This window comes from Dendronephthya gigantea, unplaced genomic scaffold, assembly GCF_004324835.1.
Source record: "Dendronephthya gigantea isolate DGI-Jeju-01 unplaced genomic scaffold, DenGig_1.0 000271F, whole genome shotgun sequence".
Classification (NCBI taxonomy): domain Eukaryota; kingdom Metazoa; phylum Cnidaria; class Anthozoa; order Malacalcyonacea; family Nephtheidae; genus Dendronephthya; species Dendronephthya gigantea.
The window spans coordinates 1-69,783 of record NW_021163281.1 but is presented as its reverse complement, the minus strand read 5'-3'; the positions used below and the strand labels follow the sequence as shown (position 1 = coordinate 69,783).

The 69,783-nt window shown below is 36.9% G+C and overlaps 8 protein-coding genes and 2 long non-coding RNA genes across 13 annotated transcripts in view; 7 read left to right on the top strand and 3 right to left on the bottom strand.

The window, feature by feature from the left end:
* Nucleotides 1-5,614, top strand: part of LOC114541155 — an 8,265-nt gene extending 2,651 nt beyond the window's left edge. The window contains exons 4-14 of the mRNA XM_028561141.1: nt 258-319; nt 395-564; nt 669-838; nt 925-1,055; nt 1,499-1,653; nt 2,062-2,180; nt 2,678-2,893; nt 3,310-3,414; nt 3,827-3,931; nt 4,227-4,412; nt 5,072-5,614. Coding sequence (XP_028416942.1) covers nt 258-319; nt 395-564; nt 669-838; nt 925-1,055; nt 1,499-1,653; nt 2,062-2,180; nt 2,678-2,893; nt 3,310-3,414; nt 3,827-3,931; nt 4,227-4,412; nt 5,072-5,521 — 1,869 coding nt within the window. The 3' untranslated portion in view covers nt 5,522-5,614. The remainder of the gene's footprint in view (nt 1-257; nt 320-394; nt 565-668; nt 839-924; nt 1,056-1,498; nt 1,654-2,061; nt 2,181-2,677; nt 2,894-3,309; nt 3,415-3,826; nt 3,932-4,226; nt 4,413-5,071) is intronic.
* Nucleotides 5,615-8,711: 3,097 nt separating this feature from the next.
* LOC114541156 lies at nt 8,712-14,053 on the top strand. Of its 3 annotated transcripts, none has more exons than XM_028561143.1 (7): nt 8,712-10,007; nt 10,800-10,838; nt 11,262-11,304; nt 11,556-11,636; nt 12,081-12,431; nt 12,701-12,796; nt 13,219-14,053. In XM_028561143.1, the coding sequence occupies exons 2-7, from the start codon at nt 10,813-10,815 to the stop codon at nt 13,888-13,890; spliced, it is 1,269 nt and encodes a 422-aa protein (XP_028416944.1). In that variant the 5' UTR covers nt 8,712-10,007; nt 10,800-10,812; the 3' UTR covers nt 13,891-14,053. The 3 variants fall into 3 exon arrangements, with proteins under 3 accessions (XP_028416944.1, XP_028416943.1, XP_028416945.1); XM_028561142.1 differs by having other exon boundaries at nt 10,522-10,838; XM_028561144.1 differs by lacking the exon at nt 8,712-10,007 and having other exon boundaries at nt 10,436-10,843; nt 11,267-11,304.
* Nucleotides 14,054-14,512: 459 nt separating this feature from the next.
* On the bottom strand, nt 14,513-16,875 carry LOC114541157. Its single transcript, XM_028561145.1, has 3 exons — nt 15,384-16,875; nt 15,120-15,282; nt 14,513-15,005 (listed from the first exon to the last, which is right to left on the bottom strand). Exons 1-3 carry the CDS (start codon nt 16,873-16,875, stop codon nt 14,513-14,515), a joined length of 2,148 nt encoding a protein of 715 aa, XP_028416946.1.
* Nucleotides 16,876-17,166: 291 nt separating this feature from the next.
* On the top strand, nt 17,167-19,763 carry LOC114541165 (osteoclast-stimulating factor 1-like). The gene is made up of 11 exons (XM_028561153.1): nt 17,167-17,256; nt 17,325-17,371; nt 17,501-17,551; nt 17,994-18,057; nt 18,301-18,354; nt 18,446-18,483; nt 18,650-18,719; nt 19,000-19,049; nt 19,173-19,251; nt 19,356-19,448; nt 19,689-19,763. The coding sequence occupies exons 1-11, from the start codon at nt 17,211-17,213 to the stop codon at nt 19,733-19,735; spliced, it is 639 nt and encodes a 212-aa protein (XP_028416954.1). The 5' UTR covers nt 17,167-17,210; the 3' UTR covers nt 19,736-19,763.
* Nucleotides 19,764-22,046: 2,283 nt separating this feature from the next.
* On the top strand, nt 22,047-22,848 carry LOC114541177. The gene is made up of 3 exons (XR_003689201.1): nt 22,047-22,163; nt 22,627-22,712; nt 22,809-22,848. It is a non-coding gene; the product is annotated as an uncharacterized LOC114541177 (long non-coding RNA).
* A 103-nt stretch (nt 22,849-22,951) lies between these two features.
* On the top strand, nt 22,952-24,471 carry LOC114541167. 2 transcript variants are annotated; one of them, XR_003689199.1, is made up of 3 exons: nt 22,952-23,545; nt 24,113-24,198; nt 24,409-24,471. It is a non-coding gene; the product is annotated as an uncharacterized LOC114541167 (long non-coding RNA). The 2 variants fall into 2 exon arrangements; XR_003689200.1 differs by lacking the exon at nt 22,952-23,545 and adding an exon at nt 23,629-23,697.
* An 11,680-nt stretch (nt 24,472-36,151) lies between these two features.
* LOC114541151 (peptidyl-glycine alpha-amidating monooxygenase B-like) lies at nt 36,152-64,315 on the bottom strand. Its single transcript, XM_028561136.1, has 20 exons — nt 63,876-64,315; nt 62,700-62,754; nt 62,295-62,382; nt 62,083-62,177; nt 61,703-61,780; nt 61,184-61,232; nt 61,011-61,078; nt 44,981-45,064; nt 44,734-44,810; nt 44,336-44,386; nt 43,937-43,995; nt 43,314-43,576; nt 41,938-42,889; nt 41,334-41,526; nt 39,055-39,197; nt 38,707-38,786; nt 38,183-38,368; nt 37,662-37,768; nt 37,296-37,395; nt 36,152-36,891 (listed from the first exon to the last, which is right to left on the bottom strand). Exons 1-20 carry the CDS (start codon nt 63,987-63,989, stop codon nt 36,491-36,493), a joined length of 3,243 nt encoding a protein of 1,080 aa, XP_028416937.1. The 5' UTR covers nt 63,990-64,315; the 3' UTR covers nt 36,152-36,490.
* On the top strand, nt 54,363-56,452 carry LOC114541152. Its single transcript, XM_028561138.1, has 2 exons — nt 54,363-54,466; nt 54,636-56,452. The coding sequence occupies exon 2, from the start codon at nt 54,699-54,701 to the stop codon at nt 56,322-56,324; it is 1,626 nt and encodes a 541-aa protein (XP_028416939.1). The 5' UTR covers nt 54,363-54,466; nt 54,636-54,698; the 3' UTR covers nt 56,325-56,452.
* A 343-nt stretch (nt 64,316-64,658) lies between the features above and the next one.
* Nucleotides 64,659-67,638, top strand: LOC114541153 (mitochondrial glycine transporter-like). Its single transcript, XM_028561139.1, has 10 exons — nt 64,659-64,848; nt 65,071-65,180; nt 65,301-65,379; nt 65,786-65,856; nt 66,196-66,298; nt 66,446-66,515; nt 66,666-66,764; nt 66,861-67,024; nt 67,100-67,192; nt 67,550-67,638. The coding sequence occupies exons 1-10, from the start codon at nt 64,828-64,830 to the stop codon at nt 67,574-67,576; spliced, it is 837 nt and encodes a 278-aa protein (XP_028416940.1). The 5' UTR covers nt 64,659-64,827; the 3' UTR covers nt 67,577-67,638.
* Nucleotides 67,639-67,761: 123 nt separating this feature from the next.
* LOC114541154 (immediate early response 3-interacting protein 1-like) lies at nt 67,762-68,937 on the bottom strand. Its single transcript, XM_028561140.1, has 3 exons — nt 68,839-68,937; nt 67,988-68,098; nt 67,762-67,898 (listed from the first exon to the last, which is right to left on the bottom strand). Exons 1-3 carry the CDS (start codon nt 68,927-68,929, stop codon nt 67,843-67,845), a joined length of 258 nt encoding a protein of 85 aa, XP_028416941.1. The 5' UTR covers nt 68,930-68,937; the 3' UTR covers nt 67,762-67,842.
* Nucleotides 68,938-69,783: the final 846 nt, after the last annotated feature.

Genomic DNA, 69,783 nt, shown 5'->3' with positions numbered 1-69,783 from the left:
GATGATTTTACTCATCAGTGGAAGAGTACTGTCCGTTAATAAGTTAACATAACTATCTGTCAGTGTCTCTTGTTAATCCATTAGCTTGCACTGCACCCAGATGTGGCCTACTTTAGTATTTAACTCTGTTTAATGCCTAATAATTTTATCCATTGATCAGTGGCAGAACACTGTGGGTACGTTAATGAGTTAATTAAGGAGGCACTCAATTTACTGTCTTTTTAGTATTTAACTCTCGAATTTCGACTGTTTTTTAGGCCAATATAAAGCAGGTGTTTCAGAATGTTCATGATTTGCAACGCATTAAATATCAACCACAGTAAGTTTGATAGTGGACCAACTAATATATGATGTGTTTGAATAAAGTTACAATTCATTTCAATCACTTTTTTAGTTATAGCATAGCCTGGTTTAAAACTAAAGATGCATCTTTACATGCAGTTAATGAGTTAAATGGAAAATATTGCAATGGCTGTGTTTTGTTGGTGAAACCTTTAACAAAACATCCATCAGATATGGATGAAGCGGAGCCTGTTAAGATAGTCGATGAAGAAAAATTACCTGGTGAGCATTAGGGTGATACATATATATAATGTCCATCTGAGAAGTCACACTTCTGCATAGTTTTTTGAAAAGACTATCACCACTGACAATATTTTTCCCTTCAGTAGAGTTTCAGGATGAATTTACCAAGATCTACGACTTCTTTAGCGAAGCAATATCAGGTTGCTGTAGGCAAGACTATCTGCACTGGCTGAACAATCTACCATCAATATTTGAAGTGAAAATAATGGATCTCATTGATCCTTGTACTTTCTGGGTTCACCTTTCGGACGGGGTGAGGCTTTTTACATCAATCAAATTATTTGCCATCCCTTTCACTTGTATTTTCTGCCCTAATTAACAATGGTTCTACTGTTTTAGACAAACGCATACCGTGATTTCAATGAATTAACACATCAGCTTTCGTTGATCAAACCATCTTCTGGTTTAAGTTGTTTAAAGAATAATGAATTTGGTGCAGGACAGTTTTCTGATGATGGACTATGGTACAGGTAAGTCTTTACCCGTATTTGAATCAAAGGAATTGTCATTGGCCAAATAAATATATTGAGATTAACTCATTAACTGGCAGTCCTCTTCCACTGGTGATAAAATCATCAGGTATTACACAGAGTGAAATACTTAACTAAAGTAGGACACATCTTGCTCAGCCTCAGTGCATTGCAAGAAAATGGGTTAATGTTAATATCTTGGCCTTAGGAAATGTTTGTGGTAGTGTGAATAATAGTTGCTGTATTCAAATTCTCATGAAGAGATTCTGTATTCAACAAGTTGCTGTATTTAAATTCTCATGTAGCTTATAAGATGCAATTTTTGCGATCAATGTTTTGAGCGCCCTCATTGAGATTTAATTTAGGTATATGAGATTAAAGTCTTTAGTAACCTTATTCATGAGGAAACCAAATGAGACTAAAAATGACATATTTTTTGGCAGATGCTATTGTCGTGAGGCTTCAACAGATGGTCGCCTGCTTCATGTGATCTATATTGATTATGGTAACACTGAATGGTTAGAAAGACAAAGAACCGTGAAGTTGAATGACTCTTACTTTAAACTTCGACCTCAGGGCATCCTTGTTAAACTTTCAGGTAAGAATTGCTCAGAACCTTTGGTACTATTAGAAAATGCAAGAGTGCAGCATTATGGATCTCTGACTCACATGAGAAACATTTTACAAACCTCAAATATATGCATCTGAAACTATAGTATGTTCACTTATATAATCTGAAAACAACATTAGAATTAAGAGATTTCTTGTGGTATAGTGGATAACTGGAAAGAAAAATACAGTTAACTGAAGCTATATAGCTACATGTGTATATCTGTTTCAGACTTTTAGTGAGGTAATAATGTTGGGCTGTTTACAGCGATAATAAAAGCTGCACTGCATTAAATTTTGGAAACACCTATCGCGTGGTTATTTTGCAACTAGCAAGTAGTATGTCGACTTAAGTAAGCTTTTTTTTGTAGTGACATGAATTACATTTCTTTTTTAGGATTTAGATTTAAGTCAAGCAACAACAGCGAACTTGACAGCAAATTGTTATCAACAGCAAAAAATCTCCTGATGTTTAAATGTTTTCAAGCGAGAAGAGGTTCTGTGGATTCTTCGAAGGTATCTAAAGAATAAATGTGTATTAACATTGAACATTGTACTGACAATAGACTATGTAAGAATATATATTTTTGGGGCTAAATAAAGTACAGTGTAAGATGAGTAATCAAGGAATTATGTTTGAAATATGTTTCAAATATACTAACGGTAGATAGCCAATGGTTCTTTAACAAGAATTTGTATACAATTTTTAGGCCTAATCATTTATTAGTTTGAGGTTTGGAATTGCAACTTAACTATTACGTGAAAAACAAATTTCCCGCCATTTTTCTTGTTTTTAACGAGTCATTTTCACCGATTAGAACCAGTCCGGATGTAAATTTCCTTTATTTCTCTATTCAAATCGTTGATTGTCGACTGCACACAACTGAATGAAGAAATATTCTATAAACCATATATTTCGACCTCTGAATTCATTAAGAAGTTGAAATGAGGGAAATGTAGAATAGAATCGAGTTACTTGGATTAGATTTGATAAAGTCATCATCTTTTTCAAGCCGTTTCTGTTGGAAATCGAGCTTTTGCAGTCCAAAGGAGAATCGGTCCTTTCTGAGCTGGAGTCGTTATCTGGAGTGGAAACCCGGCAAAAAGAATCATCTCCACCCCCTCCGCTTCTGTTATCTGGCCAACCCCCCGTGCCAACAATTGTTAAACCGCCAAAGGACACGTTCTCTTCTGTTGACAGCGAAATTCATTACGTCTGGATAACTAATGTAAGTGTCATATTGTATGCATGAGGCCTGTTATGATGATGATAGTTAGTGATATGGTGCCGTTTCTAATCTATCTGATCATATGTAATAGACTATTACTAGAAGAAGCTTATTTTGCTTTATTCAATCACAAACTAAGTGTTTTCACTTCGTGATTTAAGACCTGCGACGCCCACTTCGTATACTCCTGGTTCTGTGTATAACAAAGCAAATCATAGAGTCCTTCTTAATGGCTCTGTGCATGCGTTTCATGCCTTAACCATTGCTATTAATAACTCGATTTAATACAACTCTTTCCAACAAAAAGCGATGTCTTCAACTTCATTACTGTATTCATTCGCTTGACAATGCCAGAGAAGCATTTACTGCCGTTAGTTGAAATTTTAAATTGAACAATAAGCTATTTCAATTTGCAGATAAAATCTCCCACAACATTCAACTTCCAACTGGTGAACAGTTCTTCCAGAGAGGCTATAAAAAGAATACAAGAAATGCTTCTGAAATGCAATATTCAGAATAAGGTGAGCGGTAAGATCTTTTTCAGAAATTTGACAAATATTTGAACGAAACAAACTAAAAAAATCGCCATTTTTCAAACGCAAGATTTAAGATTAATCACGAAAACAAGAAACTGGTATTTCTAAAGGCCTATTAACACTACGCGATTTGTCGTATACGATTCGTACCCTGGCGTATGTGAACGTATAAACACACGTTCAAACGTGACTTTTCAAATTTCAACCTGAACAAAATTGAATGAAGATTGTGCATAGGCACTCTTTTGCATCCGTCAGAATGATAATTGCATACAGCTTATCGTGTAGTCTAAATAGGCCTTAAGAAATGAGAGATATAATTTAGTAACGTATTAAATTGCTGCACATTTATTATACTATTCACCAAAAGACACTGAAGTAAATGCATTCGTTCCAGGTTAATGTTAAAGATCCAAAAATAAGTAACCTCGTTTGCTACCATAAAAATGGACTAGAAAGGTCTCGTGTGACCTTCATAAGCTCCACTGGTACTCCAGGAAAGGTTAGTTGTATTTCTTTATAGTTGTTAATTGTTTGTGGTTTACACCATGTAATTTATTAGATTTCTAAGCTTAACACCATGCAAAACTTATTTCAAACAACATATTTGTATTTCTTTGTTGTATAAAACCTGATTTACCAACGTTTGTTACAACTTTTCGGGGTATAACTAGTTGTATATTTTAAAGAAATTGTTGGCAATAATATTTTCGGGGTGCATCGCTTAAACCTGTTTTTATCAACGGGGGAAAAACTTGTGCATCTGCTTTTAAAAGGGGCTGTCATCTTATGTGTAGGTGACAGTACTTCATGTGGATACGGGTAAAGTGGCTGTAGTTCCTCTGATGTCATTCATTGCGTTACCACAAGAAGCGAAGGATATTCCTTATCAGGGCAGGCCAGCAATTTTGTACCGTGTTCCACAGGACCCTCTGGCAAAGTCTGCTAAAGCTTTGGAATTTATCATTCAGCAAGCAACCGAGGTTTGTTGAGTTTAAAAGCACTTTAACAAGCGTCAACCGTCCTAGAAATAGATTATAGAGCAAGCCATGAGAAGATTGTTTGGATTCAAAAACAAAATCACTAAATCATCGGCTATTGTAATAAACATAAATTAAGGAGGATTGCCTCACCTTTGCGTATCGTTTCAACCATGTATTGAATCCTGGGAACGAACACCAGTTATAAAATAACAAGTATATAACGTGCGTTCCATCCAAACACGAAAATTTGATTCGCATTTTCATATAAAACGTGGAACACTATACCTTGTTGTTGTTATTTTTATAAAACAATTACTTAATGGTTTCCCGTGTTTTGATGGCTTCGGCTCGTGTTTCGCGCGCTTTTCTTAACTCTCGCAACATTCCCGCGTGTTTGGACCAGGCCATCCCAACGCAGAAACCATCAAGTAATTGTTTATTCCTATTCATTTGAAAGCATAGGAAAGATTTAGATATTAAATTAGATTTTAGTCATGCTTTAGGAATAGCGCAGTTAAAAAAATTGAACAAGGTTTTATTTACGCTACGAAAAGCAGGCAAAGCATTACGGTTGAAACTTTTTATTGAAGCAGATATTAAATCAGACCTCGACATAACCCTCTGAGCACATCTTTAAGTTCACCCTAAATCCCGTCTAGGTTCTCCAAGCAATTATTGTGAATGAAAATAAAGATGGATCTGTTTACGTAGAGCTGTTTAATGCAGAAGGGGCGAGTATCAATAGAACGCTGATAGAAATGGCAAACACCGAACGAGAATTATCTAAAGCCACACCACCTTCTGAAGTGTCCAGGCAAACCCGCAAAATATCGACTGAGGCACTGCATAACGGTGACCAGTCGGATCCCAAAAGTATGACACCGTCCTTGCAATGTGATGGTGGTGAAGCGGTGTTTAGTTCTGGTGCTCCGATCCAAAGTCAGTCAATCTCACCGAGCGGCTCCAGTCGGGCACCCCAGAGCCAGTCCCAAGTTTCCTCAAGAAGAGGGGAATTGGAACGAGGTCACGTGTCCCCTGGTAATCAAGCATCTGCCCGAGTAATGCAAGGATTGTCCAACCAGCACCACCCAGAGTGCCCCAAGACCTAAACAAGAACCAGTCCAAAAGCAGGCCACACACGTTCGGCCTTCAACGTCGGTTGGTAATCAAGGCTTTGAGAAAGGCGTAGTCACCACTCCTAATCAGGCGTCAACCTACAATCAGGCACCTGTTACTAAAAATCAGGCCTTTGGACATAGCCAGGCAAATCAGGCCTTTGGACATAGTCAGGCTCCGCCCCAAAGCCACGAAAACCCATCTGGTAATCAGGCATTTTCAAGACGTCCGGCAGCGGTTCAAAATCAATCATCTAATCAGGCACCACCTCAAAATCAGGCACCACCTCAAAATCAGGCACCACCTCAAAATCGGGTATCACCTAATCCGGCGTTTGAGCGCAAACCGGCTTTGAATCAAGTTCCGCATAACCTGCCTCCAGTCCACAACCTAACACCGCGGAATCAAGGACTTTCCCAAAGGCAGCCATCACCTCCATCGACTACTCAGGCATTTGCCTCAAAACAGGCCTCCCCGCAAGGTAAGGTCGCACCCAGACAACCCTCACCTACTCACGCATTTGGCAAAGGTTCCGCGAATCAACCCATGAACCAAACCCGACCCCAACCAAGTCAGGCTCACAGTCGTGTGTTGACCTACCAAATGCCTCAAGATCAGACCTCACCCAAAAAGCAGGCTCCACCTCACGGTCAGGCGCCGCTTCAAAATCAGGTTGTACCCAAAAGACAGGGTCCACCCCAAGATCAGGCTGCATCCAGAAAGCAGGCTCCACCTCAAGATCAGGCTCCATTTCACGGTCAGACACCGCTTCAAAATCAGGTTGCACCCAAAAGACAGGGTCCACCTCAAGATCAGGCTGCATCCAGAAAGCAGGCTCCACCTCGAGATCAGGCCCCATCTCACAGTCAGACACCACCTCAAAATCAGGTACTTAACCCAGCTGCTAACCGAGGTCGACCTGCACCTACACATGGCCCATCTCCACCCAACCGTATGCCGAACGAACAGAGTTCCCTTAAAAACATTAACAAGACGTCATCGGCTATGACGTCACAACGCGTTCCTTCCCAAGGTCACAACGCGTTCCTTCCAACCGGTCAATTTGTGTCGCAAAACCTAGCATCGCAAAAATTTCCATCCCAGGCGACTACGTCACGAGCTGGTACGTCACAGGGTATGACGTCACAGAGTATGACGTCACAATGCATCACGTCACAAACCGTCAACTCACTCGGACCTTCAGAGCAAAATTTCACGTCGAAGGGTATTACGTCAAAAGGTGTAGCGTCACACGATGTTACGTCACGACCGTCAGAGGCTATGACGTCACAATATCTGACGTCATCATTGGCTGAAGCGGGTAAACCGCGATCAGATAGCTCCGCTAGCAGCGGCAGTAAAAACTCTTCTAGCTTGGATGAAAATTTTGATGAACCACTAGCTAACGTCGAACGTGATACGACCAATAGCTCTAAGTCATCTTTGTCCAATCAGAAGCAATCGAACAAGTCTAGCCGGTCGCCTAAGAAACAATCTCGAAATGAAATGGCTGGTATTGCTTCAAAAGGTGGCCAAAAGATTGAAAACTCTGCAAATATAGGCAGTGCTGGTGGCAAAATTTCCCTGACTGCTGAAGCGAAAACTCGCAGCTTCTCAGGGAGAGGTGGGGCTAAAGCCTTGAGGCAGAACTTTGATAGGGGCAGTGCATCTGCTGTTGATGAAAAAACATTTCGTGATTTGACGACGAAGTTTCAGGCACAACAGAAGATTTTAGCCTCCACCGGCAAAGATTTGCGGATGGCTGCTGAAATGTACATGAATCGGCAAAAATTGAATCTGATGTACAAGTAAGTAAATTTGGTCAAATTTTTTGTCTTATCTTTTGAATAACTTCTGACAACAGTTGTTTTCTAGAAATCCAGTAAGGATCATGTCTTATTACATTTTACTACAGGAGGAAACCTAAACTAGACTAACGTTATTCATACTGGATAGCTCTATCAGTTCTAAACTGTTCTTCCTAGAGGTCCAGTAAGGATCATCTCTTATTGATCCAGTGTTACTACAGGAGGAAACCTAAACTAAACTAACTTTATTTATAGTGGATAGCTCTATCATTTCTAAACAGTTCTTCCTAGAGGTCTAGTAAGGATCACCTCTTATTGACCCGGTGTTACTACAGGAGGAAACCTAAACTTAACTAACTTAATCCAGTTATACAGAAAAAAGAAACCTGAAAATCATGTAGCCTGTAAGACAATTGATACTCTTTAATTCTCGTTCATTATTATTCACGTTTAGAATAAAGATGTTAGAGAATGAAAATTTAATCCTGGAAGCTGAAATAAAGAAGAATCTTCAGGAAAAATCCGAATTGGAAAAGAAGCTTCAAATGAAGTAAGATTTTATAAACAAATAATATATGTCCACCGCGTTCTCAAGGACTGCGTGAAGTGAGAAGACGACTGATGCAGTAAGGAAATGCCTCTTTGGATTTGGAGTTTGGCTCTCGTGTACGGGGTAATGGATGAGGTTGTTATTTGTGTATCAAGGAGCGGTAAGAAAGAGTTTGACTCGCGCTGACACGAGAGATATCACTTCTCGAATTTTTTATCTGCATGTTGAATTATTGTTGATCTCATCGAGTTGTGATGCTTTTAAAGGTGTTTGACAACCCTACCCCCCCCCCCCTCTCGGCGGCCCTGCATGCATTACACCAGCTGTCAAGGTAGTCGCACCATAGGCGGCCCAAAATTGGCAGCGAAAACTTTTTCGGCAATTTGTCAATGTAATGTATATAATATGTAATTATATGTTATACATTACATTGACAAATTGCCGAAAAAGTTTTCGCGGCCAATTTTGGGCCACCTATGGTCGCACGAGCCAAATTTTGAAGTCTCGTTTCCGCTTTGTCGTAATTTTCGTGAACAAATCATTTTCACCGATGAGAAATAGCCTGGATGTAATTTTTCTTTATTTCTCAATCTATTTCTCAATCTAAATCGGTCGTTGTTCACTTCACATTCGCCGTAGAAAATTCTATTACATCGATCACCTTGACGTGTTCACAACAATTATGACTAAGTGGAGACCAGGCTTAATACCGCTAATTGTGAGTTGACTTTACGAACTGGGGCAGGTTGTATGAAAGCTGGATAGCGCTATCCACTGGATAGTGTTTTTTTCAATCGTTCTAAATGGGTATAAAATTGCCGCCTTGTTGTTCGGTATAACTTTGATTAAACATTTATTTAGTTTTCGTAAACTGTTATATCCTTTTTATTCATTGTTATACCTGCATGCAAAGTTTATTGGTTTTCCAGCATTTTTAAAAAGGTTTAAAAAATAACTGTTCGGTGGATAACGCTATCCAGTTTGGCCCCTGTCCAATAATTTTGGAATTGTATATGATTCCATGTTTTCATCGGAAGCTGTGGGACTTCCTAATATAGGTTAGAATTTGTTGAGTTCTGTTATCGTTCATTTCGTTCCAACACTAGTACTTTGTAGTTTGAACTACTGATGAAACTGTTGAAAAACGAAAAAGATGGTTTAATAATATGCTTTGAAGTTGTTTTACAGCATACAAATATATAGAGAGAGAGTGTCTGAAAAGACAAAAGCGAAATCTCACTTGCAGATGATGTATAGCTAATGCATTATAGCTATAATTGAGATTTACCTTTTAGATATAGCATAAAGTGTTAAGAGTGTAAAATATTTGCCGATCGAAAACCACACTCTTCGAATGCTGATAATCGAATAACGCATGCACACACGCCTTATAAACCATCCAGTTTACATATAATTGTCAACGATGTGAACTTGTGTTGCCTATATTGTTCACAGTTGTAATCAACAGCGAACAATATCGTTTACACTCAATTCAGTTTCAACAATATCGTTCAATGACAATGTTGTTGTCAAGTGTATATATATAGCTACATATAATAGTATATAGTTGATTGTAACCAGCATATATTTTTCATGCAAAAAAGTGCATGATATACAAGGTTTCCATGCTGGTATAAACCAAGAGTTTTTAGCCCTGTACATGCGCATCAAGTTCGTATACAATAAACTCAGATTAGCGTTTTGCATTCATAACCCTCAATCCTAGAACGCTAATCCTCGTGCAGATCGATGTAATTTCTGGAAATCGATATGGAAAGTCAATCCGCTCAAGACAGCGGATTAAAATTTAACCTGTACAATGCAGAAGTAGAGAAAAGGTCGAGCAATATACAAAGAGATACACATTGTTCATTGAACAAAATAACTCTATACTTCCAGACCGGTAGCTGGTCTTAACCCCCGTAATGACCTCAATATCCGACGTGTCATGCCGTACAGTTTTTCCTGGAAGTGATCTTAAAAAACTTCAGCCGGAAGAACTAGCAAGAGCACATGCACTAAATGGTATATTAAGCTACGTTTGTCTCGCAAAGCGAAAGAATCAAACGATTTCAAAGGGCAATACCGTCTTGAAAATATTTGGTCTACATCAAGAGAAGAGTAAGTAAAACTAAATTTGGTGTAGAACAATTTATAATACGTATACGACTGTAAAATGTTATGTTGGTATATATATTTATACACATTCATATTAGTCGCATACCAAACAGTGGTCTTGTTATAGACTCAGAGTTGTAGTGTACTTTAATGTACGTCTACATTATGTAGTTTTTGGGAATACACTTTTATAACGGTAGCTTTTCGTATATCATAATTCAGATGTCGTGACTTAATTGCAGTTCACTGATAAATGAACAATCCGATAAAGGCGATATCTCAAAGACGACATACATGGAATTATATAACAAAGTCAATAAAGCGACATTATGAATTATGAACGCTAAATATGCCACATTACATTAGCACATATAGCTAACCAACCGTCATTGGCGTCACAGTCTGTATATATATATATATATATATATACTTCCTGAGACTGAGTGTATTGGCGGGTTGTGATATACAGGTATCTCCAAATATGTATTCATGCATGTACTGGTGTTTTTAACCGCAGTGTCTCGCTGCCTTAGTTACGGTCAACATATGCAAGAATTTACGCGAGAATACACTGGGAAAGAAATACAAGAAACTATAATTTTATCCTTGCTCATGCAGTGAGGCTGATACAGGTCGCGAATTCGTGAAAGTTGGCGCATTTGAAAATTTGAGTATAATGAATTTTTTCAATGACAATTAATGGCGATGTCAATGATTATAATTTGACGGCCTGACACAAAGAAACTGATAATATATATAAGCTCTTAGTATAACATATTTTTTACTTGCATATAGACGACCATAAGGGATGGCTGGGAATAATTCAGACAGTCGGTCATCTCAGTGGCGTAACAGCACAACTAGGGGCCCGTGGTAAAAATTCAAAAGGGGCCCCCTTACATAACCATACTAACATCTAAAACATTATTCTAAAACCTAAAATAATGATTTAAATATTAATTACTGTAATTATAATATCAGTTGTTAAAAAGAACGCATCAGTCGCGACATTAAAACGTTTCTTTAATTAAATAGAAATTACAGAAATAGAATTTCGCCTCAAATATTCTTGTTCTCTGGTACGATTTCGCTCTCTAGCCTTTGAATTGAACCTTTTTATATGTAAGTTCGTGCGATTTCTCTTGTTTTATTGTTTATTCATAGAATTACAATAACCTTCTAATCTCACAGGGGCCCCCTTAAGCCAGGGGGCCCGCGGGTTCGCACACCCTGAGCCCATAGTAGTTACGCCACTGGGTCATCTGTTCCTGGTGAGCTGCAAAATGGGGCTGATAATCAAGTGAGTCATAAAACACGTATTATCGCTTATTGTTATAATTATCAGTTATCTTAAGGGTACAAATGTATATTATTTATACGTATATACATTTACATGTAATATTCTTGTATATTTGCATGGTGACATCAATAAGTAAATAGCCTTAACTGATGAAGGCCCGGCTTAATGGACCGAAAGCTTTGCAGTATTAAATACTTATACGTTGTGTACCAACAAGCTAATTACGTACATATATACATATGACTCGTTAGGTTGCAATAGGCGATAGTAATGGTGCAGAAATAACATCAGTTCCAGGTGAGCCTGGTTTTCAAGACAAAGATGACGATCAAGTAAGTTTATTATCATACCTCATACGCTATGCTAGAGTTTTGCTTTGAATGAGGTTTGTGAGGAAGGTTCAAAGTTGAACACTCTGTTTGATCACATGCGTGTACCACAAAACCAAATATTTCTTTATGCTGGTTGCCACGTGACTCAGTGACGTAACGACATTTTGAGGAAGGTTTTCAAAACTTGAAATCCTGCTGGAGGAAGGTTGAACTCTTTTTGCTACTCTGAGCTGTATGCATGTAATACTTGTAGTTATGCAGAAGTTTATTGGAATAAGTTTCAGGAGAATATGATGTACTTCACGATGTTTATATATAATATAACAGCATAATACATGAAATTTGACCAATCAGAACGTAGGATTTGTTATATTCACTTGTGCAAAAATACCGGTTAAATGCATGTGCATATTCATCAGCATTTTTTCGAAACTTTTTGTTTAGGATGATATAGACCTCAAAGCAAACTTGTTCCGCGTAGAAAGTGATATATTTTGGAGCATAATTTGCGGATTTCTCAACAACTTATCAGAGAAAGAAATTTCTGATGCGAAAGATCACTTTTGCAATTGTGTGAACTCGATTATTAAGGCATATGAAGAGAAAGCCCAAGAAGCAAAATTTTGGAAAGATTTGTTGAAACGGAAAACTAAAGAAAAGAACAAAAAAATAAAAGAACTCGAACATTGTGTCTCTGAATTAACCAAACAGTTAGATTCAAAAGTATGCGAAAAATGTGGTAAAAAGGGAATATCTGAACAATTTCGTTCGTTATCAGTGAACGAGAATACGAAGGTAAAAATGTAATGCAGGGTTGGTTCCTTGTATCAGATATCTTTCCAGTGTCTAGACCCAGATTCCACGCAAGCCACTGCTTGCACTAGGATTTCAACGAATAGCTTTTACAAACATCAAATAAAATAATTTTATAGCTAAAATGGATAACCTATATAGGTATATGATTTAGGATTTTGTGCTGAAACTTTATTCGATGTGGAATAAATTTTTAAGTAAAAAACAGAACATTTAGTACTTACATTTCTCCATTTCCTCTCTTCACGTAGGGTAAAACAGAAATTGATGGACCACAGGTAGTAAATATGGACAATAGAAGTAAGGGACCGCTTGAAAACGAGGAAGCCACTGGAGACAAAACGGACGTAAGTTATAAAACAATGATGTTTTCCTTCCCAGAATTTTGTCGGCAGAAATTTTTAGCGAATTGAATAAACTCTTAATGATATTCAATGAAAGTTTGAAAGAACTTCAAAAAGCACACTATAAAAGGATAAGCGAAGGAACTTGTATTACACGTTAATTTTTAACTATCCTAAATAGAAGAACGTCTTAATGACGTTTTCCCCAATGACCTCTATATATTTTATAGCCGTATAATAGAATTTGTTATGCTTGCGAAATGGGGAAAATGTAAATATGTTTACAAGTTTATTCTAATGGCATGCATGCGTTAAATGGTTTGGGAGTACTTGTTTTTTTCAAATATAGTTGATTGACAGGTTGTTGCTGCTAGTATCAATAGACAATACTAATAATTATATCATGTGCTGAATTTGCCTTGCAGACTGGAAAGTCGAGATCTCGATCAACCCCCGACGTAAGGTGTCCTTACGCTTTTTGCGGGTTTGTTTCGCTTCTGTGTTTACTTCACGAGAAGGGGATCTACTTCTGCGCCATAAAATTACTCCTAAAATTAGGAGCAGAAACTGATTGCGAGCCCCCAAGTTGTACGAAGATCTTGAACAACCTCCACGAATTGCGGTTCCTCAAGAGAGTATATAAATGTCCTGATGTCGACCAGGTTGGACGAGACGAAACCCTAAAGATAGCTGCAAACGAATTAAAACTATCAGGACAAAAGGCAGGTTTATTGTCGTATTCGACAGATGATTTCAGTCATTGCCTTACGGTATACCTAACAGAAAAGGAAGGCGAGTTGGAAATTCACGATGCGGACGAAAACGTTTCTCACATCACCGATTTTGAAAACGTTAATATCCTCGAGTTGATTGTTTTGAGATGTGACAGAAATGGTGAACCACTAATTGTTAAAGAATGGGGAGATCAATGTCATAAGGATATATGTGAATACGAACTGAGACGACTGAAGTCAGACTACTCAACGCCCAATGCTGTTATGAATGGGGACAATAGAAATGGGGCATTTCGTGAAGATAATCCCGCAGATGTTTTTGAGGATGGCGATGATCAGAATAGTGAAAAAAGCATTTTGTGACGTGGTCTTATTGAGCAAAAATTACTTGATTCATTGTTAATCCAGGTGAACTACCGAATGAAGATAATCTAGATAATAGTTAAATCCAGTTAACTCAGAAATGCACGAGTCTGGTTTGCCAATTCTGTCCTTAACTACAGTTAAAAGTTAACTAGTTTTTTAATATACAACTGACCCCAGAGTTATATTTTAACATTTTTAGCTTCTTAGTTTTAAATACTTTTAGTTTTGAAAGCAAAAACGTAAGATTGTGCAACCAAATAAAAAACAATGTGTAAAGAATAAATATCGTTTAATATTTGCGTTCAACCTTCATACAAAGTTTCGATATATTTCATGACTTTTAGAAGAGCGTTTACAGGATAAGGAAACAAATTTTTCGATGCCATTCGCTGGATCGCAAACCGCAAACGAATTAAACACGTCAGCGCGTTTTGTAAGTCGTTAATTTTGCTGAACACTGCACCGCATTGGCTGCTGTCATCCCCAATATCATCCCCAATATCATCACCAATATCATCACCAATATCATCACCACCAGCAGTATTATCAATATCAACATCATCACAATTATTTTGATTAATACTACAGCCATCATCACAAGTATCGTCAATGTTATCGTTCATATTACAATCATCATCACCAATATCACAACCATCATCATCAGAGCCACCATTACTACTAGTATTACAACCATCGTTATGATCAGAACTGCCAATATAATCACCAATATCATCAATAAATCATTATTACTATTATCATCACAACTATCATTGCCGTCACAACCAACATCACTCAGAGACTTCCTACTTTCACTAAATTGTTCTGTATTAAAACATAAAGAAACATCTCCTTTATATATCTCTGTGACACCTGGCAACTCTTTGTTGGACAAAGCCTGCCTTTGTTCAAGACAGCCTTTAAAGCCTTCCCAATCATTTGCAAGATATCTGAGATATTTATGAAAGTATGGCAAAAAAGAGGTTTCATTTGATATGAGAAAGTCCAGTAATAAGGAATGATCATAGTTGATGGATTCCAGGAATTCCACAAAAAATTCATGTGGATTGAGGAAATCTTCAAGTTGATTTGCCCAGGATGGAATTTGCTGTAAGCTGTAAATGAGATAAAAAGTCAAAAATACTTCATTGGAAGTCTTAAGCATGAGAGAGAGCCTTTGAAAATTATGATTGGTTAAATGTGAGCTAACATGATGATAAGAAATTTACCTTTCACTAGAGAAGAGTTCTTGGTAGAGATGAAGAAGGCAAAACAACATATACACAAGTTCATCATCTTGTTCTGAAAACAACCGGATCAACCAGACTGCAGTTGATAGTGATTTAGAATGAGACAACTTTATGATGAAACTTGACCAGCTTTCAAGAGGTCCTTTCAAGGTTATAAAAACACAAATGTGAGTGACCAAATTCAATGATTTTTTCAGTTTAAAAGCACAGTGTGGTTGAAACTTCAGGAGGTTGAGAACTCACCATGCCAAGGTAAATCATGTGGGCTATGCAAAGAAACCACAATCAGTTTTACTACCAACAGCAAAACCTTTCTCAGGCTAACTTCATCATAGGGCAGGCTGCAAGAGGTTTCCAGCTGGACTTTATTGTCAACTCCACCAAAATGAACCCTGCCAGAGACATGTGGCACATTTCCCAACACTGAACAACAATTCTTAACTAAAAAACTGCAAGTTCTTGTATACAACAGGCTTTGCTTTTGCATAGAACCTTTCACCTCCTGACCCAAGTAATGTTCTGAAGCTGCACTGACAACATTATTTAAAAATTGAAACACAGTGCGACTGAAGTGCAGCAAGCACTTTTTGTGATTAATTTCAATGAGCTGGGCTAAAATTTGTTTTAATAACTCTGCTTTACAATCTTTTGCATTGAAATCTTTGTCATTTGTTGCGGCATCTTTGTATTCGTTTTTACAAATGTTGTTACCATTATCCAATCTTGGGCCACACCAATTCCCAGAGGGATAAATCCTTGGATGCTTACCATGTTTTAAAGTGTCATTGACCTGCAAATCCATGTCCTCATCATTAATAGGACTACATTCATTCTTAAATGTTTCCTGAGAAAATTCTTCACATGTTGGATTGTTCAAGTACTGCAGGCAGAAGTTGAATGATGTGATGAATATTTTTCCGTATGAAAGCATTGTTGTGAGAACTTGTTGAAATGAATCAACTCTGGACCAACATAAATCTTTTTCTAGCAAACATTCACTTTTAAAAACATTCAATAGCCGAGTTAGATTATGACTGGTCAGTTTTAACCAATAACAACACAAAGAACTCGTAATTTCATTTGGTGATACTGCATCATTGTGTTCTTCCTGACATACATGTGAACAATGTTCAGTGGTAGACTTATTTTTGTTTGAAATTAAACCATTCTCATTCAAGTCCATTTGAAGAAACATCTCCATTAGTATTTTTGCAATATATATTGGTAACCAAAGACCACATTCTTTGCTTTCAACCGACACGCTCAAATCTACAAGGTCATCAAATTTCGAGTGCAGCATCAAACTAGGAACCAATTTGAACACTTTACACAAAACCTTGGAGCCTTGAAATACAATAAAATGATCATTACATTTTAGGCATTTAAATAAAACTTCGAAAACATAACTTTCTTTGCTGCGAAGTGTGGTGATAAGGTTCAGAAATGAAGGACAGTTTTGCTTCTGTGATTCAACGGTGCAGAAAATGTCCCACAGTAAACTAAGGTTATTGAGTATTTCCTTCCTAGTTGAATAATTATCTCCATCAAGGCACTCCTTATGTTGATATAATTCGAGATTCTTGTTTAAATTTTCAAAGTGTTCGGCAAATTTCTGCGGAAATACCAACTCTAGAGAGTTGTCTGAAGATTCAAGTAAAGATTTCAAACATTTAGTATTCTTTAATGCTTCGTTCATCACTTTTAAAGATGGATTTGTTTCAATTTTTTCCGCCATGATTCCGTGTTGATAATACTTCGTCTTAAATGAAAAATCTTCAAAGAACTGTCGCTGACCGAAATTATGCATATTTTTTTTATTATTAAATTTATATTAAATTAATTATTTAGTTAACAATAAACAATTGTTTTAATTGTTGAAATTATCCCTATTTCCATCTGTCTTAAGGATTATTAGATTAGTGCCTAAAAATTACACAGAAATACATGAAATACAAAAACCGTTTGAAATTTAGCAGTTCAGGAAATTTCTGGCATAATACTTTGTCGTATAAATTAAAATAATTATCAATAATTACATCCTGCCTTCGAAGCAACCGGAAACAACACAAAATGTCTGCACCAAGAAGAGCTGCCCCTCCTCCGCCAAGTCGACCAGGTAAACACGAGTTTTTATCAATTTTAGACACATTTTTCTTCAACTAAAACGTATCTCTTCTTGTTAAGGACAAGTGCAAGTGGTTCGCGCTCTGTACAGATACGAAGCACAACAGGTGCGGCTGAAAATACTCGCGCTTTCTCCTGACACGAAACAGGAAATAGACGCGAGATGTATAAAGTTGTCTTGAAAACTTCATGAGAAATCCGACCTCAGGTCTAAAAGCGATGTTTGTTTTTTGTAGAAAGATGAATTAAGCTTTGAAGAAGGCGACGTTTTATACATCATACACAAGGTTTGATAGTTCAATTCTTTGTTTACCGGTGTTTAATATACTTGGCTAGCCAGTTACCTACGTTTGTTTTGAGGAATTGCCAGTAAATATTTAATTGTTGATCAATGATCGTAATTAGTAGAAAAGGATTATCCGACTTTGAAACCTCGCTTAGTTTAAAGCCCCATGAAAGTTCCCCTAATAAATAAACGCTCTTTCCACTCAAAGATCAGTTTACTTACTGTATTGTCACAAATATTTCCTAATTTCCTTGAACAATATTATATTGCAAAATAGTTTGAAAAAAATCGTGACAGCTTCTGTCTTGAGATTGGCTCGGCCGATGAGGCAAGAGGTTAAGGAAAGTAGCAGGTGTATTTTGCTGACAATACTATAGTTCTGTGATGAATCATGAATCATCAATAGAAATTTAGTGCCAAGACAAAACTCGTGTATTTTTTAGGCCGAAGAAGGATGGTGGCAGGCTAGAGTTAAAAACAAAGTTGGTTTGATACCATCAAATTATGGTATGGAAGAGCAATGTTAAAAATCTGTTCAAATGATCCACTATCTTGCATTGGGCGGAATAAAATGCTAAATAATACCATGCAGTGTAGGCATATAATTTCATGATAAGTTTAAAAGTAGGTTGTGAGCTAACACAGTTTTACTATGTCTATTGCCAGATGATTTTATTCATGTCTGCTAAAGAGTATGGCCAACTTTGTTTAAATTGAAATTGTGATAATGTTTTTGTGCATAACTTTTAGTTGAAGCTCACACCGAATCTGTTGAGAACCCACTTCATGAGGCTGCAAAACGAGGTTTGATGGTCAGCTTTATCTAAAAAGAACTTCTAAATCCTTGCCTTCAACAACATTGATTCTAATTATGTCACTTTCTTTTACATTTTAGGGAATGTAAACTTTTTAAATGAGTGTCTAGGAAATAAAGTACGAATGATAAATACACATTTTTTATCTTTTACCTTGAAATAAGTCATTTGTTCTTCTCCTAGGAATTTGAAATTTGCAAATACTTGCAATCTTTCCCTGTGATCCCCCATCTTAGTAATTGTCACTTGCTGTGAATTCAATAACAAGTTAATCACATTTCTAGGTATCTGTGAATGGGTTAGACAAAGCAGGATGCACGCCACTTCATTGGGCTGCACAAGGTGGTCATGCAGGTATATACTAAAGTTTCTATCAACTGTCAAAGGCACAGCTTAAATGCCTGCAATAGTTAAAGTCAAGTCTGAACTTATATTGAACTTATATACTTTTTGAAATACGTTGTGTTGTATCTAACAACATTTAGGTTTGCTATGCCTTTAAATGAATATGACCCAGTGTTTTTGATGAGGAAAATTCAAAGCATGCAAAATCTGGGAAAAAACTACTTGTATGAACTACTCAAGTGTGAACTATTTTATCACAATTCAAATATTGTATGTATGCTCTTTTCAGAGTGTGTGAGCATACTTTTACAGCAAAGCAGAATTCAAATAAATGTTCAGGTAATTCGATGGATTATTATGTATACACAACCCAGTTGATATAGCTGCAACTCTTTCCTATACATACCTACATTTGTGAATATTACACACCCTTTATAATGAATTGGTAATTTCTTTATGCAGAATAAACTTGGAGACACACCTTTACATTCTGCCTCATGGAAGGGGCATCCTGAAATTGTGAAAATGCTTTTAGACAAAGGTAATGATCTTTTTTGCAACCCTTTTGAAATCATTTTCCATATTTCATTAACACTTTCACAACTACCAATAACATGCATTGTCGTGCAATTGTCTTGTACACAGGTGGTGATACAAAAATCAAAAACAATGACAAGAGAACTCCATATGATCTTGCTAAAAATCCAGAATGTGGTCGATTGTTGCGGGGAGCCATAGGTAAAAATTTCATGGAATTTTTTTTACTTTATGTTCAGAGTCAATAGAAATATTCACTCGAAATAAGGCATAGCATATATTTAAAAGCATAGCACAACATGTATATGTAATTAAACGAGATAATAGTTTACAGTCCAATGTAATAAAATTTGTATGAACATTTCACATTTACACAAAATTATGACCATGAGTTTATTCAAATGTCAATCAGTATAACTATTTTCTCTTTTTTGTTTTTAGCTACTGGTGCAGATGATGATTATGGAGATGATGATGACTCTGACTAATGAAATGCAAATGCCACAGATGTTGAATGAAACAAACTGGTATCTTTTCTACAAAGTTGTAAGAATAATGGGTTCTGATAAATTTCATTGCTGTAAACATTGACTATGGCAGGGTAGCTAGACTGTTTAATTCAGGGGGTGTATATTCATATGTTCATGTTATATACAATAGCGTACAAAAGAAATCAGTCCGGCATATAAGACAAATATACGAATATACACCCGCCAATTAAGCTTCTAGCTACTGCCCTGACTAGAGGCCGGTTTTTCAAAGATGGTTTAATTAATAGCCAACCATGTTGATGATCTTGAAATCAAATTTCTAAACACCTTGTACGTCACACTGGCAATGCCAAAAATGACCACAAAAATTATAAATGACCATGTATAAATATACTTTGGCTAAAATAGGTGGTTTAACCAATAGGTGGTTGGAGTAATCATCTTTTGGACAACCAGCCATGGCATATGCAACATTGTACTCATTTATGCAACTAGAATAATGCTTTCTAAGTCTACATTCATGTGATGGATGACCCATTTAATGTCCTATTGCCATACGTGACCACTTGTATTGCCATTATGAATATAATGCAGAAAGAACATTATTTTGGAACATTTCGTTAGTTATATTTATATGAAAAGAACAATTAACAACATCATCACGGTTTAAGTACGTCGTTTGCTGTCGATGACGTCACTTCGGGTCATAGATTAATTAGTAAATATAGTTAACTGTAGTACCTCTAGACCATTATTGGCTTATTTCATATGAAATTTATTTTTATTAAAGTTTTAATTGAGGTTGATGTTTAACTGTTAGCAGTGGGACATAGTATACCTCTAGTTGAAAATTGAATTCAAGTGAAGAAAAAAACACCGTCCATTATCCGGACCATGGCAATCATAGATCACTATGGAAACGTCATCAAGAAATTGTGTATCAAGATGAGGATGAACTTAGTGAATCCGTAATTGTTCAAGCCATTTACAGAATAGAGAAGTCTTTCACCACCAGCGGTGATAGTATCATTTAAAAGACCTAAATCGAAAAAAGGATGAAGTAAAATAAATTCTTACTTAATTTTAAAGTCTCCTAAGTCGTCTTTCACCACCAGCAGCGGTGGCCGAGTGGGTTAGGATGTCCAGTGGTTAGTCCAAAGGCGGTGGTTCAACCACTTGCAGTGTGAAAAAAGAGCAAATTCTTATTTAATTTCAAAGTCCCAAAAGGAAGGATTAAATGAAGTAAGAAACTTTCGTCTTTCACCAGCAGCAGCGGTGGCCGAGTTCGTTAAGACAGTGGTTAATTCATAGGCGGTGGCACATAGCTGTAAGTCTCCTGCGCTATCCATGATTTGTGGCTTGATGGCAAAGACAATTGATTTTCCAATAATCCGTCGTAGAACCTCTCCAATCCCAATCGGTCTGACGCCCAGGGTTCTTGTCCAGAGGTATTAAGCGACACGCTAAGAAGACCTCTAAGTTGGTGGTCTGATCTGCTCCAGTAACGACCTTCTGGGTTGCTAGTGTTCTCGCCATTAACGCTTTTTCAACTGTTCAAAAAATGTCTTAAAATGCTAAAAATAACTTCCTAAGTCTAATACCCCGTATCTTTCATTTTAGAGCATATTTGGTTGGCTTTTGAAACGTTGAAAAATAATCAAAATTGAGCAAAATGGTAAGTTTTTCAACTGTTCAAAAACTGTCTTAAAATGCTAAAAAGGGCTTTCCAAGACTAATATCTTTCATTTTAGAGCATATTTGGTTGGTTTTTGAAACATTGAAAAATCGTCAAAATTGAGAAAAATGGTAAGGCTTACCCCTTACCATTTTGGTCAATTTTTACGACTTTTTGAACTGTTCAAAAAGTGTCTTAAAATGCTAAAAATGGCTTCCTGAGACTAATGTCTTTCATTTTAGAGCATATTTGGTTGGTTTTTGGAGCATTGAAAAAGTCGTCAAAGTTGACAAAATGGCAAGGGGTAAGCCGTAAGTCAAAAGGGTAAAACTTGCGTCTTTATTGCTCTAAGAAAGAGTTTTCACTTTAATTTCTTCTTTCAAAAAGGCCAATAAATGAATATTTTCGCACCAATCTTGGCCTACCTAGTACTAATTTTGATGTTCGGTATATCATTTCTTCCAGTTGTTGAAGCGAAAGACCTTCGCTGGCATGCTGCAGGTAAAGGATGCTATTTTTCGTGTGTTTTTTCCTCTTCAATGTCATTTAACCCTCTTAACTAGCGATGCCTTGCCTTCATGAATCATGAGCAATCATGTTGTAACTAACTGTGTACTGTGTTTCAAGAATGTTCAATCCATTCGTGGAAATAATGGTGGTCGGACCTCATCTTTCGTCGAGACGTCGCCGTTATCAAACTAGATCCAAGAGAAATAACTGGAATCCATCTTTTAATGAAACATTTTACTAGTAAGTGCAAATAAGGAGAAAATTGATTTCGTTTCAAACCAATCAGCGCATTTGTCTACATTCTCATTATTAAACCAAATCGGTAAAAAGGTACGATATTCCGTGTTTTAAAGACTCCGGAGATTCTCGTTCCGTGTTTTAAAGATTCCGGAGATTCTTATTTCGGCTTTTTAAGATTCCGGAAATCTAGTTGGTGATAAAAACGTCTAAAAAAGTCTAAAAAATTCTTAGTCTTTCACCACCAGCACTGATAGCCGGTGGTAAATCTCTTCGTAAATCGCCCTTGGAGATTTACTAGGAAGACTTTTCTATCTCGTTCTTTGACACACATCAGCGAGATGAGGTCACATCGACGGTCGGTAAATTTCGACCTCAAACAGGACGAGACAACGAATGCTGACACGAACCAACCAACCACACAACCAAACTCAAACTAACCTAAAACATTCAAACATATCTTTAGGCGGCGACGAAGCTCCCGAGAGCCCGGGTGGACGACGTGAAAATCTCTCGCTCGACGGCGAGAACTCGCCTGTGGAATTCTCGACCGTGAGTCTTTGATGATTCAGTAGACTTCGAAAATTCCTATCATCTTCAATATTTCATGTTTGCAGTTCCATTGTGTTCTACTTTGCATAATTGTAGGGTCCTATTAAACACTGCCCGAGATGACTGCCCGAGATGACTGCCCGGGATGACTGCCCGAGATGACTGCCTGAGATGACTGCCCGAGATGACTACCCGAGATGACTGCCTTAGATGATTGCCCGAGATGACTGCCTGAGATGACTGCCCGAGATGACTACCCGAGGTGACTGCCTTAGATGATTGCCCGAGATGACTGCCCGAGATGACTGCCTTAGATGATTGCCCGAGATGACTACCTGAGATGACTACATGACTACCCGAGATGACTGCCCGAGATGACTGCCCGAGATGACTGCCCGAGATGACTGCCTGAGATGACTACCTGAGATGACTGCCCGAGATGACTGCCTGAGATGACTGCCTTAGATGACTGCCCGGGATGACTACCTGAGATGACTGCGTTAGATGACTACCTGAGATGACTGCGTTAGATGACTGCCTTAGATGACTGCCCGGGATGATTGCCTTAGATGATTGCCCGATATGACTGCCCGAGATGATTGCCCGAGATGACTGCCCGAGATGACTGTCAATTTACATCCTGTGGACAAGTGCTGCAAGGCCAACGCCATCCAGAAATATGGAGTCCTAATCATTTTGTTCTATTATTGCTAGCCAAGGAACTGCCAACGATGACCTTCTCGGAGCAGAACAAAAGCTATTCGGAGGCATGTCATTTAGTGTTATCAGTTAACTGGACTTTGTGAGAGTTTTCTTGCAAAATGTTTGCCAAGGTAATTATTATAAGAGATTATAAAGGCCTTTTAATGTTTCTCATGGTATACTGATCTGTGTTGTTTTCTGTGATTAAGTGATGTTTTTCTTCATGTTGTTTATCACTGAAGCTAAAGAATTGAGATACAACAATCTTTGACTGACTTTAGGTGTAAGACGTTCGCCCAGCTATTGTAGACCGCATGGAATCGATTCAAGTCCTTTAAAAATTTGTGAATCAAGATGAGAATGAACTTTGTGAATCTGTAATTGCTGCTATGTTTTAGCTAAAATATAAAAAAAACTGTTGTATGTCTCCAAAACAAAGGAGCTTATATTTATGATACCAAAAAGTACAGGATTGTTTGACATCAGAAATACAAAGAATTCGGCACACAGCGACAATTCAAAAGACAACTTTTTTCTAGGCTTTTAGCGATTCGTTTATAGTAACATCGCTCACGATGATGTTCGGAGTTGATCGGCATGTTGTCGTACATTATCATACCACGTGATCTGCTATGATCACATGGTAATTATCGCCTATTAAACTAATCTCAACGTTAAAAAAAAATTTCTTTAATTAGGTGGCGATCGAAGGTGGACAGCAAGATCGAAGCTCAGCAAGATTGAAGATTGTTCGAGGAAGAAGGAGTTCGCCGTTGACTAAAAGGTGGGTTCCGGCGATTATATGCGTAATCTGCGGTTGCTTTGTCCGACCCCAGTAGGGGGACCGTTTGCCTAGAGCGTTTTGGTCCCCCGCACGCTGCTAGTTGACTAGTTCCCACTTGTAGGCCTTTACACTAATCTACGGGAAGGCCGTAGGCCTTCCTTAAGGAGTACAGTGTAGCTGAGCCGAACCCTTTTTTTTCGTTGTATATAGGTTTATCTGAACAGCTAGTTGTCAAGATGAAGGTGAAGACTCGCCGGCCAAATTCAAAATGGCGATGCCAAAGAAAACCATCCACGTGGACCGTTCGCGGACCTTTCTGAGCAAGATTGTTGTGCTGTCTGGTCAAAGTTAAGTATTTTACTTTGATGTTTGTGTGCCTTCTGCTAATTGTTGGCCAGAAATAACAAAAAGCCATATACAATATGAAATATTCTGCGTACAAGGTTATCTAAAGTTTCGAGCTTAATTCTGCCTGCAATGATGATAATTTTTTACTGAAAATTTATGCCATGAGCAATTTCCGCACCCATAGACTGAAGCAGAACTGAACATTTTGTCATTAACGTTTATCTCAACAGCCAGTTATCAAGACGAACGTCAAGAGAACAGTTGAAATAGAAAATAGAAATCAGTTCAAGACTCGCCCGGCCGCCGAATTCAAAATGGCGATCCCATCCACGTGGACCGTTCGCGGACCTTTCTGAGCAAGATTGTTGTGCTGTCTGGTCAAAGTTAAGTATTTTACTTTGATGTTTGTGTGCCTTCTGCTAATTGTTGGCCAGAAATAACAAAAAGCCATTTACAATATGAAATATTCTGCGTACAAGGTTATCTAAAGTTTCGAGCTTCTGGCTGCAATGATGATAATTTTTTACTGAAAATTTATGTCATGAGCAATTTCCGCACCCATAGACTAAAGCAGAACTGAACATTTTGTCATTAACGTTTATCTCAACCGCCAGTTATCAAGACGAACGTCAAGAGAACAGTGGAAATAGAAAATAGAAATCAGTTCAAGACTCGCCCGGCCGCCGAATTCAAAATGGCGATCCCATCCACGTGGACCGTTCGCGGACCTTTCTGAGCAAGATTGTTGTGCTGTCTGGTCAAAGTTAAGTATTTTACTTTGATGTTTGTGTGCCTTCTGCTAATTGTTGGCCAGAAATAACAAAAAGCCATTTACAATATGAAATATTCTGCGTACAAGGTTATCTAAAGTTTCGAGCTTAATTCTGGCTGCAATGATGATAATTTTTTACTGAAAATTTATGTCATGAGCAATTTCCGCACCCATAGACTAAAGCAGAACTGAACATTTTGTCATTAACGTTTATCTCAACCGCCAGTTATCAAGACGAACGTCAAGAGAACAGTTGAAATAGAAAATAGAAATCAGTTCAAGACTCGCCCGGCCGCCGAATTCAAAATGGCGATCCCATCCACGTGGACCGTTCGCGGACCTTTCTGAGCAAGATTGTTGTGCTGTCTGGTCAAAGTTAAGTATTTTACTTTACTGTTTATGTGCCTTCTGCTAAAACTAGACAAAAATTAAGATAGTTGAAAATGCAACTTTATATTAATAATGTCTTCTTACATTCAAGATTTTCCTTGGTCAAGAGTACAAAATGAGCTGTGGATATGAACTTTACTGTCAGATGAACATTGGAAGTGAACAAGATTTCTGCACAGAGGTAATTCGATTGTTCCTTCAAAAGTTATATTAGCCTTGCAGCTGAAATTCTTGTAGTGACCTTGTAATACATATCAACTGCCCGGGTATATATTTTGTTATTTAGTATAAGGGGGAATTTGCTGCAACTAGGATCTTTTTTTGGAAAATTGTCAGGCAGTCACAAATTTTGTTAAGATTACTAAGTTAACATTGCTTCTATGCTCACTATGTGTCACCAGTAATAAATTCCTGTGGTGGTCTTTAAATAAATATAGCAACCATAGTTATATGTGGAGGGATGAGGTATAACCATAGAATACCTGACCAAAAACTAGACAATAATTAAGATAGTTGAAAATGGAATTTTATATTAATAATGTCTTCTTATATTCAAGATTTTTCTTGGTCAAGAGTGCAACATGAACTGTGGATATGAACTTTACTGTCAGATGAACATTGGAAGTGAACAAGATTTCTGCACAGAGGTAATTCGATTGTTCCTTCAAAAGTTATATTAGCCTTGCAGCTGAAATTCTTGTAGTGACCTTGTAATACATATCAACTGCCCGGGTATATATTTGTTATTTAGTATAAGGGGGAATTTGCTGCAACTAGGATCTTTTTTTGGAAAATCGTCAGGCAGTCACAAATTTTGTTAAGATTACTAAGTTAACATTGCTTCTATGCTCACTATGTGTCACCAGTAATAAATTCCTGTGGTGGTCTTTAAATAAATATAGCAACCATAGTTATATGTAAAGGGATGAAGTATAACCATAGAATACCTGACCAAAAACTAGACAATAGTTAATTTTATATTAATCATGTCTTATTTATATATCTGTATTCAAGATTTTTCTTGGTCAAGAGTGCAACATGAGCTGTGGATATGAACTTTACTGTCAGATGAACATTGGAAGTGACAAGATTTCTTCACAGAGGTAATTTGATTTTGTCATGGATGGTCAGCATTTGATTTTAAAAAGCCGCTACATTATTGAGATGACAACTATGAAATTGAAATTTGCTTCTATGGTCACCATGTGTGAAACCAATGATGAAACTTGATGCTATAACAGCTGAACCAGTCTGGCTGATTACTAAAATTCCTGTCGTGGTCTTACAATAAATATCCACGAAAAAGTGGGAGAACTTGAGAGAAATTTTGCTGATTTCCCTGTGATTTATATTCTGTAGTACTCAGAAGGGTGATACCCAATTTTTCTGTGTTCAAATAGAATAGTGACATATGTCTGGGTTGAATATATGCATGTGACACATTCTTTTTATTGAAAATGGCAAAAATATAATTGGCATAAAACAGATGGCTAAAGTAAGATAATGAGTAATATCTTTTAATAATGATGTCAGGTTGAAAATACAAACTTTGCTGCCCCTTTTTGCCTAAAAGGATTGATGAAATGTTTTTTCTCTTTAGAATGAATGAAGTTGAAGAAAGTTGAAAGGCACCCCTGAAGAACCTGAATTATTTTAGCCCTATCCTAGATTCATTAATTAATATATTTTAGTGTGTGATAACATGTGTGAAATGTGATCAATTATGTGACAATTTTCAAAACTTGGATTTATAAAAAGAAATTATTCTTTGTAAAGTTTAAGAAGTAAATCTTTTTTGTCTGGTGGTGTTAGTGTTTTGATTTTGCATGTTTTTCCGTGTGCTTTCACAATTGAAAAGATTTTGGCAGTTGCTTCTAAATGTTTTTTGAAAAGTTTAAGAAGAAACTTGATTTTTGTCTTGTGGTGTGTGTTTTGTTTCGATTTTGCATGTTTTTCCTTGTGCTTTCACAATTGAAAAGATTTTGGCAGTTGCTTTGGCTTTTTCTTATACTTCTTTTCTCTTTAATTTCTTCTTAGGATTAGTTTTTGTTCTAAATATATTTTCTCTTATTATTTTTTTGACGAAATTCTTTTTTTTACTTTAGTGTTGAAGAAAGTTGAAAGGCACCCAGATTCATTAATTCATATATTTTAGTGTGAAATGTGATGAATTATGTGACAATTTTCAAAACTTGGATTTATAAAGATAACTTTTTTCTTTGTAAATTTTAAGAAGTAAACCTTTTTCATCTGGTGGTGTTAGTGTTTTCATTTTGCAAGTTCTTCTGTGTGACTTGACAATTCTAAATTAAACCTCTTAATATTTTTTAGTATTTTTTCTAAGTTAAAAAAAAACCTGTTAGTATTTTTTTTCTCTCTAGTTTTCTTTTCTAGTTTTTACTTCTATTTCTCTAGTTTTTTTTCTACTTAGTTTTTTTTCTCTAGTTTTTTTTAGTCTAGTTTTTACTTCTATTTCTCTAGTTTTTTTTTCTATTTTTCTACTTAATTTTTTTTCTCTAGTTTTTTTCTTTCTATTTTTCTACTTAGTTTTTTTTCTCTAGTTTTTTTTTATCTCTAGTTTTTTTTACTCTAGTTTTTACTTCTATTTCTCTAGTTTTTTTTTCTATTTTCTACTTAGTTTTTTTTTCTCTAGTTTTTTTTCTCTCTAGTTTTTTTCACGCTAGTTTTTACTTTTATTTCTCTAGTTTTATTTAACTTTTTTCTTTGTAAAGTTTAAGAAATAAACCTTTTTCGTCTGATGGTGTTAGTGTTTTTATTTTGCAAGTTCTTCTGTGTGACTTGAAGATTCTAAATTAAACCTCTTAGTATTTTTTAGTATTTTTTCTAAGTTAAACCTGTTAGTATTTTCTTCTATTTCTCTAGTTTTTTTTCTCTAGTTTTTTCTTCTATTTCTCTATTTTTTCCTTCTATTTCTCTAGTTTTTTTTCTATTTTCTCTTGTCTTTTATTTCCTCTTTTTCTCTAGTTTTTTTTTCTAGTTTTTTTCTCTAGTTTTTTCTTAATGTTTTTCTCTAAGTATTTTCTAAATGTTTTTTGAAAAGTTTAAGATGAAACTTGATTTTTGTCTTGTGGTCTCTAGTTTATGTTCTATTTTTCTTCTATTTTCCCAGTTTTTTTTTCTTTAGTTTTTCTAGTTAGTTTTTTTCTCTAGTTTTTTTCTCTAGTTTTTTCTTCTATTTCTCTAGTTTTTTTTTCTAGTTAGTTTTTTTCTCAAGTTTTTTCTTCTACTTCTCTAGTTTATTTTCTATTTTTTTTCTATTTAGAAAAATAGAAAAAAAAACTAGAGAAATAGAAGAAAAAACTACAAAATCGAAACAAGTACTATGTCTTGGGCTACCTGTGTCAAGCGAGACACAGGTAGCCCAAGACAGACACAGGTAGCCCAAGACAAAATACATCTTTGTCAAAAAAAAATCTTAGAGAATTTCAAAAAAGTGAAAAAAATTAAATTTTTTCACTCTCGAGAAAATCACCCTGTCAAATTTTCGTGAAAAAAAATTAAGGTAAGTAAACATGAGTTTTTTTAAAAGCGGGAAGTTGTTAATTTTTTTTCCGTCTGACTTTCTTCATTTTCAGGCTTTTTAGAAGACACGTGTTTTTAAAACCTTTTTTTCTTGTGCTTTTCTTCAATTTTCAAGTACTTTTGAAGGCGATAATTTGTTTTTGTTTTTTATATTTCAAATTTTTTTCAATTTACGGTCTTTTGCAAAGGCAGAGAAGTCTTTTAATTGTTTTAAACATTCCAAATCAAACCGAAATTTTTCAGGCTAATTTTGTTGCATTGCCAGGAGTTGAAACTTTAGTCCTCGGATTGGGACACGAACGTCTTAACCATTAGACCACCGCATCTTTGTCGAAAGCTATTGTTCTTTATTTGACCTAATCTTTTTCGATGAAGTTTAAATTAAAGAATAATTTCGGTGAGAAAAATCGAACCTTTCCCATGCAGGATTCGAACCTGGGTTTACAACCTGGTAGTCCGTAGCCTTAACAACTGGGCCACAGCATCACTTATCAAACGCTCTTGTTCTTTATTTAGTTAATCCTATTTGCAGAATTTTAAACTAAATAGCGATTTAGTGTTTTGAAAGATATTTGTCTTATGAAGCCATTTTTAGCATTTTAAGACACTTTTTGAACAGTTGGAAAAGCCGTCAAAATTGACCAAAATGGTAAGGGGTATAAGCCTTACCATTTTGGTCAATTTGACAACTTTTTCAATGTTCCAAATATGCTCTAAAATGAAAGATATTAGTGTTAGGAAGCCATTTTTAGCATTTTAAGACAGTTTTTGAACAGTTGAAAAAGTCATCAAAATTGACCAAAATGGTAAGGGGTAAGCCTTACCATTTTGGTCAACTTTGACGACTTTTTCAATGTTCCAAATATGCTCTAAAATGAAAGATATTAGTCTGAAGAAGCCATTTTTAGCATTTTAAGACAGTTTTTGAACAGTTCAAAAAGTGGTCAAAATTGACCAAAGGGGTAAGACTTACCATTTTGGCGAATTTAGACCATTTTTTGATCGTTCCAAAAACCAACCAAATATGCTCTAAAATGAAAGATATTAGTCTTAAGAAGCCATTTTTAGCATTTTAAGATAGTTTTTGAACAGATCAAAAAGTAGTCAAAATTGACCAAAATGGTAAGGGATAAGACTTACCGTTTTGGCCAATTTAGACCACTTTTTGATCGTTCCAAAAATCAACCAAATACGCTCTAAAATGAAAGATACTAGTTTTAGGAAGCCATTTTTAGCATTTTAAGACAGGTTTTGAACAGTTCAAAATGTGTTCAAAATTGACCAAAATGGTAAGGGGTAAGACTTACCGTTTTGGCCAATTTTGACCACTTTTTGATGGTTCCAAAAACCAACCAAATATGCTCTAAAATGAAAGATATTAATCTTAAGAAGCCATTTTTAGCATTTTAAGACAGTTTTTGAACAGTTCAAAAAGTGGTCAAAATTGAGCAAAGGGGTAAGACTTACCGTTTTGGCCAATTTTGACCACTTTTTGATTCTTCTAAAAAACAACCAAATATGCCCTAAAATGAAAGATATTAGTCTTAGGAAGCCATTTTTAGCATTTTAAGATAGTTTTTGAACAGTTCAAAAAGTGGTCAAAATTGACCAAAATGGTAAGGGATAAGACTTACCGTTTTGGCCAATTTAGACCACTTTTTGATCGTTCCAAAAACCAACCAAATACGCTCTAAAATGAAAGATACTAGTTTTAGGAAGCCATTTTTAGCATTTTAAGACAGTTTTTGAACAGTTCAAAAAGTGGTCAAAATTGATTAAAATGGTAAGGGGTAAGACTTACCGTTTTGGCCAATTTTGACCACTTTTTGATTCTTCTAAAAAACAACCAAATATGCCCTAAAATGAAAGATATTAGTCTTAGGAAGCCATTTTTAGCATTTTAAGATAGTTTTTGAACAGTTCAAAAAGTGGTCAAAATTGACCAAAATGGTAAGGGATAAGACTTACCGTTTTGGCCAATTTAGACCACTTTTTGATCGTTCCAAAAACCAACCAAATACGCTCTAAAATGAAAGATACTAGTTTTAGGAAGCCATTTTTAGCATTTTAAGACAGTTTTTGAACAGTTCAAAAAGTGGTCAAAATTGACCAAAATAGTAAGGGGTAAGACTTACCGTTTTGGCCAATTTAGACCACTTTTTGATCGTTCCAAAAACCAACCAAACACGCTCTAAAATGAAAGATACTAGTTTTAGGAAGCCATTTTTAGCATTTTAAGACAGTTTTTGAACAGTTCAAAAAGTGGTCAAAATTGATTAAAATGGTAAGGGGTAAGACTTACCGTTTTGGCCAATTTTGACCACTTTTTGATCGTTCCAAAAACCAACCAAATATGCTCTAAAATGAAAGATATTAGTCTTAAGAAGCCATTTTTAGCATTTTTAAGACAGTTTTTGAACAATTGAAAAAGTCGTCAAATTGACCAAAATGGTAAGGGGTAAGCCTTACCATTTTGCTCAATTTTGACAATTTTTGAATGTTCCAAAAACCAACCAAATATGCTGTAAAATGAAAGATATTAGTCTTAGGAAGCCATTTTTAGCATTTTAAGACCGTTTTTGAACGGGTGAAAAACTTACCATTTTGCTCAATTTTGACGATTTTTCATTGTTTCAAAAACCAACCAAATATGCTCTAAAATGAAAGATATTAGACTTAGGAAGTTATTTTTAGCATTTTAGGACAGTTTTTGAACAATTAAAAAAAGTCGTCAAAATTGACCAAAATGGTAAGGGGTAAGCCTTACCATTTTGCTCAATTTTGACGATTTTTCAATGTTCCAATGGTATGCTATAATTGCTTCATCCCTTTATATAACTATGGTTGCTTTATCTATTGTAAGCTAGACTATACCACAGGAATTATTATTAGTTCCACATAGGGTGACCATAGAAGCAAATTTGACCAGTTATCCTAACAATATACAGTGGCACTTTAAATCAAATTTTGACTGCCCCTATTTTATTTCCCTAAATGATTCCCCAGGTAATAAAGTCAAATTACCTTAGTTAACACTCCAGGCCCTCTGAATACTAAAAAGCAAAATAATATAATTTGTTCTTAAGAAATTAAGTCATTCTGGCTCCAAACTTTATGTCAGGACAGTTGATATATTTAGTCTATTATATTATAAGAACACTGCAAGAATTTCAGTATCATAAAGCAAATTACCGGATCAGTGCAGAAATCTTGTTGACTTTCAAACAGGTTTCTAAATATAAGAAGATAACACGAATATAGTATTTGTAATGTAGGAAGAATACAGGAGTACAAAATTCCATTTCGAACCATATCTGAATTATTGTCTAGTTGTTGGCCAAGTATTCTATAATTGATTCATTCCTTTTTATAATTATGGTCATCCCTTTATATAACTAAAGGTTGAGACTGTAAATTTTTTACTTTAAATTATTTCAAAGTCATCTTCAGACAGAATGAAATACAATACAACACTTTACAATGCATGTACATTATAGATACAACACAGAGAGTGCGCACATATTATTAATCCAGCATATGGGCGGATGGCCAGTTAATCCAAGCTGAATTTGTTTTTCACTCTAATTTTTCAAATTGTTGGCTGGTCGTGGTTTTTGGTCAATAAATATTAAATAGACGTTTATTAATAGCAGTAGACAGCAGCTTTCTTACTTATTTGGGCTGGCTGTATCAGGAACGTTCAGTTTTACTCACTGTGGGGGGGATTGAATTTAAAAGGTCGTAATTTTTCGTTAATTTCTCATTTTTTTATCTAAAAACGCAAAGAGATTAAATCCAATTTAAAGCGAGGCAACGTAAAGGCGATTCTACACATTCTTTATAGTAAAAATGTTGAGAAATTTCTGAAGGAATCAATCGAAATCGTGCTAGAAAAAAATTGGCGAAGCAACTTAGTGTTGCCTGTGTTGGGAAATTCTGGAGAGTTTAAATTCGATTTAAAGCAACAAAAAAAGCAATGTAAACGCAGCGATACGCTCAAAAAACATTACATATAATACATACTTTCATTTCGAACCAGAATATCAATTTACTTGTACAAGGCTGTCTATATCTTTGATTTATGGAGACATCTTTGATCCAGTATCATTTCAAACATATCATGCAGCTTCAAAATAAGATGCAGTTTCTGCTCCCTTGAATGAAAATTGACATGTCATATTAAAACTTCCTCCTTGCTCGCCTCAACTTCGACGGTAAGTCGCTAACGAGTGGCATGATAATTTCAATATTATACATGCTCCCGAGGGAAATAGTGATAATATTTCATTTAGAAAAGAAACCTACTTTACTTTGTTATGACAAGAAGCGGGCAACAATTTTTCACTTGTTTCCCTGGCGGGAAACATTGCATTTATTTGCAGTCATGTGACTACGAATGAACCAATCACATTTAAAGTACACAGCACCTATAATTGTAAAGCGGGAGTTTCTTCGAAGTTGATTGGTTCGCTAACTTTGCTACCCTCGTTAGAGTCTGAGCCAATAGGAAACAACCGTATTAAAGCTTCTATACTACCGTCTTCAATCTTGCTACAACCTTACCACGTGATCATATCAGACAAGTAGTATGATAATCAATTGACGACAAAATACCGATCAACTCCGAACATGCAATTTCGCAGCAGAAAACGGACTATTACTGCAATTGTCTCCACAGTACATGTCTTCATCTGGTGATTCCGCAGCATAAAATCTGTGCTAAAGTAAAAAAACATCAGTATTCTTAAGAAAGGTGCATGCTATCACCAAACATTTACTTCCACATCTTGCCACAAATGCAGTCATTTCTGTAGTCTTCAGGTAATGAAAAAATCATTGCAGATTTTACTGAGAACTCTACATTATTTAAGAAGCACAATTAGTAAGAATGTGTTTAGTCCAATTAGATCAGCTTACCAAACTTGAAACTGTTACCAAAGAATTCTAGAGACATCAAACCATGACACATCTGGGGAATTCTCTGGTCACACAGGTGACATTACTGCTTCTTTAGGCTTCATATTTTGCATGTAACAAAATAGAATAATTGCATTGCCACGTGTGTGACCACATCTTATGATGACAACTTTATATTTCTGCTGTTTTCATTTCTGTGCTGGCTTTCACACAGAAAATTTAGCATTCTTTGATTTTACCGAAGAGTTGCCTTTAAATGCGATATTTTGTTATTTCTAAGTTCATTACGGTGTATTTACAATATTACAAAACTTCATAGGTCATGTTTTATATGATGATTAATCTGATTGTCATGGTTTTAATTTGTCGTGGGTCGTGGCTTGTCGCGGGTTATTATTATTACTACCTCGAGTCGCGTTTGATTTCAAGCAATGCCAAGCATTGAAACGCATTTATATGAAGTAAACCAAGTTTATTGAATTTCATCTTGAATATCTTCATTGTATTATCTCTATACTTCGCTAACTGTGGGTATATCGAGCCCCCTACTCATTACTCATATACACATATAAATATATTGATCACTAAATCACTAATATTGTTGTTGAGTAAATATTATCTGTTTGCCTTAAGGCGTCTAGCCACTAGACTGTTCTTCGTAACAATTGGCGGCAAAACCACAGTGTTTCTAGACCATTGAATATCAGTTGTCTTTTCAAGATTGTTTACACTTCCAGCCAAATGTTCATCTTTTAAATGCTGTTTCAATCTTTTATTCAGCACCAAACTTCGTTCGTAAAGCTCATCTAATTCGTTGTCTGTTAAGTTATCTAAAGCCTCTAACATCGTATCGTCTCGGAGTAATCTGTTTGCCTGCTTTTCGGTTGTAGATTCGTCCAAAATCATTTGCTTTGCTTTCGAATTCCAGTGATGCCCTTTTGACGTTTCGCTCGAAGGCTGATCTTTCAAACTTTGCGCAAACGTTGTATCGCGACTTTCTCCATTTTCGAATCTCAGAGTAGACACGCTCGATGTTGACATAGCGGAATGTATATTCTAATATTCTTACAAAGAAATGATGGAGAAAATGCTGAATAAAACAAAAATAGTCTTCATTGAAAAGTTGGGACGCTTTTGTTGTTATATTTTGGAATATTAATTATACGTAATCGAATACGTCACCATGGAAACATCACCGTAGCACGTCACCATTGACGTCACCGAACACGAGTATCGCCCGATTTTAGGGATCGCCTGCCATGCAGGCTAGGTACGAGTTGCGTTATGCTAATTCAACATCATGACCAAAGTCTCTAGTCGTTACAACTTACAAAGGCGCTTTTTTTCCTAAACCAGAATACTTTTAGTGACTTTTCAGACAATGATGTGACATGCATGATCTTAAGCATGCTCGCGCAATATATACTAACGTGACATGAACCGTTTAAAATCAACGCAATTTAAATGTAATTATCATAACTTGAAAATGATGCACGTTTTAGCATCGAAACGTCGTTCAATAAGATAATATCGCTATCATTTGTGTCAAAAATGACGTGACAGTCCGTCATAATAAAAAGGCATAGATTTTTGCAAAGGCATAGATTTTTGCAATAATTTATATTCTATTCAACTGCATTTTTAATGCAATAAAAATACAATTCACTTGTGTTTGAATGTCTTGCCAGAAGGCACTCGAGCTCTATGGAAAATTTCAAGGCAGAATAAAATTGAAATAATATATTAAATTCGTCTACTGGCGGCTTGAGTTCTTATCATCCCCCCCCCCCCTTGTGTAAAAATGTCACAGGGAGGTTGGCAAGAAGCAAGTCAAATTAGGAGGTCGAATATCTTTTGAAGTCTAAAATTGGCAGTCAGAGGGAGGGGCGTGCCTCAAGTGAGCACCCGTTTCTTAGGGCCCTGCAAACATATCGACCATCACCAAAGTCGCAACAACCAGCTGATCTAAGTACGAAATCAACCAATCCAGAAACCAGATCCTCGAAAAAAACTGAATGATCATTTCCTTTGTTTCATTTCAGCAATGGAAATCTCAAAGAGAGGCCAGACCCTATAGAACCGCGCGAACATGTGTAAACAGGCCCTGGATCTACAATAGGGCGATTTAGCATGAGGACGTGAACGTCAAAGAGGACGTGAAAATGGCGAATAAATGGCGTGATGCGCCCAAATATGGACATGCCACGCCATTTACTCGCCATTTTCACGTCTTTGACGTTCACGTCTTAAGACATGCTAAATCTCCCTGATAAGAATTCAAACCGCCACGTGATCTAATGTTCATGCTCAATCACGGACCAATCACTTTTTGCCCACGCGCACATCGGGGTAAATGTCGATATCGCTGTCGCTGTCCATGAGATACAGTTCTTCCATGTTACGATATTGCCTGTTGCAGCAGTTCATAGAATTACACCAATTCCCGGAACCGGTGTGATTTCCAAGTGAGGCATCCATCATATCGTACTTGGGTGACCTATGGCTACCCCGAGTCAATCGACTTATCAAACCAACCACAAGCAGTACGACAACTGGGACACTCAGTATGGCCAATATTATGTACCCGGGGCTATTACTGGACTTGGGTGGCTTTCGGGTATCGTCGTGCTTGCCCGTGGTAGTTTCGTCAGATGGTTTTGTTGGGTTTGATCCCTGGACGGCCGCGTTCAGTCCACGAACAAAGTTCTCGTCTTTAACAGAAACTAGTAAAGTACAAATATGTTACACTTGCACGCTTGTTTATAATACTGCGATTTTATCCCTGCGATGGACGCGAATGGAGCAACTAGTTATAAATGCTCTGAATGTAAAAATCTCACATCTTGTTGTCAAGTTGTGTTCGAAATAAGCTTGCTAACAATGTTGTTATTTTGTGAAGTCGCTACAAGCTTGTCACTGACAACTTGTGGAGTTGCATAACGATAACAAGTTGATAGAACAAGCTTGTAGCAGTAAAAGTCAACAAGCTTGTAAAAAGTCTGCTGCGGGTTTGCAGCAACTTGTCAACAAGCCTGGAACAAGCAGCCCGAGCACACGTCTGCTGCAGGTTTGTCAATTTTCACAACTTGTGCGATCAAAGTTATCAACTCTCTAAAGATATGCTAACCTTTGCTCGGGTGTTCAAATTTCCACACTCTGTTGGGACCGATTTCAGCAACAAAAATACTCGAGCCATTGGACACGACAGCATGAGGTTGTGAGAAGCCCTATGAAAAGATTTTATGAAACAGAGACGTTAAAACGTGTCCTATCAGCCATGACTATGGGGGTCCATTGTTACGGTGATAATTCCATGTTGGGAAGCCGAATCCTTGGAATATCTTTGGAAGGAAAATCAAATCCTTGGAAGAATAACCAGAATCCTCACGACGGGAAGGGAACTAGGATCCTCAGAGGCTAACCAGTATCACAGAGGGATAACTAGAATCCTTTGAGGATACCCAGAACCCCGGGGGATAACCGAGACTCGTACCTTGCCGTGAGGACTCCACGTTGCGATGATATCTCCACTGCGTGGATTAATCGTAAATCCTTGAACTTTAGTTTTGAAACCACTGTTCACAGCATAAAGAACGTCATCTATGTTACAGAAAGAAAGTATAGCATGGATTAGTTTGTTCATACAGCTTTATACATAATTACAAAGGTGATTATTAAAATTGTGATTTGTCAAGCGATTTTAGTTTAATACCAATGTGTTGTTTTGTGGCAAATGAAGAAATCTTAATGACAAGAAATCTTAACGTAATCTTGAAGAAAATGATAAACGTAAAAAGCATGCAAGGGGCGATAAAAGTTGGTCTAAATTACTATAAATAGGTTCCAATTCAGCGATTTCAGCGAAACATTGTTCTGAGTCAGTAGTGTTATATGTGTTAGGACTTCTAATGTTACTGTTGTGACGGACGTTTCAAACAGGCAAAGCCTTGCTTGTCTTCATTGGATGGAGTCAATGGACTTGCCTCTAATGATATTGCGTGCGGCAAACCCTACCTTGGTTACTGAAGACGACAGCGAACACGAGTCCTCCAAATTTTGGAGATGAGATCTGCTTATGAAACTTTCCTTCTGTGTCAAAGCATTGAATTCTACCGTTCTCTCGATCAGCGACGTACAGCATTCCTCTGTTCTCGTCCAGAGTTAGACTGTGCGGAATAGCGAATGTGCCCGGAAGAGGAACTGGAAATTACAGTGCGAGATTGTTAGAACATGAAGCTCAATTTAAGGCAAAGTTTTTGGTAAGGAAATGCAACGACCAAGTCTTAGGTGAACCTCGAAAGGTACTAGCTAATACATCTGCATTTCATCCACACACATTCACATTCACTATCGCAATCCCTAATTGATACTCTCAAGTTGAACGTCACTTCCAATCTGTCTTTAATCATCCGAGTTCCTTACTTATTATTGTTCCTCATGCAGTGTTAATTATACCTATGCATGCATTATGTTAATTATCATATATCCGCACAATTTCCAACACACAGGAAAAGTTGTAAAAACATAGCATCACTCACCATTTTGCCGGGAGGCCTTCCCCCACACTCTCATAACCCGACCTTCAGGCGAAAACTTCATGATTCTGCTATTGCAATAGCTAAAACAAAAACGAAAGGTTTCGTGAGAATTGTGTTTGGAGACTCATAAAAGCACTGCATCGTTTTCTCTCTTTCAAATTCTTGACACATTCCAGGTCCATAGTCACATTACATATAGTAAAAATAGAAAAACAACGGATATTTCACGGGGAAAAATATTCTGACTGCACCTATAGAAGAAGCTTCTACCATCAAAATGTATTTATTGCATTTTCTTTTAAAAGTTATTTATCCTTGCATTAAAAATATAAGAGCCCTTGACCTTACCCATCAGAAACATAAAAGACACCAGATTTTTCCACAGCCACATCAGTTGGTTTACAGAAATGTTCGTATCCGGAGCCAGGAACAAGGTTTTTACCCAAAACTAAAGTCGGCTTTTTGAATTCGCCACGAGGGAACTTCATCACCTACAAAATTCGCAATAAACGATAAAAAAACAGATAATCTCACCGGAGCGGTGGACTGATAGGCCGTATTCTCTGGCACGAAAAGTCGCTTAGAAAACGATTTTCGTTGCCCCCCTTCGGGCACTACTTGAAAACACGATAGAAAATTAGGATAAATTATAGAAAGTCTAAATTCACTTGTTTTCACCTTCATAAACCTGCAGTTTTCGAGCATTTCATCTTCGAAAAATCAGTGAATTTGCATGTTTTGCAATACACCGACGCCATTTTGATTCAGGAAATGTTGAGGATACTTGGTGTAATATACGACATATATAGCAGATTCAGCAGTTTTATACCGGTATTTACATGAAGTTTCCAGCATTTTTGCTGTGCAAGCAGGTTTCAACAAGGAAGCTTTGAGTGGAGTTATAGTTTTTCTAAACCAAATTAGTCAGAGAAGACTTAGACAACAATTAATCGGAAAAACATCCGCCAATTTTGCTTACACGCATCAAAATCATCCACGAGCGTTTTGTTTCTAGTCAAGTTATATAAAATAATTACTACACAATTCCTTTCCAGCCTTTGTTTTATATTAACTACTTTTATAATACATTATAATACACACGTTTTCTCAACAAAACTATTTACAACATCTCAGTTTTTTGACAAAGTTAATTACCAACGTCTTTATCTTATTATCATCAATCCACTAAAAACGAATTTGTTGAGCGAAGACCCAGACATCTGTACGAAGTTTAAACAGAAGTATTACAGAACAAATTTCAAACATTTTCCTTATGAAAACGTGAGAGGACATGTGAAAACTGCCAAGTTGGCCTAAGTCTAAACTTGCTGAAGTATTGGAAAATGAATCTGGAAATCCAGAAGTCAATGTTTGTGCATTTAACAACAATGCACTGATTGTAGATGCTATGGCAGTTATTCAGTCGATGAAAGGAAAATGGAAAACATTTGGCGATGATGCTCTTTTAAAAACCTCATCACGCTAGCACGAAAGTATAATTCCAAACAATTATATTGTTGCAGACAGGTATCCTTAGTTGAGCATAAAGAATGCAGAGAGACAACGAAGAGCTGAAAAGTGAACACTGGAGGTCATGTAACTCTTCCTGGTGGTGTTCCATTTCTACTATGTATGTAACTGCTAAAGAAAGATGCTATGTTTTATATCCCGGTGATTCCCCGAACGATAGTGTAACAAGTAATGAGGTGTCTTCGCTTCATAGCAACCACGAAGAAGCAGACACTCGTTTAATTAATTCTACATGCTAACCTCGATGATGAGACAGAGTTGTGGTATTAGCTGTCCGATTAAAAGGGTTGAGTTCAACATTTTATTTGTGTTTTTGAGGCGCTCATAATTCTCCCACAATGGTATTCAAACGTATGGCTGATATCTACCTTGGTAGGCGTGTTCAATAATTTAACATGTACAGTAGTTGTACGTTGCAAATCACGCTTAAATAATTGTTGAGGAAACGTGTGTATTATAAAAGTAGTTAATATAAAACAAAAGGTGTGCTGGAAAAGAATTGTGTAGTAATTATTTTATATAAATTGACTAGGAACAAAACACTCGTGGGTGATTTTGATGCGTGTAAATAAAGTTGTTCTTATTTATTTGTAAATTCCAAGAGCAGAATGCTATAAAAAAAATCGCAAATTGGCGGATGTTTTTCCGATTGATTGTTGTCTAAGTCTTCTCTGACTAATTTGGTTTTGAAAAACTATGAAAATTTGCGAAAAACCTCGTAAAACTCCACTCAAAGCTTCCTTGTTGAAACCTGCTTGCACAGCAAAAATGCTGGAAACTTCATGTAAATACCGGTATAAAACTGCTGAATCTGCTATATATGTCGTATATTACACCAAGTATCCTCAACATTTCCTGAATCAAAATGGCGTCGGTGTATTGCAAAACATGCAAATTCACTGATTTTTCGAAGATGAAATGCTCGAAAACTGCAGGTTTATGAAGGTGAAAACAAGTGAATTTAGACTTTCTATAATTTATCCTAATTTTCTATCGTGTTTTTAAGTAGTGCCCGAAGGGGGGCAACGAAACTGAACGATAATCGGCCACAGAATACGGCCTATGATTTGACGTTCTTTTCGAACAGACGACCTTACCTGATGACGGCCAACGTCAGTGACCCATACATTATCTTGGTGATCGATGGTAAGACCGTGAGGCATATAAAACATATTTTCGCCATGTTTCTCCAGGACTTTACCGCTGACACCATCCAAAACCAAGATGGTAGAGCCACGGATGGGACCGCGGATTTGCGGATTCCGGAATGAATCGTCTATGTTGAACGTGCTGGAATGGGTAAATACAAGAATTGACTTTATTAAGCAAAAAAGAACTTAATAAAGCTATGGATTTGTAAGAGTTTACGTTTTCCAATGTTATAACTGTCTGGATTGAAAGGAGAGTATCTGGGATCGGTTTGAAAACGTTTAATCTTAATCTGCTGTTTTTGTTGAATGTTTCATTTATTACTATTCAAGACTTTGGGAACTAAACTCCATTAAGACAGGAAAGATTTCGGAGTCCACCTTTTCAATTTTATACACAAAATGCTACAAAAATGATTTGTAGGTTCGTATAAAACAGGATTAAAGCCAACCGGCTGACTTTTGAATGGCAAATGAATATGTACTAGAATTCTAGCAAAACGTTTGAAATGATTTATGCAAACATAGTATTGAGTAATCTTCCAGCACTTACTCCGCTTCCCAGGTTCGTTCACTGCGATGAAACACGAACAAGCGACCAGCGGTATCCACTGCTAAGCCAGTCACTTGCCCCAAGCCCACCGTCACTTCAAACGGCCAGGATTCCACCAGAGAAACATTAAAGCCCGTTACTCCGTACGCCACAGAAGGTTCAACTTGTGACCGTCCTCCGCCAATACTTGATGTAGTCTTGGATAAATTGTGATCGTCAAAAGACGTCGAAGTTGATTTTTTGGTGGATCTTGTCGTTCGAGGAAATTTTGAACCGCTCGGGAGCTCGGAGACCGTCGTAATTTGCTCGGAAATCGAAGTACTTGTTGAGACGTCGCTTGTGACGGAACGAGATGTTTTTGCTTGCGGGGATCGTGTTGTTTCTTGCAATGTGTTCTCTGTGGTCATTTCTCTGGCTTGTTGGTAAGACGTGGTGTGGGTAGTAGGTCTGTCGCTTGTGACGTCACTTTGGATGACGTGATTTAGATCTTTGGCACCATTCGCATAATCTTTGACGTCATCTTCATCTTTTTTGTCGTCATCATCCCTTACATTACCATCTCCATATTTAGCGTTACCACTATCTCTTAAGTCATCATCATCTTTGACGTCATCATCATCTTTGACGTCATCATCATCTTTGACGTCATCACCATCTTTGATACCAGCATCAACCTTTATGACACCGTCAGCTTCGACGTTACCATCAGCTTCTTTAACATTACCATCTCCATCTTTAACGTCACCACCATCACTTACGTCATCATCATCATCACCGTTACTGACGTCACCATGTGTGCCAATTTGATCCGAGCCATCTTCATGCACATTATTTATTTGGCCACCGGATTTTTGGTCGCTGCTTGAAGTTCTAGTCAACGGTTTCTCTGTGGACTTTCTCTCACTCGTAGAGGTCTGAACAGTGGTTGTCTCAGGGACACTTGTGGGGAACACTAAAAAAACGTAGAAATCTGAAGATCTAACCGTTCTGTTTAACTAAACACATATACTGACAACGCTTTTCTTCAGTAACTTTCCTTCAGTAACATTTCATATATTTATATTGAAGTATAACTACAATACAGCACGATGTTATACACAATACCTATTATTAGATTGGGTATTTTTACTGGTATGATTATACTAGATATAAAGGTCTGTTCACACGATCCAATTTTGTTGGATCCAATTCAGTATTGCTTTAACGATAATTCGGTATGGCAATTCAGTATTGCTTTTACACTACATCCCATACGTCAGAAGTGAATTAGATCCAACAAAATTCGATCGTATGAACAGAACTTAAGGCATCATTGTACTTCATGTAAAGTCGTTACGTAAATGATGACCGGATAGTGGATAAAGATATTTCTTCACCTTGACTCGTGCCAGTCATCTTGCTGCCAGTTGCGACATCAGCAGACTCGTTCCCAGCCTCTTTCTCGGGACTACCATGGTGGTGATGATGGTGATGGTGGCCTGGACCAGAGCGAAGAGCAACATCAGAACCGATTGGAAAGGAATCGTAAAGGTTCTCGTACTCATGCTGTTCTGCGCAGACCTCAGGCGTGGATATACTGCTGTTCGCATCTCGATAGTACATCATGTAAAAATTACACATCTCGTCAGCAGCTGTTGAACTAAAATTGCAATGAAGCACCAGCTTGGTGAAGGCTCATTTACACCAATAAAACAATTTTGTCGTGTGCAGATCTTACCATGGTATATGTATGAAAGAATAAACATGCGTACAAACGCCATATTTCAAAGCTAGCTTTTAGCATAAAGCTAAAAAGGTGATGTCAAGACACATAGTTGAGAACATTATTACGAATGAAAAACATTTAGATTTGTGTCATTGTTAGACCTGAGAGTGCTTATCCCAGCAGGCTGTCAAGTTCTGGCTCAGAGAACCGCAAGACACCGACTTGCAAATACAAACAGCTTGTATCAGCAACTGGCGAAAAATATAAAGTGAGTATTTAGTCATTTTTACTCACCCAATCAGAGTAGCTGAAGTTTTTCCACTATTCACAGTATCGTAGGTACATCTCGCAGCCTGAATACGGAGAAAAAACACGATTATGCTTCCCCAACATAGGTCAGAAAATTGCACGATGGAAACTATTAAGCCTGGTTTCAATTCAGTCGTAATTGTCGTGTACGAGTCATTTTCACCAATGAGGGATAGCCTGGACGTGAATTTGTCTTTATTTCTGTATTCAAACCGGTCATTGTTGACTGGACACAAATAGAAATATTCTATCGTGCACATCAGCCACCTTGACATGTTCACGACACTTACGACTTGCCTGGAAACCAGGCAATAGAAGTTCTCAAAAATACGAATTGTTGATTCAATGATTCGAAGTGATGAAATCAGTAAGAATCAGGCTTACCAAAATGTCTCCTTTTTTAATCATTGTAACATTATCCATTGGATAAAATGCCTAAAAAATGATATTACGTTTTATTACTCTTTCAGATAATTAGCAAGTTACTGAGCCACTCTGTCCAAACAGTCGTGATTAAGCAACACATGCAAAGAAACTTAGTTCGACCAGTGATATGGTGCTGCTGCATGTCTATCGTCAACCATTTTCATAAAATACTTGAATATAACGCTGAATTCAACATGGGTAGCAAAATGGAATTGGTTATTTGAACGTTCATACTGATACCCTATGGCAAGTTCGTTGTACAATTTTGGGGCCGTGGTTGTTAGATACGGTTGAGTGAAGTTTGTGTAAAACAGTGTCTGACAGACTGTGTAAAACTGATGAAATAAATGACCTACCTGTGGAGCTTGGGGGTCACCCTTGCCTAGTAATTTCCAAGTATTGTTTCTTATCCGATATGCCGTGATGACACGACCTATTGCGGAATAAACAAGACTTAAAAGGCCACGTTTATACACGGTTCAATGTATCTTAAAACCTGTAATACAATTCTACTTTTCAGAGATGAAAATTAGTGAAGAGTCTTCAAATGTAAGTGCAAAAAGCGACCATGGAGTGTAATAAAACATACCGCCCTGAACTTACCTAAATCATGCGCATGCGTACGGAAGGCAAAAGCATTGATTTCTTGGTCGCTTTCGTATTTGCACGCGATGTCCACGTGAACCCCTGAAATCAACGAGATAATTATAAATGAAAGGCCAACAGAGTGAATGGCGTTTGAGGTTTGAACTTAATGTAACATGAAAAGTTCAATGTCTTTAACAGGCTTAGGTAAGTTAGATGATTTGCGAGCGCATTTTTCCTAACGTGTAATTGCTTGTTTACGTTTTACACTTTTAAACGCGACGGTAAAAACAGCCTTTCTTTATAACTTCTCTGTTGGACGCTTATTAAAAATGCGCAATGTTTGGAATTCGAGTGTTTTTCATTGCCTTTATATATACAACATAGTCATAGCTCATGAATACAGGCTGACACTGTTTAAAGCCAAGTCGCTTCGTAACCAAGGATCTAATAAGACCCTCAAAAGTAAATGCACTAAGGGAATTTATCATATTTCCTGGTAACTTTGGAGAAGGCAAGGTCCAAATGTGCTAAAGAGAAAGGTACAAATATCTCATTACCGAAGCAGAACGGTTACTGAATAAATATTCAAGTACAAATCGAAAGCTGTCTTCATCGAAAGTTTCTGTCTTACAAATATCCACTATACGCGTTCGCATCTACACGTTCTGAAATTACCCTACTACTACTGTTGAGCAAAATTACTTGGTCTAGACCAAGTTAAACTATAATACACAACGTAAACACATACGTCGATATTGCGACTAAAATGCTTGTTAAGTTGACGAAATATGGTTATAGTTCATATAGTTTTGAATGTTGTCTTACTAAACTAAGTAGTGAGAAGGAAAATTGTAGGCAGAGTAAAAAGTGGCAGCACGTTATCGCTTTTAAAAGACATGACCTATATATAGCAGTTTTATCGCCACATTAACTGGCAGGAAATAAAATTAAAGCAAACAATTTTACATGAACAGTGTTCATAGAGGGTAAAATAGGTTATTTCTATCTGTCTTTCTGTAGATCTTTTCTCGATATAAAATTAGTGGGCAAAGGATTCAATTCAGTCACACAAATTGACAAAAACAGGGCGTAGGAACCATACAGAAGAAGTGATATATTGACGTGGCAAGGACCATTGATGCAGAACTGCTGGTGAATAACAATGTAGGAAGTTAAAATCGAAACCTAAAACCAGCAAAACCGTAACGAGGAACGCTAATGACGGCCATTAAATAACTGTTTTGAGTTGAAATGGCCAGAAAGGACGCGGAATACAATACTGGTTATGAAGATGAACGCTTTGAACAAGTTGTCAGCCCGGCGTTGCATTGTCAAATTTGTCACAATGTCCTCAAAGACCCGGTCATGTGTCGCCATAATGAACACATATATTGTCGTGGTTGTATCACCAGACATCTCATGAACTCTCAGACATGCCCGACATGTATGGAACCACTCACTGGCGATTCTCTGGCCCAAGTACCTCAAAATGTGACGAACTTACTGTCTGAATTAAAAATTCGATGCGATTTCTTCGACCGTGGTTGCACGGAGTTTGTTGAACTGAGAGATCTTGAAAAGCATGTTGCAGAGTGTGGGTTTGCTCCAGAGGAATGTCTTTGGCGTAACGCCATAGTGAATAGACAAGATTTATCTGATCATGAAGTTGAGCATGAAATAGCCGAGCGTGAACGCCGCAGAGTTTCACGAATTGCACGAGATAGTGATCTGAGACGTTTAGAAAGTGATCTGAGACGTTTAGAGAGTGATCTGAGACGTTTATCACGGAGCACTTTAGACACTTTAGAGTGTAGTACAAAGTTCCACGTACCAGTTGAATGTGCTGATTTCGCGCATTTGTTTAAACAACTTGGAAGAAGCAGCAATGATTCGCAGGATGTCACAACAGACTTCAAACAGCTTCTTAAAAAACGTGAGGAGCGACATAGCGCATTACACGAAGAGTCGGTTGTTATTGTTGCCGGAGGTGAGAACCAAGGAAACGCGTTAAGTTCTGTGGAGATGTTCCAACCCTCCCAAGGAACTTGGACGCCGCTAGCGTCGTTGAGACAAAGTCGTAGTGACGCGTCTTCTGTTGTTCACCAAGGACAAATGGTAGTCATTGGAGGCTTTCCAACAAGATCCAGTGAAAAATTAACATCCCTTGTGGTTTACGACCATTCCATACCTTGGGAAGATATTCCTGTTAGGTTACCTAGACCTTTGGTGGGTAATCGCAGTGTTATTTATGATGGAAGGTTGATAATGATTGGTGGTTTTGGTCAGAATGTATATGCCAATAGCATCACTGAGATTTCTCTTGTTTCTCCTTACACCATGAACCCGTTGTCGACCATGCCACAGGGAAGATGTTACCATGGTGTTGCATTGTTTCATGACAAGATTCTGATTGTCGGTGGAAGATATGGCATTCGAAGGAACGCAACTCTCAAAAGTGTCATCATGTATGACATCACTAAGAATGAAATTCAGCCGGAGGAGTTGGCTCCCCTCCCCTACCCCGTGACTGAAATGGCCACAGTTAAGTGGGGTGAAGATAACGTCATCATACTTGGCGGTGTTGATAGAAATCGACGTGCATTAAACAAGGTTCTCATGTACAACATCCGATCGCAGAAGAGCGAAATGTTACCAGACATGAAGTACAAGAGAAGAGGATGTGTGGCTGTGGTTGTCAGAGACACCGTGATCGTCATGGGGGGAAATGACGAAGACGAAAATTGCTTAAAATCGGTGGAAAAATTCTCATTTGAAAGTAATTCGTGGCAGGAACTTCAGGAAATGAATGAAGCACGACACTGCGCTACGGCAGTAAGCTGTAAATATTACGAATAGAAAAAATCCATTTACACTTGTTAAAGGCCCTGTTACACGGTGCAATTTTTCCTGCAACTTGCAATGCAATTCTTCTTTTGAAAGATATAAATTTGGCAACTACCAAGATTCTTGTCTTTATTACACTCGATGGCGTATCTTACACTCACATTTTCAAGACTCTTCACTAATTTACATCACTTCAAAGTAGAATTGTATTTCAAGTTGCAAGAAAAACTGTGTGACATGGCCTTAAAGCAATTATACATTGTCATAAACGAGATAATAGTATAATAGATGCACCATCTGATCCTCAAATTGTCAACAGACCAAACAGACCCAAACATTGTTTGAAAAAAGGGTAATTTTAAAACCTTCCCATGCCTCTTTGCGAGCATAACGAGGGGGGGGTTAGATCGTTCTATAAAAAGCTCAATTTACATTATTAAAATACATTGTTTTTTGGAGATACGTGTGTTGTGTGTGGCTGATTTAAAGTTTTGAAACGGGTGTACCTCGTCCATTCAACACAGGTTAGTCTAGGTCTATGTTAAGAAAGACATGCTAGCAATTCACTCATAAATTGTATGTTTATTATTATATTATATTAGCTATATGTATATCATTTTTTTTTATCATGATTACGATTCTCGCCTGGTTCATTCAAGCAAGTATTTGGAAAAAAAGCTAAAACAACATGTCAGTTTGCTTTATATACGCCATAAGACAAATAGGTCTCATACAACTGCACAAAATAGGACTAAATTTTGACTGATAACCATCAATGTTAACAAATTTTCCGTTAGGTTTTATCGCGTAGCCGGTATCCGCCACCTGCGGTTTCGATCATGTCAAATAATATGTAATTGTGTAATTGTAAGAAATCGTCTCTGCAGGAAGCCAGAACAGGATGTGTACAAGCACAATATCAAAGAATTCTATCATGCAGATATGCAGGAAGTCTTCGTAGCGTTTCAATATATAACTCTCAAATCAAAACACTGGGATTGTATACTAAAGGTCGCTTTGAAGCAAAGAAACGTATTTGGAAATTTTCATAAAACGCCGCGGACGATTTAGAAAGTAATTTACCATTTTCTAGCCAATAGTAATTTTAAAGAAGGTAAGCTCATGATTTATCCTAGCGATTTACCTATGACAAACCACGGGTAATGATGACAGAGTTCACAACAATTATACGGATTAATGCAGAATTGTTGTTAAAATGACAATTCAGGAAAGCAATTTATGCTGTGTTTTTTGACTTACAGGTGGCTAATCTTCTGATTCACATCTTGACACATTACGAAATATGTGAGCGAAAATAAGAACATTCTTTCGAAATGGCGACATCGAGATTTGCCTCGTACGAAACTGGTTACGATGATGAACGCTTTGAACAGATTGTCAGCCAGACCTTGCACTGTATCATTTGTACGAATGTCATCAAAGATCCGGTCATGTGTCGCCATAATGAACATGTATTTTGTTGTGGTTGTATCACCAGACATCTCATGAACTCTCAGACATGCCCGACATGTATGGAACCACTCACTGTCGATACTCTGAAAGTTCCTCGTAACATAGCGAACTTGCTTTCTGAACTTAAGATCCGTTGTGAATTCTTCGACCGCGGTTGTGAGAGATTCATTCTGCTAGGAGATCTTGAAAAGCACGTTGTAGACTGTGGGTTTGGTCCAGCATTCTGCTCGAATGAAGGTTGTGGAGTGGAAGTCAACAAGCAAGATTTACTTCATCATGAAACAGCTGTGTGTGAACAACGCAGGGTTAAATGTCATAGTTGTAATGACATAAGTCATGAAGTGAATGTCGTCAAAGCTAACCTGGCATCGATCAATGGAAAATTCGAAAGAATTGAGAAGCATTACGAGAGAAACGACGCGAAAATAACAACTCTCGAGGAAAATGTTGTTTCAAAACTTGAACTTGTCCAAAAAACCAATCGACGGCTTGAAGCGGACAATGTTGAAATGAAGAAATGTTTGAATGAGATCACGAAGCAACTGAAGAAAGGAATTGCAAACGCTGATGGAAAGGACAGAGAACCGAGAATCATTGTTGCTGGAGGTGACGAATCGACGTCAACATCGGTAGAAATGTTCAGCCTGGCGAGCGGGACTTGGACACGACTACAGGGGACCAGAGAACGTCACAGTGGAGCCTTTTCGTTTGTCTACAACAATCAATTATTCATTTTGGGAGGTTTTGGCAAGACTTCCATGGAGAAGGTGTCATTGGACGTTGCTCTAAGTGACAAGTCCATAGCCAAGTGGGAAATTGTTTGTGCGGAGTTACCAGGATCATTGTATGCCCTCTGTAGCGTGATTCATCTGGGACGGTTGATACTGATTGGTGGTTATGATGGATGTACAAGTACATCTTCGGATAGAATTACTGAGATCTCACTTGTCCCTCCTTATCCCAGGAAACTGTTGTCTAGAATGCCTCAGACACGATACTTCCACGGCGTTGCGATATTTGGTGATAAGATTCTGATCATTGGAGGAATGAAGACCCTATTCAATTCGTCAACACTTCAAAATGTTCTGATGTATGACATCATTAAAAATGAATTTAAGGAGTTGGCTCCCCTCCCCTACCCCGTGAGTCAAATGGCCACAGTTAAGTGGGGTGAAGATAACGTCATCATAATGGGTGGCGCTGACAGTAACGACAAAGCGTTAAGCAAAGTCTTAATCTACAACATCAAGACCCAGAAGAGTCACATGCTTCCAGACATGAAGTACAAGAGGAAAGGATGTGTGGCCGCAGTTGTCAGAGACACTGTGGTCGTGATGGGAGGCCAGGATGGTAGAAATAACTTGAAGTCTGTGGAAAGTTTTAGATTTGATAGATACAGCTGGGAAGAACTTCCAGAAATGCATGAAGCAAGATGCATTGCTACGGCTGCTGTATGTTAAAAGTAAATATATACTGTGCATATTATTTTCTGTTTAGTCAGTATATGTAATATAAAAATGATACACAAATATGCCACCAATATGTAATATAAAAATGATATACAAATATGCCACCAATAAATCTGATACATAAATTATTCAGATTCGAGAAACGATTTTCACCATTTTAACCAATAAATGACAGCACAAGATAAGGCTTTAATTAAAGCTTGGATTAGATTAGATATTTAATCGGGATTGGGATCACGGATTAGATCAAGATAACAATTAAGTTAACAGTTAGGATAAAATTTGGGAGAGTTAAACTTACAATATATAAAAGTATATAAAACCGTTTGCAAATAAAGAAATTGATTTTAAAAATACAGTCACTTCAGCAAGCATACGATATCCATATATAATCAGGGCGCTTATATACTACATATAGTATATAAGCACCCTGTATATAATCATATAAGCGCCCTGTATATAATCACCTTCACGCCCTGCGGGTCTTTCCAAATCAAGGTAGAAATGTATGCGCGCTCCAGTTAAAACTGACCGGGTTGATGCAAACCCTCAACAACAACATTTATCAACTCTGTTCAACCTTTGTAAACACAGACTTAGCTCATCTAGTCTGAGTTTAAAAGTTTGACTGGTTCAATGGCTCGTCAACACGTTTCAATACGATGTAAAAATGCAGATGATATTTAAACGGAAGGAGCTTAAGTACCTGGCATCAACTCAACAGTGTCTCTGTGCACGTTTTGTCAGTAACGAGAAGCTGTATGTTTATAATAGCGAAGTATTTCATATAAGAAACGAATAAAAAATAAGTTTGTGAAATATCGCAATTTCAACTCAACCAAATACTATTAAAAGGATAGAATTACAAACTGTCACATTATTATTATTAGTATGGGTCAAGTGAGAATCGAATGTCGCAAATTCGAAGATATTCACTATCTCGGAACTGAAGCTGTATACTGATGTGTAATTAAACCCTCAAATTGAGCGCTTCAACTGTGCTTTTCAAAGTGTCGATTAGTCCCGAAATCGACGCCAATTCATCATTTTACCCAAAGTAAGTAGATAATTTACTATATTCACATTATTTATAAACAAAGAGATCTCGAGAGGCTATAAGCTATCTGCATGAGATCAGTTTTCATTACTGTTTCAAATTTCAATCCTTTGACTCATAGCTTTATACTGTGCTGGTTCAGAAATGTGAGTAAAATGCGAGGGTTTTGAAATGGCCGCATCGAGATTTGCCTCGTACGACACAGGTTACGATGATGAACGCTTTGAACAGATTGTCAGCAAGACCTTGCACTGTATCATTTGTACGAATGTCATCAAAGACCCAGTCATGTGTCGCCATAATGAACATGTATTTTGTCGTGGTTGTATCACCAGACATCTCATGTACTCTCAGACATGCCCGACATGTATAGAACCACTCACTGTCGATACTCTGAAAGTGCCTCGTAACATAGCGAACTTAATTTCTGAACTTAAGATCCGTTGTGAGTTATTTGACCGTGGTTGTGAAAGATTTATTGAGTTGGGAGATCTTGAAAAGCACGTTGCAGAGTGTGGGTTTGCTCCAGCATTCTGCTCGAATGAAGGTTGTGGACGGGAAGTCAACAAGCAAGATTTACTTCATCATGAAACAGCTGTGTGTGAACTACGCGTAGTGAAAGGCGATGAAATGAATATCATTAAAGTAAACTTGGCATCGATCAATGAAAAATTGGACAGAAATGAAGCGAAGGTCGCCGCTATTGAGGAAAATGTTTCAAAAGTTGAAAAGTTGGTTCAAGAACAACTAGAGAAGCAGGAAGAAAGCAATCGTCGGCTGGAAGCGGACAATGTTGAAGTGAAGAAATGTTTGAATGAAATCACGAAGCAACTGAAGAAAGGAATTCCAAAAGCTGATGGAATGGACAGAGAACCGAAAGTTGTTGTTGCTGGAGGCGAGGAGTCTGGATCGGTGGAAATGTTCAATCTGGCGAGTGGGACCTGGACTCCACTAACAGGCAATGAGAGAGCATCGCGAAGGAGCGACTTCATTTGTGCACAACAATCAGTTATTCATCCTGGGGTTGGAGAAAGACATCTTTGGAGAAGTTATCATTGGACCGATGCTCAAATTGACCAGTCCACAGCCAAGTGGGAAATCGTTCCTGCCGAGTTACCTGGATCATTGTATAGCACTGCAGTGTTCTATATCTTGGAGGGTTGCTCGTGATTGGTGGATTTCATAGAGTTACATATGAATCTTCTGACAGAATTACTGAGATTTCTCTCGCTGCACCTTACACCATTAAAGTGTTGTCGACCATGCCACAAGGGAGATATCTTCATGGTGCTGCCCTGTTTGGTGACAAGATCCTGATTGTTGGAGGAAGGGAGAACATTTCCATAAATCGATTCCCAGAAATGTTCTTATGTGTGACATCATAAAAAATGAATGTCAGGAGTTGGCTCCCTCCCCTACCCCGTGAGTCAAATGGCCACAGTCAAGTGGAGTGAAGATAACGTCATCATAATGGGTGGTGTCGACAGTAACCACAAAGCATTAAGCACAGTTTTAATTTACAACATCAAGACCAGAAGAGTCACATGCTTCCTGACATGAAGTACAAGAGGAAAGGATGTGTGGCTGCAGTTGTCAGAGACACCGTGATCGTGATGGGAGGCCAGGATGAAAGAGGAAATGCCTTGAAGTCTGTGGAAAGTTTTAGATTTGACAGATACAGCTGGGAAGAACTTCCAGAAATGCACGAGGCAAGATACGAGGCCACCGCAGCTGTTTGGTAAAAACTGAATTTTACCACGAGTACAGACGGAATTTCGAAGAGTGATTTTAGTAAATAAACTCTTATATTAGAATTAGGCAACAAATGAACACAAATTAGGCTCAGGTTGAACACAACATTGGGTTAGGATTAACATGAAGTCGACTAAAGGTATAATTGTAAGGTTTAATACCGATTTGTACCTAAAAAATAACCTCATGCAACGGCTACTTTTTTGCTAGTGGTGTGTGATTTTGATAGAAAATACAACAAAGAACTCGACGTCTGGGGAAAGTCAAAGCCTGTTTACTGTAGAAGAAGTGATAGTTAAAATTTGGGTTTTTGTTAGTTATCAGGAACTTTTTAAACGTCGATTTAACGACACTCGCCAAACAAATGAAGAATATTCTTGTATACGTTTGCATGGTGACATCAAATAAGTAAATTAGCTTGTGGGTATACATCACGCAAGTATTTAATACTGCAAAGCTTCCGGTCCATTAACCCGGGCTTTCTTCCTCGTACAGTAATTGCACTGATGAAGGCCCGGGTTAACGGACCGAAAGCTTTGTAGTATTAAATTCTTACGTGGTGTACCTACAAGCTAATTTACTTAAACGAACAATAAATACTTCATGTAAGACTCATGAACCTATATAGGTTTTACACTTTTTACGTGGGTGCAAGTGCAGTATGTATATGTATAGAAAATATGACAGTAAAAAAACAGCCCTTACGAAACATCTCTGCAGGAGTCCTTCGTGAGGAATTGCAAAATTAACATTCAGGAATTAGGGTTGCTTTAAAACAGAAACTGAGACAAGGCTTATCGCGAATCTCTCATTAAGGCAGAGCTTTCTTAAAGTCGTTTAGTCGCTTAAATTATAGTTGCAGTGACTTTGAAGGCAAGTAGCCATATCCTGGTAATCTTAACAAAGGTAAGTTTGTGATTTTTCGGAGTGTTAGATATTTACAAACTAAGAGAAGTGATAAACTGACGTGGCAACGATTATTGATGCAGAACTATTGTTGAATAAAAATTTAGGAGAGTATACATCGAAAGATTCCGTTTAATTTTGTTGTAATGATTAATTTCTTAATTTGCAGTTTTATATTCTACTGGTTCAAAAATGTGAGCGACGATCTTTGAACGCTATTGATTGTTTTGAAATGGCGGCATCGAAATTTGTCTCGTACGACACAGGTTACGATGATGAACGCTTTGAACAGATTGTCAGCCAGACCTTGCACTGTATCATTTGCACCAATGTCATCAAAGACCCGGTCATGTGTCGCCATAATGAACATGTATTTTGTCGTGGTTGTATCACCAGACATCTCATGTACTCTCAGACATGCCCGACATGTATGGAACCACTCACTGTCGATACTTTGAAAGTGAATCGTACCGTAGCGAATTTGCTTTCTGAACTTAAGATCCGTTGTGAATTCTTCAACCGTGGTTGTGAAAGATTTATTGAGTTGGAAGGTCTTGAAAAGCATGTTGCAGAGTGTGGGTTTGCTCCAGCATTCTGCTCGAATGAAGGTTGTGGACGGGAAGTCGACAAACAAGATTTACTTCGTCATGAAACAGCTGTGTGTGAACAACGCAGAGTTAAATGTCATAGTTGTAATGACATAAAACGAGAGATGGATGTCTTCAAAGTTAACTTGGCATCGATTAATGTAAAGTTGGAAAGAAATGAAGCGAAGGTCGCCGCTATTGAGGAAAATGTTTCAAAAGTTGAAAAGTTGGTTCAAGAACAACTAGAGAAGCAGGAAGAAAGCAATCGTCGGCTGGAAGCGGACAATGTTGAAGTGAAGAAATGTTTGAATGAGATCACGAAGCAACTGAAGAAAGGAATTCCAAAAGCTGATGGAAAGGACAGGGAACCGAAAATCATTGTTGCTGGAGGCGACGAATCGACGTCAACATCGGTAGAAATGTTCAGCCTGGCGAGCGGGACCTGGACACGACTACAGCCAATGATAGAATGTCTCCCTGGAGCAACCTTGTTCGTTCACAACAATCATTTATTTGTTTTGGGATCTTCATATAAGACGCCGATGGTAAAGTTATCACTGGACGATGCTCAAGTTGACCAGTCCAGAGCAGAGTGGGAAGATGTTCCTGTTGAGTTACCTGGGGCTGGGTCACCTGTGGGACACTGCACTGTTCTTTATCAAGGACGGTTGATATTGATTGCTGGTCATGATCGTAGAAAGCTTTTACTTTCGAAATCAACTGCACCTTCCAATAAAATTATTGAGATCTCCCTTGTCCCACCTTACACCTGTAAACTGTTGTCAATCTTGCCAGAGGGAAGATGGTTTCATGGCGTCGCAATATTTGATGACAAGATTTTGATAGTTGGAGGAAGAAGACGCTTTTCCTATGACTCAACCTTCAAAAGTGTTCTGATGTTTGATATAAATAAGAAGGAATGTCAGGAGTTGGCTCCCCTCCCCTACCCTGTGAGTAACATGACCACAGTCAAGTGGGGTGAAGATAACGTCATCATAATGGGTGGTGGTGACAGTGAAGGCAAAGCATTAAGCACAGTTTTAATTTACAACATCAAGACCCAGAAGAGTCACATGCTTCCTGACATGAAGTACATGAGGCGAGGATGTGTGGCTGCAGTTGTCAGAGACACCGTGATCGTGATGGGAGGCCAGGATGAAAGAGGAAATGCCTTGAAGTCTGTGGAAAGTTTTAGATTTGACAGATACAGCTGGGAAGAACTTCCAGAAATGCACGAGGCAAGATGCTGGACTACTGCAGCTGTTTGGTAACAAACTGCGTATTAATAAACTGGAGCTGCCTAGTAATTTATCCAATAAATAACATGTCGATAATAAATAAAATTGATTCTTGTAATAGTAGCAAGATAAAGTCATGTCAGTTTTGTCTATAATATTCTTTTTTGTGTAAATTGTTTAATCAATTTACAAATGATAGAAATTTAGATAGAATTTATGTAATTTTATATAATTCATTCAGTTAACTTAAGCATGCTTGAGCAAAACTTGCTGATGGGACAAAAACTGTTATAACCAATGGAAAATAAACGTAATTACCATAATCTGAAAATAATGTATGCTTTAGCATCAAAATATTGTTTAATAAATGTGATTTTACTTATCATTTGTCTCACGGAAATACGTATAACTGAGTTTAATTGAGTTTCATTTTTCGCTTTCAATAAATGGACATGAATTAGGCTCAGGTTGTACACAACATTGGGTTAGGATTAAGATAAAGTCGACTAAGATAAACTGTGAGATATAATATTGATCTGTGTGGGTCTTCAAAAGTAGCAATGTGTTGTTAATAGCATAATTTTTTGAAAAAAATATAGTAAATGAGAAATCAATTTTAGATCCAGGTTTCCTACCTCTGGCTACACAGTTTTGGCGCAGCAACCCTCTTTGAATAATTTAGAAACCCCGACGCAAATGTGATGTCACAATCTGCAACACTTAGGTTTAGCCACAGTATCTCAGCCGTCAGTTTAGCAAGGTGTCAAAAAGCCGGTGGGAATTTTTAACTTTGACTTTCACAGCTTTTCATTTCATTAACTATATGGGGACAGTTGTTCGAAAGGCATTTAGCTTAAACGGTGGATAAGCCAAAGTCATACATCTTGTGAATGACTGAACCTACATCTTATGCATTATATACGTACTTCTATTGAAAATTAAACTATTTAAATCGAAATATTTCAGCTCAGTTGTTCAATAAATAGATCATTTTGTTTTCCATTTTGAACTTATCCACCGTTAAAAGCTAAACGCCTTTCGAACAACCGGTCCCACATCCCCAAAATTGTGGAATGTCGCAATGCCGAAATCCGAATATACGAAGATGCTTAGGAATTTTAGCCAAGGCTTGAAACTGAACTGAAACGTTGAAATGCGGTTTTCTTTTACATACCAAACCAGTACATAATAATCGATAGCATTTGCTCAACAATAGCTTTAGGGCTGGTTGTATCAAGCCCGTTTAGCTCAGTTAAACGGTGGATAAGTCAAAATTAAATTAACACTCTTACATCTCTCTTGAATGAGTCAACTTGAATATTATGCACTGAATATGTAGTTGTAAACAGTATCTTAGTATTTAAGGGTAAACACATTTTGTTTGCTTGTTGAATAAAACGATAGACTTGCTTTCTATTTTGAACTTAACTACCGTTTAAGCTAAACAGGCTTAATACAACCGGCCCCTGGGAATTGGTAAAAATACAAGCTACAAAACTATAATTTTAACAAACACTCTCTGTGGTCTGTGGATGCCGTAATTTTAATGAAATTTAATATCCCGGAACTGCAGCTCTATATTAAACCCTCAAACTACAGAACATACATCATCTATCAAACGTTTGTTTTTAACTGCGTGTCTCAAGGCCTAAAGGAGCGGTTTAATCCCTAAAGTAAGTAGTACTAAGTATATTATTCACTTCACTTCACTCACTCAAGCAAGGTTATAAACGTAAAAAACAACGTGGCAAAGGCTATTGTATTATTGACCAACAATGTGGGGTCAGTTAAAATTGAGAGCTGCTGTTTGGTTTCTGTTTTAACGTTTAAGTCTTTGACTCACAGGTTTTACTGGTTCAGAAATGTGAGCAAAATCTAAGGGTCTTCAAATGGCGGCATCGAAATTTGCCTCGTACGACACAGGTTACGATGATGAACGCTTTGAACAGATTGTCAGCCAAACCTTGCACTGTATCATTTGTACCAATGTCATCAAAGACCCGGTCATGTGTCGCCATAATGAACATGTATTTTGTCGTGGTTGTATCACAAGACATCTCATGTACTCTCAGACATGCCCGACATGTATGGAACCACTCACTGTCGATGCTTTGAAAGTGAATCGTACCGTAGCGAACTTGCTTTCTGAACTTAAGATCCGTTGTGAATTCTTCAACCGTGGTTGTGAAAGATTTATTGAGTTGGAAGCTCTTGAAAAGCATGTTGCAGAGTGTGGGTTTGCTCCAGCATTCTGCTCGAATGAAGGTTGTGGACGGGAAGTCAACAAGCAAGATTTACTTCATCATGAAACAGCTGTGTGTGAACAACGCAGAGTTAAATGTCATAGTTGTAATGACATAAAACGAGAGATGAATGTCGTTAAAATTAACTTGGCATCGATTACTGTGAAGTTGGAAAGAAATGACGTGAACATGAAAACTGTTGAAGAAAATGTGGTGTCGAAAGTGGAAAAGTTGGTTCAAGAACAACTAAAGAAGCCGGAAGAAAGCAATCGACGGCTGGAAGAAAGCAATCGTCGACTGGAAGCGGACAATGTTGAAATGAAGAAATGTTTGAATGAGATCACGAAGCAACTGAAGAAAGGAATTCCAAGCAAGAAAAAAAAGAGAACCGAAAATCATTGTTGCTGGAGGTGAAAGATTAACATCGGTGGAAATGTTCAGTCTAGCGAGCGGAACCTGGACACTACTACAGCCAATGAGAGAATACCTCTCTGGAGCAACTTCGTTCGTTCACAACAATCATCTATTTGTTTTGGGATCTACATTTCAGACGTCGATGATAAAGTTATCACTGGACGATGCTCAAGTTGACCAGTCCAGAGCTGAGTGGGAAGTTGTTGTTGAGTCACCTGGGGCTGGTTCACTGGTGGGAAACTGCAGTGTTCTTTATCAAGGACGGTTGATATTGATTGGTGGTCATGATCCGAGAGACCTTTTATCTTTCGAACTAACTACACCTTCCATCAAAATTACTGAGATCTCCCTTGTTTCACCTTACACCGGTAAACTGTTGTCAGTCTTGCCAGAGAGAAGATGGTTTTATGGCGTGGCAATATTTGATGACAAGATTTTGATAGTTGGAGGAAGAAAACTCCTTTCCTATAACTCAACCTTCAAAAGTGTTCTGATGTTTGATATAACTAAGAAGGAATGTCAGAAGATAGCTCCCCTCCCCTATCCTGTGAGTAACATGGCTATAGTCAAGTGGGGTGAAAATAACGTCATCATAATGGGTGGTGTTGACAGTGAAGGCAAAGTATTAAGCAAAGTTTTAATCTACAACATCAAGACCCAGAAGAGTCACATGCTTCCTGACATGAAGTACAAGAGGAAAGGATGTGTGGCTGCAGTTGTCAGAGACACCGTGATCGTGATGGGAGGCCTGGATGAAAGAGGAAATACCTTGAAGTCTGTGGAAAGTTTTAGATTTGACAGATACAGCTGGGAAGAACTTCCAGAAATGCACGAGGCAAGATACCGGGCTAATGCAGCTGTTTGGTAACCAACTAAGTATTACTATACTGGAGCTGCCTGGTAATTTATCCAATAAATAACATGTCAATAAGAATGATTCTTGTAGTCATAGCAGGATAAAGTCATGTCAGTTTTGTCTATAATATTCTTTTTTGTGTAAATTGTTTAATAAATTTACAAATGATAGAAATTTAGATCGAATTTATGTAATTTTATATAATTCATTCAGTTAACTTAAGGATGCTTGAGCAAAACTTGCTGATTGGACAAAAACTGTTATAATCATTGATTATGTAATATGCAAAATAAATGTAATTACTATAATTTGAAAATAATGGATACTTTAGCATCAAAATACTGTTTAATAAATGTGATTTTACTTATCATTTGTCTCACGGAAATACGTATAACTGAGTTTAATTGAGGGTAAATCGATTATGATTTTTGGCACTTCACTCAATGTAAGTAAATTTTAGAGGTTTAAAGGGTCTTAATTTCGAGTGGAATTATGCACACTTCAAAATCAAGTCAGGAACAGTTGATGGAAAAATGAGTCAACTATAGGTCCTCCGGCAGGAATCAAACCTAATTGCTTTTACCATGATTACCATCCCGGCATTACCATCCTATACACATTAACCACGCTTACTCTTCTCAGCTACCTCTGTAGCTCAGTCAGCCTCAGTGGCAGGACCATTGCACCGGCATCGCAAAAGCATAGGTTCGATTCCTGCGAGAGGACCTATAGTTGACTCATTTTTTCATCAACTGTTCCTGGCTTGAATTTGAAGTGTGTATAATTCCACTCAAAATTAAGACCCTTTACAGCTCTTGAGTTTAATTGATTTTCATTTTTTGCTTTCTTACTATTGGTTATTCAAGATTATATAGCTTACATAAAGGTCTGTTCACACGATCCAATTTTATTCACTTTTGACGCAATAGTGCATTGGCTTCAGTGGAATTGCTGCAGCTCACATACATTACAAGACAACAAACTATAACACATCCATCAGACGTGAATTGGATTTAACAAAATTGGATTGTGCGAACAGACCTTAAAATAGTCCATAAAGTTGACAAAAAGGCAAAAGTTCTACTTTGACACTAACCAAGGGGGCAAGCAACTGAAGCAAGGAACACTCAGAGTTGCAGCACATTCAATTGATATTGAGGGGGTCAATATCAATTGAACATTAGCTATACATAACTTGATACAAACCTTGAGAATGAGGTGGAATGAATGCATTTATTGCCATCAGAAGGTATATTGATGCCAAGTTCGGCTGTCTAAAATGAAAACCTCAAAATAAGCAGCTGCTCAAACCTTTTAACTATCTCGATCTGCTTGCAGCAGTAGCTGCATTAATAATGGTTCATGAATCAAACACTTACGGTGCTGAAGTCACATGCAATGTCAATCCTGATCTGTCATAATGTTTCTCTAAAATGGATATGTAAGGAAAACTAAATGTTTTTGCCATTTTTTATAATAAGTCTGTAGCAGGTAAGAAAGAGGTCATTTGCTAAATTCTCGAATGTGGTATAGCAACTGCCTAAGAAATGACAAAAAACTTTTTGGCAATTTGATATATTAGGGCCATTACCAAAATTAAACAACACTCTTACATCTCTCTTGAATGAGTCAACTTGAATATTATGCACTAAATATGTAGTTGTAAACAGTATCTTTGAATTAAAACATTTAGTCCTCTTGTTGAATAAAATGATCAGACTTGATTTCTACTTTGAACTAAACCCCTGTTTAAGCTAAATGCATGGGCTTGATATATACAACCAGCACCCTGATGAAGAAAATTAGCTTTTTTTAGACTGTTGTTAAATAAACATTTGATGAGACACTATTTGAGGACAATGACACGTACAATGTTCACTAGTCAACTGTTAAAATACCTTCAAGTGCATGAGCATAATGTATTTGAAGTGCGAGATACTGTATTTCTGTATTCCCACCGATTTTGAATCCAACATCTAAATGAAATGAAAGAAATGACTCATGCAAATAGGTATAAAATTCATATGGTGGACTTGGTACAGGTCAAAATAGCTAAAAGTAGTCCACACATTTGGGCATATTACTATTTAGTACATTCAAAGTAAACTCATTGGTGCATTCAGGTTAAAACTATCTTTAGAAATTCATAATTTCAGCTCATAATTTCATGACCAAAAGCATCATTACTCATCATATTTCACATTTGCCAGATCGGTTATGCCAGCTATAAAGTTCTTTTACGAAAAATATGTATTCAAAATCTTAACATCAAACATACCTTTTGGTAGTTGAAGTGCTGGAGCATCTCGTGCCCATCCAAACAAAATAGACTCAGATCCAGAGCAAGTCCCAGATCCCATGTCACCACAATTCCTAAAAGGTAAAAAAATACAAGTATAACACAGAGCATTCAAAAAACTAATCTTTCACTCTCCATAGTTAGGCTGTTACACATCATACAAATTGTTAACCACAGAATCTCAAACTTACCAAGCTTTATGATAACTGCCTGGTGCTTGACATCCAAATAACAGCATATGATGTGCTGTTTCTTTGTGGGCATCTGGTTCATATTTCACTAAACAAAACACAAATACAACAATGTAAACTTTTAAACTTCAATTAAGGTTCTCAAGTTAAATCACATATGCACTCTATTCAAGGATAATTAATTAACAGATCCTTGACCTAGGCCATTAATTATCCTGCTATTCAATATGTGAAATTGCAAGTAACAACATTGAAAGATTTATAAGAGAGAATATGATATTGTCTATAAACACAGATGTCTTGCATCTTCAGCTCACATATTAAATAAAAACGGTTCCTTTTTTTCCCCCAGTGTGAGGCATTTGTGCTCATAAACTGGAGAATCCAATAATAAACACATCTTACCTATAAATAAATCTCCAGGTGGAAGTTTATAGGACATGCAAAAGTAGCTATCATCCTGAAAATAATGAACATACAAGTTATAATACAATAGAAATATAACCTATAACAATTAACACACATCTGTAGTGTAGTCATATATACCTATATTTCCAAGCTAAAGATGAAAGAGCTATGCAGCAATTAAATTTTGTTTTTCCATTTGGAGCACAATATTATGTTTGGCATATGAATTGACAACAGTTTAACATACATTAAAAATGTCTTGATAGCAAATTATGTTTTGCCCTATAGTCTTATGAACTATTTGAAAGCCAGACCTCACCCAGAGGAGGGGCTTATTCAAAACTCGATGAACTCTATGGTTAAATATAATGGTCCACCATATTTGCTCATGTATTTCGGATAGCTATTCATTTCAAAACTTAAAAAAAATTCTATCAAACCAGAAGAAACGAGAAGGGATTCTGCAAATGTGTATTTATTTCATGTTTATAGATAAGAAATTGGAAAGATTTATATGAAGATTTGAATTAACCCAAATTTAGATAAGCCGCTTTTGAACATCTGGCCTCTGGAATGATAAATTTGCTCCATATTTTTTATATTGAATAACTGATCGTCTGAATTTATAGCCTGATTTATATACCAAAGGCAGATCGTCCATCTGGAGCTTCAGCAAATTAAGACAAGGCAGTTTGTCTCATTATGAAGTCAAATGAAACCAACTATCCTAACAATGCACAAGTTTGTCAATCCAGACAGATGATCTAGCTCTATCTGTAATATGAAGCATAAACCAGGCCATTATCAGACTAATGGTTATATATCCCACATTCATTGTGGAACGACATTTCTGCTGTCACAAATGAATGAATCATTCTGCTATCACAACTCACTTATTGACAGCTAGCTGTTGAATATAAACAAAATTAACCTAATATTGTTTTGAAGAAACAGCTCACTGCTTTGAAATCGATAAAGGACGTTAATTACAGCGTACAGTGCAACATAAGAATGCTCTTTGCAAACATAAGAGTATTCTCAGAAAAGTGAGAAAACTTGGTATAGAGTTATAGTTCGACGATTTTACCACAAAATCATGCGATCAACATGACAACACGCTGTTACAGCATTATATTCACAATTTCATAATGTATTTATAAAAAAACAACGTACCTTTTTAGGTGTAACGCCAGGCATACGCAGTGAGATTTTTTCAATGTCACCCAGAATCATACAAAAGTTGCCAAATAATGTTGCAACAACACACAAATATAGTTTTAACAACATTTTTAAAAAACGAAATGTTGTTGTTTAGACTGTTTTTCCACTATGCTGATCAAGATTCAAATGATCTCAGAGATTTGCATAAACAGCTGTCAAAAATAGATCAATAATACATCAAGTTCTGTCTTCTGTACAAAGTACGATCGACAATTCAGACGTTTTATACAAAGAAATTCACTGGTTTCTTTCTGTCTTCCCTCTTATAAATAACGTAAGCTTTATTTCATCAACTCAAGTCCTTGAAATCGTTTCAGAAAAGGTGTAAAAATGAACCCTAACGTGTCGTTATTCACGATAATCTTTGGTGTTTTGAGCTGAAAAGGAACTCATTTCTCATTAGCCGTCGATCATTTCTTTGGAAAAATAATAAAATTCCTTAATTTTCCTAAGAATTCCCCTGGCACTAAGATACTTTAATGTCAATGCCGTTTTTCAAGGAAAATTAATAAACTCGAATGCTGCAATGTACGTCAAGTTCTTCAAGTGAATTTCCGGATATATCTCGGAACACACTCGGGTTAACTTCGGTTCCTGATTCGTCATTCACTGACTGACTGACCCGCAAGTTTAACTGGATGGACGAAATAGCCCAATCAAATCCGGCACTAATCGTAGCCTACTCGGTGCAGCTTCGGCTACTATTCGCAATGTTTGAAATTCGGTGGGAAAAAATGGAAAAAATGGATGGCGAATAAATGAAAGAATGAGATATTGACAATATGGCTTGCGAATGCAAATAAAATTTGCAAATAAATGATGGTGTTATTAGGTTTTTTGTGTTTTAATACTGTATGAAATCAAGCTGTCCACTGGGTGATGAATAAGTGAATGGAGTTTTGGAATGAGTGAAAAAAGAGCTAGGGTGAGTACTTTCGAGTTTATTGCGGAGATTATGCAAATGACAGTCAGCATGAACCTATCTCAATGTCTTTTGTTATTTATTTCGTTAAACCAATGATTGACTTGGAATGTGTCTAGCAATACCATGTGCAGTTTTCTGACAAGTGACAACTTTGGTACCAGTATTTTAAATATACTTTACACCTGCTACACCTTATTAAACTTATTTTGATATATTTGTCAGAATGTCTCAACAGCTATAATCAGTGGGTCATTCAGTGGAACAACATCCACATTACTACTGCAACCTCTCGACCTCCTCAAAACTAGAATACAAATCAATTCACGTAAAAGGTAAACTTGGTGTTCTGGTAAATTTGGTATCCAGACAATGATACCTTATCTCAGTAACTTCCAGTAGCAAAATGCTCTGCATATAGTCTGCTAGTCACATCATCGAACCGGTCTTTTCAGGCATGACGTTTTGAGGAAAACATTCAAGGAAGTTTTAAAAAATGAAAAAGTCATTGGGCTATGGAAAGGAACTATACCAGTATGTTGTACTCATAATCTCCTGATTGGCCAAACTCTTAAATCAATCTGTTTTAGAAAACTGCATGTAAACTTGACTATTTTGAAACACAATCCAATTTATGTAATTAATTAACATATGTTGAATTCATCGAATATGACAGGTATTTTTGTTTGAGTGGGCATCCCCGCCTATAGACATAGTGTACTTACATAGGCTAACTGAAAATACAAGGACGTCAACAATTGATTGCAGCAAAATGCTGCTTCAAAATGTCAAAGTGTATATGCTACCTGTCAGATATTCTAACTGCCTTGCAATAATGTTCACTTGTCCACAAAACCACTTGGGAATTGGCCCTAATTGTCTGTGTGATTAGAATTATTTTCTAGATTAAAAAAAATTGTTTGTGCTTTCCTATACATAGTCACTCTATCGTACAGTTCCTGGAGTTGGATTATATTATGGTTGTCTACATCTGCTGGATGGGAGACTGAGGTATGGTATATATGCTATGGTATCACAGGGGCTCATGCTATCATACTCAAATTAATATCTCTAATATATACTGACACTTCGCTCAGATACTCCTTTCTAAAATATGTCTAGTTTCATTGTGGAACAGCTAGCTCTCTCTTTGACCAGCCTCTAATTAGAACATACCCATACCTTGAACATAGTAAGCTCGGCTCTTTAATACAGGAACCCTTTCTCTTAAATTTTATTACTTCGCTGAGCAATACTCCATTTATAATTTTACACCTCTCTCAATTACAAACATCTCTCCAACACCAATACTCTCCAATTTAGTACCAATTCATTTTGATGTATCATTAGAGAGAAACCAAGTAATGTGAAAAGATTTGCATTGGGTGCGTCTGCAAGAGGTTTTGTTGTGCTATGTCTTATGCCAGTCAATGTTATCAAAATAAGATTTGAGGTACTGCTTTCAACAAATCTGATTCCTTTTCTCACAAATTATATTTGATCTACTAATAAACAATCCAAACAAGGTGCTCGTAATATTATTGTAATATTATTACACTTTAAACTAACATAAACTTTAAATTATTACCAAATCTTACAGAGTGGTAAATACCATTACAAGACAGTCCCAAAAGCATTTACTTACATTTGGTCAACTGAAGGTGTTCGAGGTATGAACTATATGTGCATGAAACTACAATGTATGTCTACATAGTAGTGGGTGTTTAAAACTAAAATGTTATTGTTGCTATTAAAATGGGAACATTTGATGTATGTTGAATCAATATTTTTAAAGTAATTTATCTTTTACTGCACCCTAGGTTTATATCGTGGAAGTTTTACAACAATCATACGCGATGCCCCATTTTCTGGTGCCTATTTAATGTTTTATGGTCGCATCAAAGAAATTGTCAAACAAAGTGCGTAATCAATACCAGTAATATCTCAACCATGACTCAACTAACCAAACAAAGTTGCGGCATGTTTATTGTACTGATAAGTGATAATCTTTTTAGGTCTTGGAAAAGAAAAGCTGAGCTCCCCATCCATTGCAATATGTGGACTAACATCAGGGATATTTGCATCCCTTCTCACTCACCCTGCAGATGTTGTTAAAACATTGATACAAGCAAGCTCGGAACCTTATAAGATTACTGCTATAATCAAAAATATTTTCAAGGTAATAGACTTTGAATGTGATGTAGTGATATGGATGATCAAAAGGTTAATATAGTATTTCATCACACCATTTCAGAACAATGGTTTGCAGGGATTTTTTAAAGGTTTTGTTCCACGAGCATTAAGAAGAACATTGATATCAGCAATGTCCTGGACAGTTTATGAAAAGGTATGACTAATATTGGTTTTATTATTGTATATTTTAGTTTTCCATTCAATTTGGAAACTACTGCCATATAACATGTTATCTTGGAAAGTAAAATTGTCTGGCTTTGAACAATATCACACTCCATTTAACTGTGCAAATAGAGTTGCTTATGGCAACACTGCTCATTGTTTCCTAGCCATTAACAATTCCATAACAATTGCAAAAGCATTCAGGAATATCAGAGGGACTAAAAAAATAATGTTCTTTTCTATTACTTTGAACATTTCGATTTTTGAAAATTAATTTCTTTTAAATCAATTTATCTTTGCTTCATACCTCTCATGATTGTACAAAATAAATCAAATGTTTTTTTTGTAGATAATGTCTATAGTGGGAGTCAAGTGATGTGTTTACCAGGAAGGGGTCATTCAACTATGTGGCTTCAAAAAAGTTCCAGTTATAAGACCAACAATCAAATTTATACACTATTGTGTTTAAAATTGTTGACAAAATAAGTCAATGATTGAATTAGGAGTATTTATAAAGCTCAACAATTCTGCGAATGTATTTTTAATGAATTTATTTAAAATATTACTATAGTTTTTTATCAATAACTGTACATTTCCCACTTTCCGCAAATTCATACTGAACATTGACAGCCAGATTGTTTCCTAACCCATTAACAATTCCATAACAATTGCAAAAGCATTCAGGAATATCAGAGGGACTAAAAAAATAATGTTCTTTTCAATTACTTTGAACATTTTGATTTTTGAAAATTCCTTTCTTTTGAATCAATTTATCTTTGCTTCCTACCTCTCATGACTGTTCTTACGGCGTGGATTAGGTTAGCAATTTGTTGTTTTACACCTTTTTCTTCATGTCCAAAACCCTGAGGTTGATTGATCTGGTCTCGCCCCCAGCCAACTGTTTAAAAACACGGGTTAGTTACCTTGATTATGCCATCCATTAGCTAGCTAGCTAGTAATGTACCTACATCAACACTAACCATTGTGGATTATGTTTGTTGCTATTGGCTATTTGCCTACACAACAAACGTAACAAATGGATGAACAACATTAGTCCTAGTCAGACTTAAATTGACTGATCAAAGACTTTATCACAAAGATTTATTGATGTGATTACTAGCTTCTAAATTGATGTATAGGACTTTCTCATGAAAACTAATATGTATGATTTTATCAATTTATCTTTTGTATTAATAAATAAAATAATGAGTAAAATGACTGAGGTTTAATTCTTGATTCCTGGTTTGTATTTTCCACTTTGGTGTTCAAGCACTTGTACCTATTCATCCACCAGACTACCATACACCCTTAAATTCACTCTGATGGCTTTTTGAGGTTTACAAGGGAAATTGTAACAAGTAAATTGCAACAATCAGTAAATCACCCCACAATCATCAGGATAAACAGACAAGACTACTGTTACTGAAGAATATTCATTTGAATATAAACCTAATTGATGCATTAAACTGTATTTAGACGACATATAATTGCATTACAGGAAATCGCAGGAGAGACGAATGAAAACAATGAATTCATTATGAAATATCAATCAAATTTTCAACCCATGCAAATACAGGGGAAAAATACACGAATATATTGTGATTAATAATTGGTGTATCATAAAAGGATTCAACTTACTTTTAGCTAGGAATCTTTCTTCGTTCAGGACGGCAACGGCGTTGACAAGAAGTAAAATTGCTTCAAGAAACGCGTACATCGTTACCGCCATGTTGGCAATATTGCTTCTTTTTAGTTTCCAGTCTTCGCATGCGTGTTGCACGGTTTGCCTATTCTCTGGTGACATAAACACAAGTTTTGTTTTTTCCAAATTTACATCTTCGAAAAGTAGAATTGCATTGCAAGTTGCAAGAAAATTGCACTGTGTCTGTGAGTCTGTCGCAACTCGTTGCCTGCATAAACGAACTCCGCGTTTCGTAAAATGGTCTTATTCTTTTGACGAACGAGATTTTTACCGTGCCCTGGATCAGCGACACAGTTACAACGTCTGCAACGTGAAATAGCTGTCGATTCCCAGTCATTCGGTGTGCTAGCCGTTGCGGCGGTCGAGACTTGAGATCGAATGAGTGAAATTTGACCAGAATTTTTTACTTGTGTAATTTAAAATATTACTGCATGTGTGATGCGTCTCACAACAGGATCAGGATGTATTTAATTTCAATCCAAGATTTATTAAGTTCATAGTGGCGAAGAAGAAATCCAAACTTTTGCGAGTTCTGTATAATCAAAACGAAACAATGACCAATCTAAATTTCAATTTTCAAAACGGATCAATACAACTCGTATGCCACCACTCCCAGATAAGACTTTAAATTTATCACGCAAAATATGCGTGACACGTGACCAGCCTTGACCATGGTACGAGGTTGACAGGTAGTGTGTCGTAGTTACGACTGCAAACAAACATCCACTAGACCGAAGCATCGTTTCTAGAGACAAGAAGAAAATAAGCGACCCAGCGGAGAGCAGCGAAATGCCGAAGTACATGAAAAGGTCATATCGACAGGTGCGATGAGATTTTTAGGAATTTGTTTGTCCGATTCTAATAAAGCTGTCGCAATTTGA

Coding starts and splice junctions, on each gene's coding strand:
- LOC114541156 (XM_028561143.1), top strand. CDS start 10,813: ATGGCTGGGAATAATTCAGACAGTCG. Junction 10,839..11,261: donor GGGAATAATTCAGACAGTCG/GTCATCTCAGTG, acceptor TTACGCCACTGG/GTCATCTGTTCCTGGTGAGC. Junction 11,305..11,555: donor AAAATGGGGCTGATAATCAA/GTGAGTCATAAA, acceptor ATGACTCGTTAG/GTTGCAATAGGCGATAGTAA.
- LOC114541157 (XM_028561145.1), bottom strand. CDS start 16,875: ATGGCGGAAAAAATTGAAACAAATCCATCTTTAAAAGTGATGAACGAA. Junction 15,283..15,383: donor ACATGATTTACCTTGGCATG/GTGAGTTCTCAA, acceptor TAACCTTGAAAG/GACCTCTTGAAAGCTGGTCA. Junction 15,006..15,119: donor GAACTCTTCTCTAGTGAAAG/GTAAATTTCTTA, acceptor TCTCATTTACAG/CTTACAGCAAATTCCATCCT.
- LOC114541165 (XM_028561153.1), top strand. CDS start 17,211: ATGTCTGCACCAAGAAGAGCTGCCCCTCCTCCGCCAAGTCGACCAG. Junction 17,257..17,324: donor TCCTCCGCCAAGTCGACCAG/GTAAACACGAGT, acceptor CTTCTTGTTAAG/GACAAGTGCAAGTGGTTCGC. Junction 18,720..18,999: donor TGCACAAGGTGGTCATGCAG/GTATATACTAAA, acceptor TGCTCTTTTCAG/AGTGTGTGAGCATACTTTTA.
- LOC114541152 (XM_028561138.1), top strand. CDS start 54,699: ATGGCGGCATCGAAATTTGTCTCGTACGACACAGGTTACGATGATGAA.
- LOC114541151 (XM_028561136.1), bottom strand. CDS start 63,989: ATGTTGTTAAAACTATATTTGTGTGTTGTTGCAACATTATTTGGCAAC. Junction 61,233..61,702: donor TTATGCTCATGCACTTGAAG/GTATTTTAACAG, acceptor TATCCATTTTAG/AGAAACATTATGACAGATCA. Junction 43,996..44,335: donor TTAAAAAAGGAGACATTTTG/GTAAGCCTGATT, acceptor CTCCGTATTCAG/GCTGCGAGATGTACCTACGA.
- LOC114541153 (XM_028561139.1), top strand. CDS start 64,828: ATGAGTGAAAAAAGAGCTAGG. Junction 66,765..66,860: donor CAAAGAAATTGTCAAACAAA/GTGCGTAATCAA, acceptor TAATCTTTTTAG/GTCTTGGAAAAGAAAAGCTG. Junction 67,025..67,099: donor TAATCAAAAATATTTTCAAG/GTAATAGACTTT, acceptor ACACCATTTCAG/AACAATGGTTTGCAGGGATT.
- LOC114541154 (XM_028561140.1), bottom strand. CDS start 68,929: ATGGCGGTAACGATGTACGCGTTTCTTGAAGCAATTTTACTTCTTGTC. Junction 68,099..68,838: donor AGAAAGATTCCTAGCTAAAA/GTAAGTTGAATC, acceptor GTTTTTAAACAG/TTGGCTGGGGGCGAGACCAG. Junction 67,899..67,987: donor CGTAAGAACAGTCATGAGAG/GTAGGAAGCAAA, acceptor TTATTTTTTTAG/TCCCTCTGATATTCCTGAAT.